This window comes from Rhea americana, unplaced genomic scaffold (assembly GCF_003343005.1).
Source record: "Rhea americana isolate MKP2758 unplaced genomic scaffold, rheAme1 scaffold_45, whole genome shotgun sequence".
Lineage (NCBI taxonomy): Eukaryota > Metazoa > Chordata > Aves > Rheiformes > Rheidae > Rhea > Rhea americana.
Genome location: NW_028186590.1, coordinates 5,635,609 through 5,707,697, shown reverse-complemented (window position 1 = coordinate 5,707,697; position 72,089 = coordinate 5,635,609). Strand labels below are relative to the sequence as shown.

At 37.8% G+C, this 72,089-nt stretch overlaps 1 protein-coding gene and 1 pseudogene across 3 annotated transcripts; both read right to left on the bottom strand.

Annotated features, from left to right (window-relative positions):
• LOC146589577 (nuclear receptor subfamily 0 group B member 2-like) overlaps positions 1 to 2,123 on the bottom strand; it is a 22,930-nt pseudogene extending 20,807 nt beyond the window's left edge.
• Positions 2,124 to 14,917: 12,794 nt separating this feature from the next.
• TTK (TTK protein kinase) lies at positions 14,918 to 56,957 on the bottom strand. 3 transcript variants are annotated; one of them, XM_085316081.1, is made up of 22 exons: positions 56,868 to 56,957; positions 49,059 to 49,203; positions 48,542 to 48,767; positions 45,542 to 45,648; positions 42,040 to 42,183; positions 38,488 to 38,584; positions 38,333 to 38,408; positions 38,153 to 38,250; positions 36,965 to 37,064; positions 36,150 to 36,273; positions 32,387 to 32,568; positions 32,133 to 32,269; positions 30,504 to 30,630; positions 28,340 to 28,432; positions 27,168 to 27,325; positions 26,925 to 27,076; positions 23,184 to 23,308; positions 22,548 to 22,628; positions 19,502 to 19,678; positions 17,173 to 17,263; positions 16,827 to 16,924; positions 14,918 to 15,632 (listed from the first exon to the last, which is right to left on the bottom strand). In XM_085316081.1, exons 1-22 carry the CDS (start codon positions 56,907 to 56,909, stop codon positions 15,543 to 15,545), a joined length of 2,670 nt encoding a protein of 889 aa, XP_085172207.1. In that variant the 5' UTR covers positions 56,910 to 56,957; the 3' UTR covers positions 14,918 to 15,542. The 3 variants fall into 3 exon arrangements, with proteins under 3 accessions (XP_085172207.1, XP_085172206.1, XP_085172205.1); XM_085316080.1 differs by lacking the exons at positions 14,918 to 15,632; positions 16,827 to 16,924; positions 17,173 to 17,263 and adding an exon at positions 52,898 to 53,077 and having other exon boundaries at positions 19,634 to 19,745; positions 56,868 to 56,906; XM_085316079.1 differs by lacking the exons at positions 14,918 to 15,632; positions 16,827 to 16,924; positions 17,173 to 17,263 and having other exon boundaries at positions 19,634 to 19,745.
• Positions 56,958 to 72,089: the final 15,132 nt, after the last annotated feature.

Here is a 72,089-nt window from a genome sequence, read left to right as displayed (position 1 = left end):
CCTCACCTTGTGCCCTGCCAGCCAGGGGTCTTTGGAGTCCCAGGATGAGCTTGGAGTCTGTCCGTATTCTTCTTTTTTCACTTTGTAGGACAGATCTCTTTTACTGAAGTTTTTTGTATTTGATAACCTGTTCCTGTGTTCATAAGCGTGAAGCAGCCCAGCCTCTGAAATACAAACGGAAATAACTTTGTCACTTGAAGAAGGCAAGGCAAGAAGTAAGTATCACCATATTTGGACAAAGCCAGGTCAACTAAAGGCTGATAGATCCCCAGATTTGTTGAACCTCAGCTGTTTTCATTAACCATGCAATAGCAATGGCCTCAATAAATGTGTCTGTGAGATATTACTGAGAGGTTCTGCTTGAAGTCAGCACATGTGATTTGCAAATCAAGCAACTGCAGTGAGGTGACTTTCTCTTTTAAGAAACTCTCTTTGCCTTGGCGAATACAGTCACTCTCAAATCTGGACTTCCCGCTAACTTCAGGTAACGTTACAGAGGATAAAAAGAGACACTTTGGACACAAACCAGCCACCAAACAAAATGCGACTCTTAGCCACATTGTGGCAGAAAATGTCAGAGAATGAGATTAGAGGAGTGTGCAAAGGGAGAAGAAAGGATGGGAAGCAGGCATGTGAGGGAGAAAGGAAAAAAGAAAATGTTTCAGTGCCTCAATAGGCAAGGCTTGGCCCACTGAATTACGATGTGCAGGAGCTGCGAGCCCTGCTCACTGCCAGTGCCGGGACACAGTGGTTAAGTTGGGTCTTCAGGTCCAGTAGCTAGCAGCTACTCCATTCTCAGATAAGTATCTCCCATGGTTTCCACAGATCTCAAAGCAAATTTATGTCTCAGACTAGCTTAGAGCCAAAACAGTCTCTGTTTTCTCTCTATTTGGGTCTATTCATCCACAAGGCTCATCATCCTATGAAGTTACTGAAARGGCATAGGATACATACTGTAGGAGAGGGTCTTGTGTCTTAGGGCAGACTGCACGTGATCTGGAGGAAGGTACAGCAAGTCAGAAATAGGTGTTCTCCCCAGATAGTGAATTTTTAAAAACAAAACAATTGCTATTTCTAAAAGATTCCTCTTAAATATAGTGAGAAGTCGATGTTGTTAGGAAGAACTCCACTATCAATACTATGGTGCCCTCAAGTGGATTCAGAATAGTCAAAAATTTGCTCTAATCCTTGTCTGTCTTTCTTGTTACTATAATACATGGTTTACAACCTGAGATTGTAAAAACAGTTCATAATGCCTGCCTTAAGAGCCCTTTGCAATGCCAGAGGAATAAGTGCAAGGGTTCCACACCAAAAGTCTCTAAATTACATATAGCAGTAGTAGAGCCATGTTTGGAAACTGTACAGAAAATAACATTTATTTCAACATTTTTTTTTTGCTGCTTGGATTTTCCTTCCCCTCCACCTGGCTGCACTCCAGTGTTAGAATTTGCTGTGGTATTAAAGCTTTTTCAAGAAACTGATTTAGCAAAAAAGGCTGCCTTGGTTACAGCATTACCTTTCCAAGAGGAAGCAGGAAAATCAAGGGGCTTTTGGGCCCACGTACAGAGCAAATACCAAACTTGATTCCCTCTCCAGATGCAGTATTGTTTTCCTTCCTCTGAAAGTTACCAGTTGATGCCAAATTGCCTGACATCTGCCCTTAAGGATGGGCCGTCCAGCCACCTCATGGCACCAGCAGCTGTGAAATACTCTATTTGGTCTGCCACCAAAAGACCTCTCAGTCGCTGCTCCAGCATACAGCGCTAGCAAATGCTTCTCCGTCCTCCCCGACGCCCTGCAGGAGTCGGTCTTCTCCTGCTCACCAAACCTGGGAAACAACCAGGGAGCTGCTGAGACAGAGTCACCACCCAAAGTCACAGAGGTGCCAGGACTGATGACAAGCTCCCGTCCCATTCTTCCAGACCTCAAGAGATGGGGAACTGCAAATCTGATGAGTCGCACTGTTGCCACTTCCAGGTTATTGATAGAGGTATTAAACAGGACAGGTCCCAACACAGACCCTTTGGTACTCTACTTGTCACCGGCCTCCAGGTAAAGTACAGCCATTTAACCACTACCGTCTGAGCCTCATCATCCAATGTTTTGCCCATCTTGTTGTCCATCCATCCAATCCGTAATATCCTAACTTGACTACAAGAGCATTGTGGGAGATAGTGTCAAAAAACCTTGTGAACACTGAGGTAAGTGACATCCACTACTCTCCTCTCATCTCCAAATCCAGTCATTTCATCATAGCAGGCAATCAGGTTGGTCAGGCATGATTTATCTTCTGAACAGCTTTGGAAAGTACTAGCAAAGTAAGACTAGAGCTATTACAGACAAAGCTGTAAATTGTATTTATTACTAACAGCATACCTAGGTATATAGGGAAATCATGGTAAATTTGAATCAGTCAAAGACATGTCTGTTTTAGCAGACAAGGAAGAAATACGATTATTCCTTAAAAATGGTAAACTAAAAATACAGAACTTGGTACCTAGTTTAGTTTTTCAAATTAGCTACTTTAGAGCATTCTGGTACTTACCTTAAAGATTTTGGGAAGCTGAAGGAGTTAAAGAGAATGTGAAGCCTTGAAGAATTGCATGGGCACTGAACTTCTAAAATATCAGAACATAGTTGAGCCCAGAGCCTAGTTGTAAAAGGACCAGGCACCTATAAACACAAGGAACCGCTGTGTGAATGGAAATAGGAAGTATGGTCTCAGTGTATAGCCATAACAAGTTTTAGACTTATTTACGGAAGACCAGTGTTGTCTGACTAGTCAAAAAACCCTTCATTATAAATGATCTTAAGAATAATGCCTTTGAGATTTTACTGGGATGCTCTGCTTGAAGTCAGCACACACAATTTGCAAATCCAGTGACAACCCTGGAGATATTTGATGGATGCAGAAGTTCTTCCAAGAGCAGTAATCAGAAGTGAGCTAAAATATAGCATAGAATCAGTTGTTGTGTAAGTAAGGTATCACACAGCTCAGACAACAACTGTAAGAGCTTTAACTTGAAACACGACCTTGCAGAAAAAAAAATAAAGCTATCAGTAGAAAGGGTCAAGAACAACCTGTTATCAGTACATAGGAGAGCTGTCAGTACAGGTAGAGCTCTGTCTAAGGGCACATGGATTATGACTACATATAAGTCTAGTATATATGAAAAACTGCAGGTATGCATATGTGCATTCATAGGTATACACACACATGTATTTTTTTAATCCATAAATGACTTTGTGTAGAATGAATATAAAGAGATCGATATCTAAAAGAAGGTTAGAAGACCTATTTTGTATAGGCTTGAAGTGAAAAAGTGGCTTGAATAAATTGTCAAGACTTGCCAATATATGACAAAAATACAGGTCAAGCCAAAGAAGAGAATGGACTGGTGACTCAGCTTATGCTAACTCCTACAGCAAAACCAGTATCAGTTTCTGCTGACTTGATGATAATTTGTTGCTCTAGAACATCAGTGATGAAAACAGTTGTCAGATACTATCTCAGGGTATGTATTAAGAGAAAAGCGGCCCATACACTGAACTACTTTGTTCTGACTGTGAAACTAGGACATTAATAACCACAGATGTAGCAAACGTATTCTGGATGCAGCTGGTTAGCCTGAAGCCCAGCCTCTACTTAACAGATCTGACATGGACATAGTCACAGTTCAGATTAAAAGTTATAAGTCCTTAATACAAAGACAACCAGGAAGCAACTAGTTGAAAAGCAACCCACCTGAAACAAAAAAACACATTAAAAATCAAAGTGAGCAGTTGAGTCTGGAGTGCAGGGCCTTCAGGACCTGTCCTGACCCCAGCTAAGAGGATCTATCTTTCTGGGGGCAGATCTGTCACCATGCCATATTGGCACCCTGAAGAGGGGGCTGATTTATGGTCTTTCCTCAGACCAAACTCCTCAGGCTCCTGGTTCCTCTCTGATCAGTAGGATGACATCCAAGTCTACCACACTGGGCACCAGTGCTATGTCTGAGAACGGCATGTCTGCACAGGTGCTGGAGAACATATATTGCTCCAGATAGAAAGAAATCAAAGTGAAATTGATGCTAATAAGGAACTGCAAATATAAATCAAAATATTTGTTCCAAAATCATTTTAGAGAAAGATGGCAAGTGTGGTCTTCGTAACCTTGTCTGGTAGCTCACTACAGACCATCAGGGCAAATCCRAACACAACTTGTGAAACACTGCTGGAGACCAAATATTACCAGGTGCTGTATCCTTATGGGAGACTAGCTTCCTAGATAAAAATAGGAGAAAAATTGTTCAAGTGACATCTTAAAAGTGGCATTTCTTTTTACCATATAGCCTCTGAACCTCCCAAGTGCAGACACCGATTTGGGCTCAGTTTTGCTAAGTAACAAGGGTATCCAGAAATGTTATTTCTAAGAGATGACTCTCAGGTGATCTGCATAGAATTGATTAGCCTTATCTCAAAAATATGTCTGGACTTTAGCAAAAAAAGTATGCATACTTTATTATCATTAGGTAAAGTGATAGAAAATATAGCTTGGCTTAACTGTAAATTGGACTAAATAGTTTATTTTCTCCTGATGGTCTGGATTGCATGATCCTTGAAGATACAGCTTTTGGCACAATATATTACTGGTTAAAGTGGGAAAAGGGAGGGCAGCTACATGAACCACTAAGAGAAATGACAACATGCAGTGCTGAAACAAGTGGCAGGCTGAAAAGACACTTACTGGACCTCCTCCTGAGATGACTGTCATAGTTAATATTTTTATTACAGAAATATTTAGTGAAATTTACTGCTACCTGTTTTACATCATCCTCAGTTCTAAAGCAATAATTTAGTGCAATCACCACTATCGTAAAAAAAAAAAAAAAAAATAAATAAATAAAAACCCTCCCCCCCCCAAAATAAAAACACAAAAAACCCACAAAGCATCCTACAGATTGTGCAGAAATGTATTTACAGGAACGACAGAACAGCATTATCTCCACCTAAAAGGCACCTGGTGAGTCCTACAAAATACAGTCCCATTCTCAACTCGTCTTTTCTGAGCGTAGCTAACCATAACACATGAAGGAGCAGATACAGGTTACCAGGCAGGTCAGAAGAATGCTCTGCAAAAGAGCCTGACTCATTTGGCCAAGGAGGCAGGCAGAGAAGATCCATTCTGCAATGGCATCAGAGGGGAGGTGCTCCAGGAGAATACTGTTATTTAAGCCAGAAGCCTGCACTGCCAAAAGAAGTTATGATCCAAAAAAAAGTAGGAAAAATGGTGCGCGTGGGGGGGGGAGGTAAACTGGAAAGTTTCTCACCCATAGGATGAGGCTCTGGCCAGCTTACAAGGTAGAACAAATGGCACACGGCATTTTACTGGATCTTTTTTTCTTTATTTATACCACTGACTGCAGTATAGTTTTGTATAAAAGCATATGGAGCTGGGAGACCCTTCAAATCTTTTGTTAATATCTTCTTTCATGTCCAGCCTTTGCTGTAGGGGAAGGAAATTCTTCATTATTAAATTATGATGTTCTAAGAGAGGTGCAAGATGGAAGTCAATTCACATGTGTTGCACCTTATCTCAACACAAGCTTAAGCTATTACCATAATCGCAAAATTAAGAGAAAGACATGATATTTTGGTTAAGCAGATAGAGCAAGATTCCACTTGTAATGACTCCTGTTTACTGTAAGCATGTAAGATGAGTAAACTGTTACAGAAAATGTGCTTGGACTCCCCACAAGTCACCCATCCATTAGCAAGGTTTAACACATTACGCAAGCAGCTTTTATGTACGTCCTTTCTGAGGAAAAACACAAGTTTCTAGATAGAGTCAAAAGAAGGATGTCCAGTTTTCAAAGCTTATTTTTTCACTAGTTTTTTTTATGATCCAGAACCTCCCTGAACTCAAAAATACCCTGATATACCAGGGTGATATCAGAGTGATTGAAGGGAGAAAGGAATATGTAATACCCCAGCATAACAACAGACCCACAAAGGAGACAGCAAACACTACAAGGCTCCGTAATTCTCAGTAGGGTGGGGAATTTAGTTGGGGGAAAAGACTTAGCTCCAGGATATGGAGGCTGTATGCTAGGAATACATAGCATATTATATGAATCCTAGCAAGCATCTAGCAAAAGTGAAACTCAAGAGAACTTCAAAGGAACACCCTGAAGTCACTGAACTGGCATTTTTCATCACTGAAACGTTTCCAGTTATAACTTCAACACGGAGAATCAATACACGCATACAGCAAAATGTGAGGCAACGTGCTGCAGGAAGGCTGAGCACACAAGGAACTATGCAAAGGAAGGCTTAGTTAAACAAGTTTTGCAGGACTGGTTAGTATACCTGCCCATGCAGAGAAAAAAAATGCAAAACCCCCAAAAAGATCAGAAATTTAGCTGTGCCAGCCTGGTTTTTGGAACACAGCCACCTATACTAAACCTAAGCTCTGGCAGAAATTGCTGTGGTAGCTTTGGGCATTATTGGCAGGGTATGTGCAAAACATTATGTCAGCTACCTCAGTAAGTGGTTACCAGCCAAGCTGAGAGAGTTTTAGTGTATCTGCAAGACCTAAGTGAACTTTTGTCCACCAGAGCAAAACTATAAGCAGCAAACCAGAACTTTGGTCTTACCACAAAGTGCTGTAGTTGATTACTTTGCTACTGAATTTCCTGGAGGCTTTCTCCCATCTCACATAAAGACAAAAGCCTTGTTGTGATCCAGCTTCCAGTGCCACTCTAAAGACAGGGACATGAACTCAAGCAGGGAAATTGCGACAAAGTTACACAACTTGCCTGACTACTTGGATGTGAGATAATATTGTACAGATAGGGCCAAGCCATTGCTGCATACAAAATACTTGCTAAAACATGATTGTTTTCCAAATGATGCTAACGTATCTAATCACATTTGAATGTTGCTTGCAAGAATTGTCATGTTGACAGATGAAGAGTGAAAACAAGTATCTAGTGCCCAAAAAATCCCAACCATAGGGATTCATTAAGGAACTTATGTTTTGCCACAGTGGGTCAGAGCAATATCCTCTTTCCAATATCTTCTTTCCAACACTGAACTCTAACAAAGTATATGAGCAAGGCAAGTGATTTTATCTTTAGCAAAACATCACAGACTCTTTGGATCAGAGGTTTAAAAAGGGAATTCCCAAGGCAGAGATTACATCCACACCATTTATATTCAGTGCCAAGGATCATCCTAACCTCCTTGAATGCATCTAATCTTTTTTGAACGCACTTATGTTTGTCTTCCACAATACCCAACACTAACCTCACCTCAAATGTAGTTATATTTTTTACATGCAAAACCCCAATATCATCACTTTGTCTGCTTAAAAATTGACATATTTTATTAAGCATCTCCCAGTAGATCCTAACTCATCACAACTGACTTTCCTCCTCCTCTGAAGTCATATCTTTTAAAAAAATAGTCACATGATTTGTTGTGTTATATGGAACTTCTTCCATCTCTTTGAACATTGTCACTGCTTTTCTGCCTATTCTCTAGTTTTAGATCCTTTTCAAGAACTCTGGAAAGTGTTCAAAACATAGATACACTATATATTCATAGAGCAGCATATTTTGTTTTGTTCTCTTTTCCCAATAATTCTTAATATTCTAGCTGGCTCCTAGAATACAAGTGTTGAGCAGACATTTTCAGAAAACCAGGCATAATGTGGAAGACCCTTCTCAAATATTATTTTAAAGCCCCATGTTGTATGTGTATTGGCCCCACGTAAATTCCTTTGCTTTTTATCAATGTGGACTTTCATCTGCTATTCCATCAATAACAGATTCTTCTACATATCCCCCTCTGCTCACCTCCCCAGAAACTTTACATATATTTTCCTGAATAATTCTGCCATCAGCCTGCTATTTAACCCTTTTGTAAGATCATTTAGGAATCCTGAATACCACAGATTCCTTATCCAGCTTACTGGAAATCCTCTTTCAGTGAGAAACACTACATATTCCCTAATTTCATCTGTTCATCCTTAAGCAGAATTTCTCGTCTCGGCAGATTAGCTTTTCTTAGAAATACYGAAGAGCCTTGTAAGTAGCAACTTTTGGTATACATACTATATATAGCAAAAATGCTATATAGAAAGTATCATACACTCATTGACCCTTTCAAACTAGCTAAACAGATTTGTATGCATTACTTCCATTGGGAAAGAACCTTGTGTAGAGTTCCTGTTCAAACATTAATCTCCTCCCTCTGCTTTTAATTTAATTCTCCCCACACACAATTGATTATAGAAATCATACTTAGTAGCCTGTAATTCACAAACTACTTTTTTAAAGCTTAGTATTATACTTACAGCCTTCCATTTCTGTGTTCCTAAGGCTAACTTAAAACCTAGTACATCAGTTGCAAACTTGAACTTCTAACTTCAGAATTCTACAGTAAATACACTGCTGAAAATAGACCTTCTGGGCCTGGAGATCTGTTAGTATTCATTTTTTTAAAAAAAAATCAATTTTCTTAAAAAGCTACTAGTACATCAACCTTATTTAAATAGCTTCTGGGACAAAATTTCTGTGAAGAAATTTTAATATCAGGGCCTTTAAGTTCTTCTTCTTGAATACCAATGCAGATAACTTATTTTGCTTTTCTGTCAGTCGTCTTTTCCTGGAAAAGATAAGAGACATAGAAGCAACGGAAGCATTCTCAAACTCTGTACAATGTGCTGAAAGCAAGGGTTTCTTTAAATCTTCATCTGCTCTTCCTAAAATTCAGTTTAGTTAGTATTTGCGTGCATCCCTGCAATTCTAAAGTGTCTTAACCTTTGCAGTGCTGGACCTCTGCTAAGATTTCCAGGGTCAGGCTAAAAGATTGAGACAGAAGTTCACCTTTGAGCTAGGTACCAAAGTTCTGCTCAAGTCCCAAACTCCAGCTCATCTCACTACTCAGGTATCTTAGCATCGTGGGTACTTTTACTTGTAAGAGCACTACAGTACTACCACTGTACATGCCCACAGGCATCACTGTCTTGGCAGAAAGGAGCAGCTGACTTTTACCCAGAACTTTTGGGAATTTGGAAGTGCTGTTTCAGCAGCTAAAGTTCCTTGAAGGGCTACTAGATATGTCCAAATCACACATACCAGAGGTGGCCCCAGAAGTTTCATTTCACATTACGGCATAATAGTTAGCATATTCAAAGCAAAACATGCAGGTTGTAGGCCTTCCTCTGCTTAAGGGGTGGATTTTGGTCACTGCTTCCTGCTGGCTGGCTCAAGAGTCCTTCCACAGCACCACCGTGACTGCAGTACCCAGCTTGCTCTATCTGCAGTAGAACAGACATCACTGCTCTCTGTTGCATGAAACTGTACAAGCCATAATTCAGAGAATTACATGAGCATCCAAAAGATACGTGGATAACTGAAATATTCTTAACAGGATGAAGTTTCAAAGCATGATGTCACTTTGCAGTGGTAGTATCAAGAGCTCTATCCTTCCCACACAATAAGCCAGATGCAACAGGTATTGTACAAATTCAGGGTAAGAAACAACCTTCTGTCAAACTGTAAGTAGGCAAAACAAAGAATATGGGGAGAAAGGACTCAAACAATTTATTCAAGACCACGCAACAAGCAATTATGAATTACATTATTGGCACTGATATTTCCTTAAACATACTCATCACTTAATTGGTTTTCTACAACTATGTAAAACAGGGGGGGRAAAAAAATCTCATAGATAGACACAGTTCACTTGCACTTACCACGTAGCATGCCCATCTTTAAATAGGTACAAAGACAAGCCAGGAGATTTTTAATACAATAAGAATAAAAAAGCAATGGGCTATTCATGTTTAAACATTGGCCTTGTGTTTAAGGGTTCAGAACACCAGCATCAATATTCTCTCTTAATTAGTCATCTCTTTCATTGCAAAAGCTGCCTGGATTTTAGTAATTCGTCTCATTAGAGCTGGCGTCTTGGAATTGCATCACTGTTTAGCTGTGCCAATTCCACCCACCAAGGTGAGGAATTGAGGTGAGGAGTCAGATTTTTATCTCAGGTTTCATATCAACAGCTCTCATGAAAGTTTATGGGGCAGGCAGAAAAAAGATGCTCTGTTTCAGTACAGGTGTACAGCTCTATTTCCTATAGGTAATCACTCTCCATTGCTTGCTCTGTTCTACATAGCCTTTATCTTGCAAGAAGATTCATTTCAATCACTCTGTGGAACAAGTGAGCAAACAAGGGGATCTCTGCAAGCTTACTGACAAGCAGTCAGGCTTTGTGATCTTGCCAAGTCGTCGTAGATAATTTATCCTGTTTCAACTAACAATGATTGGCTAATACAAGAATATTCCCTTCCTGCTTAATACATGTATTCCCTCCAAACTCAAAATTCTCTCTTAGGCGTGAAAAGGTGTCCAAGATACAAACATGAATATAAAATTAGTATTTGTTTTCATTTTTGCTGTTGAGAATTCAAGCCAACAGATGGGACAACCTGGAAGACAATACGAGGGCCTAGACAATGGGAAGGAAGTGCTAGTTAATTTTCATTTCTTATCATATCTCTGGTCACATAACTGGCATCTGTAACACTTAGCCTATGAGTAAGCAGAAGCAGAATACATTCAAATTTCAGTTTAATTTTCATTGGGATACTGAACACTGTTCCTAGGATTAGATATTTATTTAGCATGGAACTATCTAGTACTATAGGAAAGAACAGAAGCCCATACGAGGAACCACAGCCTGATGACCATTTGACTTACCTTGAGACCAAATCATATTCCTCTGTTGTCTCTTGTATTAGTGGTTTTACCATTCCCTTCCTGCCCAGCTGCATGTTTAGCAGCAGGAGTAGAGACTGCCTTCCCCAAGGCCCAGTTCAAAACAGGAGTTTGAGCCCTCAAGGGCCACAAGGATAGGACTTGGCTCTCATTTCTTCAGCAAATGTTCCGAGAACAAAAAATCGTGCAAGAAAAACCACCTCCTTTTTTCACACATTTGTCAAGGGCTCAGCTCTGTGTTAGCACATGACTATCAGATCAGTGCCTTTGAACTTTAAATATCATTACCTTTAAATTTCAACTGTATTTAAACAGAAGTTAGAGTTACTCAGGCTGAGCAATGCTATACCCAACCATAAATACGGGCAAAAAGGCAGGCATCATTCCTGTGATTAGGCTTTTGTTAGCATGAGTAAAGGTTCTTCAATCACAGTATTAGATTTAACATGGGATGCAAATATCCAAATTCATTTTTTGAACAAGAGTTACTAATAGGAACTTACCAAAATATTCACATTTACATTCCTGCCCTCCATGTTGTTGCATGTTTCGATATCTGACATAGCACTACATCCTGCAACAAGGATTACAAACAGACATACTCTGATCTGGACTAGTGAGCCACCTTTTCTCCCCACTTTATAGATGTACATTGTCCTGAACCATGGCTCGAGGGTAGAAGACAGTAGTGCAAAATGCGTATTTTGTAATGTTGAAGGCTTCATGCAAACTGTTACCCAATATTTTTAAGAATAAGATTATGTCCTTTAAAAAGTACTAGCTAGTACACACTTCACTCACATTTGTAAGATCCCAGCAGAGTGTCAAGAGAAAGGAGGTTGTAAAGCAAAACCAAATAAGAATGAATTCAAGGGACAGTAAGGGGCAGCTGACAAACAAGCTAGACATCTTGTATCATGTGACAGAGGTGGAGGAGGGTATAAAATAATTGCTCATTTGCAATGGAAAATTGCAAACAAAAGGGATGATTGATGACAACTGCTTCACATCAGCCCCAGCCCTCTTTTCATAAGCTCCTGTTCATGCCAGTTCTATTTCCTGCAAGGTCTTCAGCAATTTTTGGAATGAGAGGAAGGGTTGAAAAAGTGCTCTCTCTCAAACCCACACATTAAGTTATGCAGCACAGTTTCTCTTCTTTTTCAACACTAAGCAGCAGAAAAGCAAAATAGTAAATAGTGGTTATAATGGTAGAATAATTATGCCAAAATATTTCGAAGTCTGGACTTCCAGCTACTTTTTCTAGACATTTTGGTCGCAGCAAAAAGATGTTTCTGCAGAAGTTTTCTTTGCAGGTTTTTTCTGATGAAGTTCATATATTTTTTGGCCTCTCCAGAGAAAAACAGAGATAGTTTCTCAGTTCCTCTGCCAGTTTCCCAGCTGCCTAGAATGTGAAGGGTGTACAACATGAACATTTTGTCTTCAGTAACTTGAAGTTTTACTTCTCTAAAATATGTAAGAGACAAGTAGGATGCAATCAGCAAGTGCCCATCAAGCTCAAAATACCACTGAGATTCCAAAGGAATACTAATTTCTGGGATTAAAGAAAACAGAACCATTAAGGAGAACAAATTTTTTTCCCTAGAAATAAGGAATAGCCCCTTTTCCTTCACAAAAGACAGTTATAATCGAGACTCCATAATCTGTTTCATATAATGACAATTAAATCAACAAACTTATCATTCCATGATCAGCCTTATAAAAAAGGAGGGATCCTCCAAGATGTGTTGTTCCTACAGTATTCCACCACTGGAATGAGCTCAATTCCCTACCCCATGCTTCAACTCTCTTCCCAGACCAGGCTGAGGTGAAAAGAGACAATATCAGGAATAGTTACTACTACAAATCACTCATTTTATTTCAGGGATCCACGGTCTCCAGAGATTAAGTTGAAATACAGGAGGAGGACAGGTGACAAACACACACAAGAACACCACACCCCAGAACAATAATTAACAGTTTTACTAGTGGTTGCTCTGTCACAAGGGAATGGTCCTAACTGCCATCTGAAGCAGATGAGGCCTTAGAGTCTGGAAACACAAACATTAAGCTGAGGCCTGCTAAAATTATAAAAATCCTTCATTAAAGAACAGTATTTTTGTTTAATTCAAGAATTGTTTTTCCACTTTGAATGAGAGAATTTAGCAGAGTATTCTACCTATGGAAAAGCTCTATTTTAGGGTATTAGCAAGCTCTGAAAACATCTTGCTTAAAATCAGTCATTAAAATTTTGGGAAAAAGAAAGGCAATACTTGAGTTTTACACGTTATCCAGGAGTAAAGTGTGAGAGTCTTCTCTCATTCTTCGGTTCTTGAAGTGCTATGAAGTCATCAAAAAACAACGATAACCCATGGTAAACTTTTATCCAGTGAAGATAACAGGAACACATGTTGAAATAAGGTCTCTCCTCCAACAGTGGATGGACAATGCTGACAAACAGGTATCTGTCATGTCTTGATCTGAAATTTGTAGCTAGTGTTATGAGCAGTACCAATAAAGCTAATACTGCACAGTATGTGCATACAGCAAAAAAAGTTCTGAAAAAGTATACTGGGCTGAAGGGTCATAGTGTATAACGCTGCCAGTCCCTGCACTGGAACACTGCAGAAACAGTTGCATCTTCTAGGGATAAAAGGTAGTATATTTTATTTAACTGAGGATGTCAGTAAAGAGTGATTCCCCCATAAACACTAAAGGAAAGTAGAATATATAGTAGAACATACCTATTCACATAGGTATACATTTACCTAGACAAACAGACAGTACTAAAGATATGTTTACAGCTTGACAGTGCTAATGTGTCAAATGCAATACAAATTGCTCTTTGACAGGGTCAAGCTGAACAAAATTCTCAGGAATGATGTCCACATCCTTAGAATAATGCACACAGAGCCATTTGCAAGAATTCTCTCCATTGCAGCTGCATCTTCCCAAAGCAGCAAGGTGACATGTTGGCTTAAGCAAGCCGCCAGCAGGAATATTGACCAGTTTTCCCCCTACAGAGAGCTGCCCTAATCCATCTGCCAAAGAGCATATAAATGACAAATACCGTGAACTTGAACCTCCAAGACACAGGCTGAAAGAACTATTAGACAACCAGCTTGTTTCAGTGTGTGGATGCGTAATCAAACTTCTGCCAGGAAGTTTCTAAACTACACTGCCCCCTTCTTCAGAGGTTCTGCAGATTCCAGCAAACTTTACAGATTTGGATTAAGTAGTAGCCCCAAGCCATTCAGATTTTTGATCCCTTAAATACTGAAAGGGGATGAAAATGAAAACCACAAAAACCACCAGTGAAGCCTTATATTCAGAAACAAAAACCAAATCAATCAGATCTTGTGAAGTCAGGCAATCTAAACAAAAATAAAAGAAAAGCACTTTTTGAGGGGAAAGGGAGGGTGAACATTTAAAAATATGCTTACAATGAAAAACTAAATCCCCTCAACTTAGGGCTTTAAAGCATCCCATCAAGATACTCTTTCCCAATGAGTTACCTAAACTTAAACACATTAAATGCAAAAGTTGTAAAATTTTGATGCAGTTCTGAAGCTAAGAAAACAGGAGTTTACTAATCTAACATGCATAAATTGTCATGGAAAGCTTTCCTGCTACTGACCTTCAATTTTTGTCACCAATCAAGGGGTATGATACACTTAAGTTCACACAGACATATAATGAAAGAGCCAATTTGGGCACCTTTAAATACAGAATGACTACAAAGGAAGGGCAAAACAGACTAATCAAAAATGTTTGATCAGAAAAGATTTTAGAACTTGACAGGCATTCTAAAACATGGAGTTTAAAGACAGCATTGGAGCTGTCATGAAGTTGAAGGCAAGATTTTTAATTTAAAATTAAAAAACTGTTACATATTAATTTCTCACAATGATTTAAGCGAACTTAAAATTCATACACTTGCATCAGAAACATAGCTCAGAGGGATAACAACCTCTTTAAACCTCTAACACAATACGCTTAAAAAGTCTGCCCTGCTACATTCAATGCATCTTATTTAAATAGTGCTTAGTATAAGACTTAAAATCCTAATTAGTGATTTCTGACTCCCATGACCCTCATTCTATTATTTAGAACTTTGAAAAGCATATTGAATTTACAAAGCAGTAGAATTTAATACAACAAAAGCCATTTTATTTACATTATTCTTCGGAACAATATTGATGTTTTCACCATGCTACTTATTAACAAAGAAACAAGTCAAAAAACACATGACATTTACATTTATCTACCAACACTGTAAATAATCACTGTATATACAAAGTACTTATGCCCCTACTTATGATTAAAATCAGACATAAAAGATATTTGGGTGGAAAAGGACAAAACAGCATATTCTGTGTGTTCATGTTACAGGAGATATTTCAAGAGATATTTGCAGGTTTTTCAAGTCCACCAGTTGGTGTTTTGGGCAGGCCCCCACGCCCTCTCTCTAGTTTCAGGGGCATAAAATCTTGGAGATCCTCATACAAGTTTTTGTAATCCAAACACTGTAGTGCATTTTTAGTAACAAAGACCATAATCACCAACTAGCAATTTTCACTGTTCAATCCAAGTGACATGCAAAGAGTAAAAGAGACAGCACAGTGAAAAGCATTTAACTAAATTCTTTTTAGTATGTGGCATTATCAGCAGAGATGAATATTTACTTTAAAAATGCAAATTTTATGCTGAGTGTCCTTTAAAAAACTAGCAGCACAAACCAGATATCCCTGTTGCATCCTGAATGGCAGTATATTATTTCGTTGTCCATGATTTTTGACTTCCAAGGTTTGCAAATGCAGACACATCAAGACTTTTACCACTGTTGCATTGTTCGTATAAAGTCTGAAATTTAATAAAAACACAGGTATTCAGGCAAACATAATTGCCTCAGAAATAGATTCAAACTAAAACTTTGTAGCAATTAACACTTGAAAAAAACCTCATCACCTACCCCTAAAAACTAAAATACACACTAAAGTTCATCTCAGAAATCAGCAAATAGACAGTTTAGTAGTACCAGTTCTAACGCACTGTAGTGCCTATAAAGATAACAGACTACCACTTAAGCAGCTGGCAGAGAACAAACTAATTTGAGATTTAAATCAAGTTTACTCTGTTAATTGTGTCTGATGCAGCAACATCAGAACAGAGGGAAAAAGGAATTTGCATATATGGTATGAGCAAGATTCATACGAGGAAAGCAGGAAAAACAGTGGCCACAAACAGCCCCGTTGCAACCATATCGTAAAGTAAGAGCATAATCTCTTGTTCACGTCATTTTAAAAAAAATAAAGTTTGACCAGCAGTGAGCTCTCAAGGGATCTTTCAGGGAAAGAGGATCTTTGCGTTTTTTTTAATTGAGATAATTTTCTTTTTCTTCCCCATTCATGAAGCTGCTTTGCATTCCATCTCAACTTATCCTGTCTTTGACCACCATAATCTCTTCTGAATCTGAGTCCAGGAAGAAGTGAAAAGAAAGGAACTGGCAAAAAGTTTCCAAACTTCTAAAAGCAGTAAATGGAGAGGCTGGTAAAAATACCTCAGCGTCCAGGGACAAATTCACACATAGGAATGCACTAACAACTCAGCAACTTCCAGGGAATAAAAATAGCAGCTGTCCAAAAGCTTGCACACCTCACATACTAGTTTTGCTCATTTCTCCAAAGTGACTGCTCTCAAATTAAAAGAAATATTACCATCTCTGACTTTTAGTCAGCTTAAAAGGAAAGTAATGCTGCAAGGACCATTTCAGAGAAAAGATGAAGAGGGAAAAGTAAAGCCATACAGATAGTCTGAGAGGCAGAAAGGACAGAAAAAGCTAAATCAGGACTGCTATCACCCTTTCCAACACCTCCCGTTCAGGGAGGACATACAGAGATCCTGCATGCTTGCAAATGAAAGCACAACTGTCATGTTTTTATAGTGGTAAGAACTAATATGTGCATCTCTCCAGCTTTCAAAACCATATTTTACCTGGTTTTATCCTATGAACATGTTGTATTACCATACAGAATATACAAGAAATAATTTACTTACCCTAGCAGCTCTAGAAATAGAGTTTGGAGAATTCAAGCCAACAAGTTGGCCTAGGATATGCTTCATTTCCTCTGTCATTCCTTTTGCATTTGGAACACCTGCAGTTAATTTAAGATTACACTAAAGTTGCAAATAATTCTGTGTAAGTAACAGTGTAGTATGTAAGACATAAGTCTGCTTTAAAATGAAAAATTTCAGAATTAAAATACAGAAGTTTTCTGAAACATGCACTGGTAGCAAACAAAATAAATCACGACTCCAGCAACTGTAAAGTACATATAAAAACACATTCATTTTCTTAAACAGAATTGTAAACACTAGTGTAAATATACTTTAACAAAGGTACCTGTTTGAGAATGAGTTTGAATTTGAACATAGGGATGCATCAGCAACTCGGAAACAGATATTCTTTGTTTCGGGTTTCTTACTAAACAGCRCTGCAAAAGAAATAGGAGAAAGAAAAATGCTTTGCTTACAGATCAAGAATTTTCCTAATTAAAATTTAGAATATATAAAGACCTACTGGTAGATACATGCCAGAACTTCCTACTACCAAACCACTTACTCAAAAAGACAAACTCCTCAAAGTACAATAATATATAACTAATTGCCCTCATCAGCAATTATCTTTACTCTCAAGCTTGGTATCCTGCTTTACTGAAGTAAAATGCTATACCAGAACCTGCAATATAATTTTATTTTGAATGATGCAAAAATGACACAGACAAATTGAATCTGCCAGGAAAGACTGCTTCACAATCAGCTCTTCCTTTATCTTTTAAATAATGTGAATAAAAACTGTATAGATGCTATGATAATCTTTAGGTTTAATCACACTTCTACAGATGTAGCAAGTTTGTACAGAAATCACTCCAAAAATTAATATTGCACAAAAACAGAATTTAGCAATCTTACAGACTGAACGTCAGGAAAACCTAGATTCTACTACCTCTTCAACACAACCATAGTTTTATTTTCACTGATGATGGACCTGCACATTAACAGCTCAATCTTTGTACTCACTCCTTACATACCATATAGAACATATGAATAGTAAAGCCTGAAATGTCTTGATTAGTGAAATAGAGGTTCACATTGACTAACAGACAGAAGTCACAAGCATCTGAGTATTCTCAAACACTTAATCTATACCATACAACTGCTATATACTTGCTATATGTTAGTGGAACCTTTTACCCTTAAGTAGTAAGGCAGTGTATTCAGAGATATCCTCAAGCCCTGGAAGACACTGATATATGCCCTAACAACACCCACATGACAAGAACACTCCCATACACACTTTTAAAGAGATAAACTAAATTTATCACCAAAAGAATGCATGCTTAATCCTTTGAACTTAAGTACACTTTGTCCCACATCCTAACAGCTCTATTCCAGAAGAGCAAGCTAGTCTAATAACAATCTTTTCCAGTTAATCTCCTGACCATTCAGTACAGTTAATTCAGTGAATATACAGATGGAAGTCTAGTCTCAGCACATTTTCTTAAAGTCCACCACTCCTCATGAAGGAGCATAGTCTGGGAGTAGATGTACCTGAAGGCCTGCCTACCTTGAACTACGGTTAATTCCCTAGTTTCTCATGAATTTAGTTGTTCTTCACATTCTGGCAGAGCAGCCATAAGGGAACCTTCACTTTTTCTTAGCAAGGTTCCTCACATTTTTTTCCTGCTTAGATCTTTGAGCAAAGTAAAAGCATTCTCTCTCTTTCTCCTTCTTTGTCCGGTCAGCACAAATAGCTCCCCTTCACCTGGCAAGGAGCAAAGAGGACAGAGGACTGCTGTAACCACCTCCTTGGACCTATTTCTTCCTCCGTAATTCTCCAGTCACCACATTCATAATGATCAGTCAACTACTTCAAAATCACTAATGCAACTGCTACCATACTTGTTCCAGTTCATACTCCTATTCACACCAGTTCCACTTTTTCTCCTAGTCTGTGACCCATATAATCCTAGAGGGATTAATGAAGGGACAGGCAGGAAAGAGGAAAAATCTGTCTTGCAGCTGAGTTAAGAATTAGCACTTGTTACTTGTTTTTGTAACTGCCAGATTTGTAGCCATAATTACATATGTAGTTGCTCCACCTACCACTTTGAAAAGACTGTATGATGCATTCAGTTACATAACACACCGCACAAGCTACCGACAAAAAGCCGGGGGGCACACTGCAACCTCTAAATCCAACCGAGCTGCAGTCAGAACAGTGCTTTTGACTGAAGTCTCCAGATGTGAAACAGACATTTGAAAGTTAAGGGAGCAAGTATTCTGGATTTCAGTTTGTGTACCTTGCTCAGCAGCACAATCAGCCAGTTTAGTTTATGGTTCCTGAGAAAAGGGTGAAGAATGGGACAGAGAGTACAAAAGCTACTTTATTTACTTTAGGTTGTTCTGCCAGAGCAGTTAAGGCATATTCCTTTAAGTATTTACTTGCTTATTTGCTAATAAGTTGAAAATAGACTTTTACCAGGGATAACATAAGAGGTAGCTCTAGCTTCTGTAAATCTTGTTTTAAAACAAGCCCTATGATTACAAGTAATGGTGGACATTCATCTGGGAAACAAGTTTCTGAAATACAACTCATTTACTCTGTCCAAGAATACACGGTTTAAAGAAGTTACCGTTATTTGAATCAAAATTAATCTTGAGATAGTTACCTTCAGCACATCTTGAAGATCTTTCTCAGCAATATCTGGGAACTCTATTTCGTAACTTGGATCAATGATAGCATGCAGTTTATTGACTGGATTTGTTATATGTTGAAATGGAGTCCTTCCATATGTCATAGAATACAAAATGCATCCCAGTGACCACACATCACTTTTAGGACTTATCTATACAAAAAACAAACAGAAAATTAAGATTACTTCTCAGTGACCACACATCACTTTTAGGACTTATCTATACAAAAAACAAACAAAAAATTAAGATTACTTCTCACTTATAGAAGTGTTTCATCAGCCAACAGCTGTCATTTAATTATACAGCCATTTCACTTCGTAGTCTGCCTATTTTACACTGGGTAACAGATCTTAGTAACTATCACACATGAAGGCCAAGATAGCATGCCATTATAAACTAACAGTACTGTAATGTAGATTCTTTCAATAATATTCAATAAGGTATTTTTATTAATGAATTAAATTGATCTGAAGAGATACCTAAACAGCTAACTTAGCCCTTAACAAGTTGAACCACAAGATTTTGCTTTAGGAGGTGTATGGATAAATCCAAACACAAGTGTACTGAATTAATTTAGCCCAGAAACCAAAAAAGGGCATAAAAAATTCCAAAATTAAAAGGTTAATGAAGCACTACCACCTGGCAGCGTATAACAGCACCACAGGGAACTTATTTTGGAAAACAACTGATTCCTGCAGTGCTCAAATATTTTTGCCAGGCAGGCTGTTTACTCTGTTTCAGCCTGAGGATATGCACATCATCATGGTCAATTCTTAACTGGTTTACTCAGCAGGGCAGCAACATTATGGATGTACATGTATACCAAAACAGGTATGTCCCAGAAGTGGAAAATCACAGTTCAAGTTACTCAATCTTCAAGTGATTCAGATCCACTTTCCAACCACATCTGGGCTGTTCTCTGCAAGAAGACTTTCCACTTCTCCTATTGAAGCTGAAGAACTAAGAACGTAAGGCATTGGGGGACACAAAGGGAGCCTGATTGCAACATAGTGGTTAGACTTTCATTAGGACAGGCAGAACTCCAGGAACAAGTCCGTACTTTGTGGGCAATACATAAGAATTTGAAGGTAAAAATAACAAAGGCAAAAACTCATCTTTAACAAAATACAAATCCATTTATACAACTCAAAGAAACATCATGTTCTAGATTTTAAAGATAAGATTGTTCCTTTCAATTGTTACAAGAGTCACAATCCTACATGAGTCTGTGTATATTTACCTGTATGTACTTTTTACATCTTAGGTGGGTTTCTACAAAATTATTCACCCCTTAACTGAAATATGACTGACAATACAAGATTAATTTCCTTTAGTACTTGCTCTTCATTCACATATCCCTGGCAAAGTTTTAATGGAAGAGTACAAGATACAGATCTCCATACTATAGGAAAAATCTATAGCAACACAGAACTCAAATATGCTCTCCTAAATGCTAGATTTTGTTATATCATCTTTTAAAATATCTTGTTAGGTATCATTCATTTCCTGTAAAATCTGCCTCTCACTTACAGGATTCACTATATGACAATGACACCATCATATCTTATTCGTTAAGTAACCAACACTGGTTTGTGACAAAAAAGTAAGTTTCTTACCTCAGTTAAGAAAGCAGCTAAAAGTGCAGCTATGTAGAAGCTAGCATTAATGTCAGAGCTCCACTATCTTTCAGCAGAAAGAAGCCAAAACAAAAGGGCATGAGCAGCACAATAGGAAATAAAGAAGCAGTTGAGGAATGATTCTCTAGGAGTAGACTCCAGAAGACCTTCCCAGAAACAACCCCCTCTAGCCTGATGTTATTTCAGTGGAAAGAAGGACTTGTCAGAGATGCACAGCTTGATTGATCACTAACAGGCCCAAAAATGTTTTGTAACACTAGTCATAGTACAGACTCAGATATGTTAAAGGCTGCACCTTCACCTCACTGTAGCCCATGATTGAAAAAACAGAGAGGCAGGTCTTCCTTTTTGGAATGAGGTCTGTTCTTCATTTCTTTAGAAGCAAAGCACAGAATCTTAGCTGTTCACTTTTTCCATGACTTATGTTCACACTGATCATCAGGTTTAGATCTAAAAGCTCAGAGTGAGCTTCTGATACCTGTTTTCCAATATTACTGTTTTCAAAGCAGTTAATTACCAAAATTCAGATGAAATGTCAAAATCTTCAATTTCAGACTGCATCAGCTGTACTTTTTTGAGGAACACTAGTACTTTTGTCAGACTGCTGACAGAGCAGAACATGGGGAAGGAGCTGAAGTTCATGGTTAATATACTCATGAATGTAGGCAGGAGATGACAGCAGGCAGCAGAACTAGAGACATCTTCATATACAGAATTTAGATAGGCAAACCGTGTTGGGACAACTGGCTCTCCTTTTATGAGATTTTAGGCTGGGAAGTCAGAAAGGGAAAGAAGGCCTGGGGCACTTGTATCAAGGCTCTTTCAAGGTTAGTCACAAAGAATCTTTCCAAGATGAGTCAACAAAAGCACAGAACACCACCACCACCAGTAACCTCCATCAAATAAAGTCTGTAATAAAGCAGAAACCTGAACCTCAAAATGCAAAGTGGCATACTCTAATACAGATCCATTGTCACTATCCATTGCCATTCATACTGGTAACATCGTAAGAAGTTTTCTATTGCTCAGTGAGAATGTATTTTAAAATCATTTTATGCATAATTTAGGCCTAATCTGCTTCTCATGTTTTTGTCAGCTCCATCAATCCCCAAAGTCTGTATATCTGCCTTTATTTCAATTTCACTCTATTAATTCACCACTTCTATTTTTCTAAATACTAGCTGCAAAATGCTTTTAGGTAGCTGAGAGAGGAGCAAAGAATTCCTTGCCTGCAACCTCTGCCCACCATTATCTTGGCAAAATGGATTGTATCCCATTCTAGTTTTGGTGGAAGATTTTTTAAAAAGTCTAAGTCTTATGATTTCATCAAAATTACTTTCTTTTTAATACGAAGGGGAACAGGAGAAAAGAGATCATACATTACCTTAGATCGAGATTTCCCATTTTCTCCATAGGAAGACATATCTTTTATTGCTTCTGGAGGCATATAATTCATTGTGCCAGCCTAGTTATAAAAGTGCAAAAATATTCTCTATTTAAATGAGGCATGCACTTAATTTAAACTTAGTTGATAAGGAGTTAGATCATGGTCTCAAAGCTCTGAAAAGCATCTTGTAAATTCAGAAGTTAAGATCTTAACTCAAGAGATTACCAAGCCGTATCTAATTAGAGGGGGGCAAGTTAAGCACACCTTTGGGGAAGGAAACAAGTGCAGAGACCAGGCTCAAAGTGGTTAAAGGTTGCCAGCTAAAGGAGATTAAAGAATTATACATTTTATAGATACCTTATTTAAGTCAAACACATGTGAGTATGGTCCCTAAAAATCATAGTTTGATAATTGCTTTATATACCAAAGTAAATAGTTAAGAGAGCCTATAAAGGAACTATATCATAACTAAAATACTTGGTTGGCAGAGACCTGCAGATATTCTTATATAATTCTTACCATTCAGCATAAAATTTCAGCATTCATTTTTAAGGTGCAACAGTGCAACATCAATCAACATAATTAAGTACTATAACACATCACAAAAAGTTCAGTCTTCCAAAAAAATTTCACCTGAGAATCTTTAACAATGCTTGTCACATCCGGCTGCATTTGGTTTGCAATGCCAAAGTCTATCAGTTTTAGCATTCCATCCACTATCAGAAAGTTTGCTGGCTTCAGATCACTGTGAATGATGCCTTTAAAGTTAAATAAATAAATAAATAAATAAATAAATAAATAAAATAAATAAAAAAAATAGAGTCAATCCACCTGACTGAAATTTTGTTGTTTTTTAAAAATTTACTTCCTCTACTCCCTTGCACAAACAGAAGGTGAGCATCAACCACATCTCGCCAAAACAAAATATCCTTTACAGATTTCATTTAAAAATAGAAGTCACCTCTATTTCTTTTTAAACATCGAAGACTTAACCTGAGTTTATAGCAATAAGTATTACTTAAATCTGAAAACAGCCTGACAGCTCCAAAAGACTTGAACTGCACAATTTTTCCCAGCTACAGATCTCCTGCCTAGTTCTATGTGGTATGTACACAGCTACATAACACAATACTGAAAAAGGTCAGCATTTTAGCTTCAGATTTTTAACGTTTTTTTTTGCTGACATGGGCTGTCACTGTCCTTTAATCCTCATTTCTCCCACAAGGAAACAAGTATAGCATGCTATTCACAAAGTTGACAGCTTAAATACAATTGCAGAAATGAAGAAAATCAGGATAGTAGACTGAAGAAAAGAGCAGTGAGAAACCAGAAAGCTGAAAAGCCAATACCAGAACTGAGAGGAGATGAGAGAGAAGAAAAGACTGTGACATATCATCTAGACACCCTCATAGCAGTCCTGATCTATAGATGCCAGATTCTGAACAATACAAACAATAAGAAAAAAAACAGAACAAAATAACCACACACATCTTAGTGTAATCTTCTGGGTGTGCTGATGGGTAGGTGAGTGTTTTAAAGGGAGCAGAGAACAGTTGAGAGCAGAATTTTTTGTGGTTTTAACATTACTTATTACAAATACTGGCCCACTAAACAACTGTTCTGGAGCAGTTCTACAGCACATCTGCTCCTATAGCTTTTTGACAAATAATTAGACAAGCAGGTGCTTCAAAAAAAAAAAAAAAAAAAACTTGTATTGCTTAGTCTGACATTATCTGCTTCCTGATCTCAAAGGTACCATTCTCATCTTTCACTGAGGATTATATACAAATTTGACTTTTCCCAAGCCCTGCTTACATTACAAATTATCAGTTTTGTTATTCTTATTCACTTAATCAGTTAGTTCCCTCTTTGTGTTTCAAAGATTTTTGGTCCAAGGACACCTCACATGTCAGGCAGCAAGTCTTAGGTATGGAAGAAAATTCCTTTACTAGATTTTGCTGTCTTCCTGCACAATTCAATGTTTCAATGTTCTTGTGCAATGAAAAGGAGGAAATGCTCCCTTTTATATCCTACAAGTCTCTCCACATCAATCTTTTCATTCTTTCCATTGTACTACAAAAACAGAATACAGGTGCTTGCACATCAAGCCTGTAAATAAGGATGAAAGGAGGCCTAGAGATGTGAGGGAGGAAATGAGTTGAAATATTATATCAGAGTAAGGAGAAGGAGAATAGAGCTCTGTAGAAGCTGACAGTAAATGGTAGTTTCTCTGTTGAAGATAAGTAGTTTAAATTTGAGTCTAAGGGGAAACAAGCAGTGCCGGGAATATGGAAATTCCAGTAAACAGAAAAGACTGTTTTCTGGCTGTTGCAAGGAAACAAAGCATTATACARTTTGGAGATCCCTTTGAGTTATCAAAGCAGGACTATCTCTACATGAAACTCTGTTTTGCTTAAAACYTTTTTGTCACAGAAAAGCAAGTATCATTTTAGAAGGTAGGAATGGCTTCTTCAAATACATCAGTAATAAGAGGAGGACTTGGGAAAATGTGGGCCTGCTGCTGAATGGGGCAGGGGCCCTGGTGACCAGGGATACAGAGAAGGCAGAATTACTGAATGCCTTCTTTGCTTCAGTCTTCACTGCTAAGGGCAGCCCTCAGGAATCCTGCAGCCTGGAGACAACAGAGAAAGTCTGGAGAAAGGAAGGCTTTCCTTTGGTTGAGGAGGACTGGATTAGAGGAGGACTGGATTAGAGATCTCCTGGGCAGGCTAGACATCCACAAATCCATGGGCCCAGATGGGATGCACCCACGRGTACTGAGGGAGCTGGCAGATACTGTTGACAGGCCGCTCTCCATCATCTTTGAAAGGYCCTGGAGAACTGTAGAGGTGCCTGAGGACTGGAAGAAAGCCAGTGTCACTCCAGTCTTCAAAAAGGGTAAGGAGGAGAATCCAGGAAACTACAGGCCAGCTAGCCTCACCTCCATCCCTGGAAAGGTGATGGAACAGTTCATCCTGGATGTCATCTCTGAGCATGTGGAGGACAAGAAGGTGATCAGGAGTAGCCACCATGGAGTCACCAAGGGGAAATCCTGCTTAACCAACCTGACAGCCTTCTCCGATGGAGTGACTGGCTGGGGAGATGAGGGGAGAGCAGTGGACGTTGTGTACCTTGACTTCAGCAAGGCTTTTGACACTGTCTCCCATAACATCCTCCTAGAGAAGCTCAGGAAGTGTGGGTTAGACAAGCGGACAGTGAGGTGGATTGAGAACTGGCTGAAAGGCAGAGCTCAGAGGGTTGTCATCAGTGGCATGGAGTCTAGTTGAAGGCCTGTAGCTAGTGGCATCCCCCAGGGCTCAGTGCTGGGTCCCATCCTGTTCAGCTTCTTCATCAATGACCTGGATGAGGGGACAGAGTGCCTCCTCAGCAAGTTTGCTGATGACACCAAGCTGGGAGGAGTGGCTGACACACCTGAGGGCTGTGCTGCCATTCAGAGAGACCTGGACAGGCTGGAGAGCTGGGCGGAGAGGAACCTCATGAGGTTCAACAAGGGCAAGTGCAGAGTCCTGCACCTTGGGAAAAATAACCCTAGACACCAGTACAAGCTGGGGGCTGACCTTCTGGAGAGCAGCTCTGCAGAGGAGGACCTGGGAGTGCTGGTGGATGACAGGTTGACCATGAAGCCAGCAATGTGCCCTTGTGGCCACGAAGGCCAATGGTTTCCTGGGGTGCATTGGGAAGAGTGTTGCCAGCAGGTCGAGGGAGGTGATCCTGCCCCTCTACTCAGCCCTGCGGAGGCCCCATCTCAAGTACTGTGTCCAGTTCTGGGCTCCCCACTAAAAGAGAGATATGGAGCTACTGGGCAGAGTCCAGCATAGGGCTACAAAGATGATCAGAGGGCTGCAGCACCTGCCCTAGGAGGAACAGCTGCGAGAGCTGGGCCTGTTTAGCCTGGGGAAGAGGAGACCAAGGGGGGATCTTATCAGTGTGTACAAGCACCTGAAGGGGGGGTGTCAAGGGGACAGGGACAAACTCTTTTCAGTTTTCCCGTGTGACAGGACAAGAGGCAATGGGCAGAAACTGAAGCACAGAAAGTTCCRCCTGACTTCCTGTGAGGGGGAATTTCTTCCCTGTGAGAGTGATGGAGCCCTGGCACAGGTTGCCCAGAGAGGTTGTGGAGTCTCCTTCTCTGGAGCTGTTCAAGGCCCGCCTGGATGCAACCCTGTCTGACATGCTCTAGGTGACCCTGCTGAGCAGGGAGGTTGGACTAGACGATCTCCAGAGGTCCCTTCCAACTTTACTGATTCTATGATAAGGTCACTAGGCTTACAGTCAAACAGAGACCAGCACCACCTCCAAAACTTGAACTCACGGTCTGTCATATAACCTATACAAATTCAAAATTAAGAATACCATATTCATGGATTGTGTGAACAGCTTCCAACATATTTTTCCAATAGCTCTTTCGCTCCAACGGATCAATGTTTTTTTTCTTTTTGAGCCAGCTGTTGAGATCAATATTTCCACACTCCATTACCATGTAGATATGATGATCAGTAATTTCACTAAAAATAAACAAACATACTTACGTTTGAATTCAAAGTTATTGCTCAAGGAACACAAAAGAGTCATTTAATAAAAATAGCGTTTACTCACTAGCCATAAAGACGAATGATCTTATCACTGTGTTGCTGGAGTTTACTCAGATGAGCAATTTCATTCTTATAGCTCTCAACAGTCTGTTGATCAGCTTCTTCTAGATTCACATATTTGACAGCATAGAGCTGTTTCTTTTCATTCAATACTTGAAACACCTGCAAAATAGTATTAACAACTTTATTCATTTCCAATTCTGATTTATTTCATTCTTTCATCTCACTACAGTCAGAATTTCAAAGGGAAAGGGTACCTTTTCAAAACGAAGGAGCAACACTAAATTTACAGATTCCTTCACATTTGCTTAATATCCAGCCTTTTGAGTCCAGCCACATTTCAAACCATCATGAAGGAAAATTAAGAAGCCAGCAGTTATAATAGAAACAACTTTCTACTAGAAACCATCTCAGGATCAATTTTACCTAAGGACATAGGCCTTCACGTCTTCCCTAATATAACTTCCAAATTCCACATAAGCTGCAGAAGACTGCAGTAATCAGACACAGTCCATCTACCCTGAGAACTTTCAAGGGCCTTACACTGCTTGGAAATGGGTGGCTTGTAATCACATCGCACTAAAGAGATGAGCTCTGGCATAACCGAAGCACTGATTTTACAAAGAGTCTCTCCACCTTAGAAATTATCATCTTCAAGAGTACATACCTACTACCTTCAGACCTTTCTGCAGAAAGCCAAACAAAAAAAGTAGACTCCTTTTCAGATATACATGATCACTTTGGGTGATCACCTTTTTCTATTTACATATTTTTTGTTCAGTGTTCTGCATTTACCCTTTACTTTAATACAGACCCCTGTATATACCTGCCATTTTACTTTGTTTCTCCTCTAAAATGAGAACTACTGCTTAACATCCTGCACTCATGTTTTATTAGGGAGATGAACAAGGCAAGGACACTCAAGTAACGATTGTTGCAGGCTGAGGATTCAGACAGATAACATTATACAAGTGTAAAGTTTCTTCTGCACCCATTATGCATAAAGTCTAGGGTTAGCATTAGAACAATAAAATTCCAGTTCTCTAGGTCACCCAAATGCTTTGGGCATATTATTACTAGCTTAGGCATGAGTTACCCAATTAATCTAGAAGGATAAAAACCATAAATAAATGGAGTGGACAGAGAGGAGAGAGTATGTGTACACAAACATCTTACCTTACTCGAGCCTCCACTACCTATTTGCTTTAATATTGTATATACTTTTCCTTTGACGACAAGGCATTCAGTTGAAGGTATAGAAGCTGAAGCCTGTACAAATGCAGAAAAGTTAATATGAAAATGACTTTTGACACACATGCAGTAGAATTTGGTATGGCCTTGCTTAAGTTAATATCCTTCAAGTTGTCTTAGTCTTTCTGAACAAGGTAAAATATGAAAAAGCAAATTTAGTGTATTAAACTACTAAAATTTGAAAATCTTCAGTGACAGTTCTTCTGCAACAATTATCACAAAGTTCCTAGGCAGCATGGATGAATCTATAGGATTTCATAGGTTGTCTATCAACATTGAATATAGGCCTTGAAAAAGCCTTACAAAACTCTGTAGAGACCAAAGACTAGATGTCACACCAAAACTACTTCTGTGCTCCTGAAAACAGAGGTAGTTACCTATGCTTACAAAAGAAATTCCAACAAAAGCTTAGAATTAAGCCTGACATGCTTGTGGAGGTACTTCCTTTTTTTCTTTTTCATATTTTTATTTCACTCATTTACCTATAACTACCACATAGGCTCATGAATATCTGAGTTGAAAGACTGGCAATATCCATGCTCCATGGCAATTCTGAGGAGAATGAAGCCTACGCTCTGCCAGTCACCCACATGATCCAAATTATACAGTTTCTCCAACTATGCTCARTACTAGAATAAAACTTTCAAGTGTGATGCCTGTAGAAAAAAAGTCAGGTTGGAAATGATGGCAATATCATGTGTGCTTTTGTGACAGTATCATGGACCACTGAACAGAAAGCAACAGCAGACTTACTGGGACAGATATAGAACTAGCCTGACTGTGGTCCACAATCTGCTCTAGACTGACATCTCATCTAGATATGACTTACTCTTTTTACATTAAGTTGTCCATGGGTGAAACGTATGCAACCACACTGAAAGCAAGATCTAGAATCTAGAACTTCCTCCAAAATAGAAGACTGTCCCCAGTGTGCTGTAGTTTTCTTTCTTCTTTTGGACTTCTTGCCTTTTTATATACATAAATTCAACAGAAAGAATGCAAAGTGGTGACAACATAAATTACCCAGGACTCCAGTGGTCAGTGCATCATTCTGGAAAGCAAGTTCAGAATCTCTGCAGGTCAAGGACTCATGACCTACCTTTTATCTGGACTTTGAATACTGAACTATTTTGAATAAAAAATAGCCATCTACCCTCTGAAGATTCAATACTGTAAATGCCAGCTGAAAGGAGGCACTTAAATATCCTATTCTGACATACTCCTATGACTACAATGTTTTTCACTAGATGCTTTGCCATCTGACACAAGAGCATTGAGCTCCTCTAAAGAATACTGATGCTTTTCACATTGAATATCAAGAAAAGGAGGTTCCTCAGTATGAAGAGAAGTGCTCTTAAGTAATAGTCTTGGAAAGCCTCAGACAACGTGAAGAAAGCAGAATATCCGAGACAAGTGTTAAGTTACAGCATGGAACTAACTTAGAGCTGTACAGAAATGATGTAGTATTGGAATATAAGCTTGATAGCACCAAAGTCTGCTAATTAGAAATATGCTGTACTGTCCTTATCTGCTGTAGCTACACCAAGCCATAAAACAGCCACAAGATAATTATCAGTCCTCTGATAAGCCTAAATTCATTCCCCAGTTTTATCTACAATTGGTAAGATTCCTATCAGAATGTGCAACTCAAAAGTAATCCATTTTCACATGATTTTAGATCTCTACATACCTATTAAAATACGTGACATTAACAGAATGAAGAGAACGCAACTCCTCGTTCTCTGTCCTCCTTCATGTGCTTAAGGTTTCTAATACACAGTTTGTCTTTTTGGAGAAAAGTAGTGTTTAGATGTTGGAGATAAAGACTTGGTGGTTTTGCCAGGACTGAACTGATTTTTGAAGAGTTGATCTATTTTACTGAAATACAGACATACTTATGAAGAAATAGCTCTTTTAAGAATAGCCATTCAGACTACTTTCCATTATTCATCCATAAAGATGAACAGTAACTGTAATTAAATTTAAAAGAAAATATTTACACTAAAGAAGTGGCCAAGATTAAAGTTTTTCAGGGTCTGAAAAATGTGACAGGTGATTTTAAGTGCATAAGACAACCTAAAATTGTTACCTGCAAGCCAATCTGATTTTGAAATGGAGTTGCTGGAGTATGCGGTAAGAAATATGGTAGCTGGCTGTATGGAGTAGAAATTTGACATCCTGGTGGAAAGGCATTCTTTACAATGGGTGTTCTGAAACTAAAAATAAAGATCATGAAGAAAATCTGCATCTAGCAGCTTTTTTTTTCCCAAATAACTTTTTTAAAACACAAAGCTGAAATCTTCAGTGTTTTTTCAGACTTAACAGTTGACACAATCAGCAAAAGTCCAAGCCTCTGCTAGATTAAATACTTATTACTAAGACTACCAATATTACACATACATAAAAACCCTTAGGTACCACAAAGTCAACAAGTTGAAGAATCCTTAGAAGTAAGCTTAAAAGCTATAGAATAGAAGGGTTAAACAGGTATGTTCTTTAAAATATGAATGGTTTTTAAACTATTCCCTTGATGCCTCGGTAATATATCTAGTTATATTACCAAATATACATTTTTCTACTGCTCCTCTGCACTAGCTGAGTCATGCCTCAAACAAATACTCAAAGGAAGACTTAAAGCAAAAAAACAGTTATGTTGATAGTGTCAGGTATTGTAAGTTACTTCAGTTTTATAATCAGTGCAAAGTTATTAGTCTCAAACTATATAGGGCTCTTACAATATTAACCTAGTGCTTTAGAATCATGAATGAATTTAATGTTCAAAAGAAACTAGGCCAAAATACCATGCCAGTATTTACAGACAAGAAACTGATAGATTAAGACCAAAGGTGAAAAGAATTTAATATACATAAGACTTTTTGTAGAGAATAAAATGACAAAAACTTCATTTATAAATCCTTCAGTGTGTTCAGCACAGCTCTCACTCATCACAGCAAAAGCACTTAACAGTTCTGCATACTTACAACACATTATGTATAATGAATTTGATTTTAAATAATCTCCATAGTATCATATTGTGGAAGAGGCAAGAATAGAATATATTTTGAGGATCTTTTTTAAAATCAACTTCCATCGTGAGATCACCTAATTCATTCATTACATATATTCTAAATTTCACAGCTACAGAGGCAGAATTCACTCCTAATAGCACCTATTCATCAGTCTTGACCTACATGATTCACCCTAGACACTTGTGAAAATAGTAGGTGATCACAAATGTAATTATCAACATATGAACAGGGATTTATGCCAAATTTAGGATTGCATGGATAAACAAACACTAGCATTTCCTAACTCAAATGCTTTATTCTGCAAGCCTCTAGATTTCTTACACTCTTAAACCACAGATACTTACATCATCAGAACCAGCCTGGTTCTCAGTTACCAATGTAAAAAGCCTGACAACCATAAAAAACATGGCATCTGAAAGAAAAAGCACCCTGTAGTAGGAATCAGAGCAATAACTCAGTGCTGTACATAGACTTACTGATTAGGTGGTGTACTTCCAAATGCTGAAACATTGATGTGGAAGCAAATGCAAACTGAAACTTAGTTAGGCAATTGACAAAACACTGAAAGCACCCAGTAATCTTGTTTGCTATCCGAATAAAAAGCTTTAGAACCTTGTTAAAAATCACTGAAGTCATTGCTAAGGTCAGCTTCTGTCCACAACTATATAGCTTAAAGAGAAATAGCTTACCAGTCCATATAATCATTAAATGTGGTGCTTGGTGTTCCACAAACATACAATGGATCATTTTTCTTAGAAACAGCATCTGGTGGTGATAGTTCTTTTGAAACTGGATGATTAGATTGTTCAAAATTTGATTGTTTTCCCTACAGAGGGCAAAGCAAACTATTATTCCACAAGAAAAGTCACAATTAACACAGAAATCACCTTTTCAACACACATTGAAAGTGTTCCTGTTGAACACATGGTCTTTGTTATTTTACCTCTTTATAGCAGTTTTTCCAAGTCACCTCTTGAACTGGCCATTTTTTTCTGGAGTTAACACAGCTCTGCTTTATCCAATCTATTTGCTTTCTATAACCTTCAGCAGAACTGGATTGTTGCTGCTGGCTTTCCAGACCTCTTGGCTCTGGTATCTTCAGCTCTTGATACTGGATTTTATTTTCTGAGTTAATCATTTTAAAACAAAATGACACACAAAAAACAAAACTTAATATTCTAGTGCTTTAGTACTTTAAACCATTTTAGACAGATTTGTCCCTGTTTCTAAAATAAGTTTATTTCTACACCAAAGTAAATGAATACACTTGACTAAATGGACTCACAGACATCTTTTATGCAATTAATACTTAAAAGGCCTTAATCTTCCTTGTCCACATTCAGTTCAATGTGGTCACACAGCAACTCTTTTTGCAAAATCTTAGGATATTACTATAAGAGATGCATCTGTTTTTGTTCATCAACATGCACAGACAGATCATATCTATCACCTGTACTGTATCACCCTAGGACACTCAGGAGTTACAAAACTAAGTATTGCAACATGGCTTTTTTTAAAAAAAAAGAAGTCTTTTGCTTATGATGATAGGCAACCTGTTTAGAGAAGCAGAACACGCCTTTGCAATTGCTGACACCAAAGCCATAAAGGGACATGGCATCCTCAGTCACTTGGTTCTCCTATAGATTTAACAGGATATTGAATTGGTAGCAGAAAGCAGAGCAGGCTGCAGATAGCACCAGCTTGTGTTCCATTGAGTGCCTGGTCAGGTTTTCCTCTTCAAAGAGCTAGAAAGCAGTATCCCACACTAACAGAAGCTGAGTGCAACTCAGCTACTGAAAGACTGAGCTACTGAAATCAGCATCTCATCCAGAAGCCTGAACTAAAACATGAGCAGATGAAACTATACAGGAACAGTTTGCGTTTCAGGCTATAAGTCCATTAAAAGTTCTCATTGAAGGGGGAAGGGCAAAGAGACAGAAAAAAGACTGACTGCACTTGGAAAGCCACCGTTTATATTAATCTTTTTCTTTCCTAAAACAGGCAAATATTTATATAGTTCTAAATCCCACCCTTGCAAGATCAGACATCAGTGCACCAGCTTTTTTTTTCCAGCAAGATAAGAAATCAAGGAACCTCCTAGCAAAGTAGATTTCGGATGAAACAAGTGTCAAATACCTGTTCAAAACTGGAAGACATCTCATATTCCACACAAAACATTGCTGTAAATTCATGACTAGTATCCTTGTAAATTTTACCAGTCCTATGATATTTCTAGTAAATTTGGTTTATTTATAGCATTTCCTCATGAGGTTCAACAAGGGCAAGTGCAGAGTCCTGCACCTAGGGGAAAAATGCTGGGGGCTGACCTGCTGGAGAGCAGCTCTGCAGAGGAGGACCTGGGAGTGCTGGTGGATGACAGGTTGACCATGAAGCCAGCAATGTGCCCTTGTGGCCACGAAGGCCAATGGTTTCCTGGGGTGCATTGGGAAGAGTGTTGCCAGCAGGTCGAGGGAGGTGATCCTGCCCCTCTACTCAGCCCTGGGCCTCATCTCGAGTACTGTGTCCAGTTCTGGGCTCCCCACTAAAAGAGAGATATGGAGCTACTGGGCAGAGTCCAGCATAGGGCTACAAAGATGATCAGAGGGCTGCAGCACCTGCCCTAGGAGGAACAGCTGCGAGAGCTGGGCCTGTTTAGCCTGGGGAAGAGGAGACCAAGGGGGGATCTTATCAGTGTGTACAAATACCTGAAGGGAGGGTGTCAAGGGGATGGGGACAAACTCTTTTCAGTTGTCCCGTGTGACAGGACAAGAGGTAATGGGCAGAAACTGAAGCACAGAAAGTTCCGCCTGACTTCCTGTGAGGGGGAATTTCTTCCCTGTGAGAGTGACGGAGCACTGGCACAGGTTGCCCAGAGAGGTTGTGGAGTCTCCTTCTCTGGAGCTGTTCAAGGCCTACCTGGATGCAACCCTGTCTAACATGCTCTAGGTGACCCTGCTGAGCAGGGAGGTTGGACTAGATGATCTCCATGGGTCCCTTCCAAGCTTACTGATTCTATGATTCTGTCATTTCCTAGGAAGACCATCATTTGTTTCTCCTCCCCCACTTCCCTCTCTCCCTCCCTCCTTTAAAGAAAAAATTAAAGTGGAAGCTATTTTTTACACAGAGAGGGAGCTTCACACAAATTTGACACACTCCAAGCATTAGATAATACTTGAGCAGAGCTTAAGGATGTTCTAAAAGAGTACATTAAATATTTTCCAATAAGAATCAAAGCCGTTCAAACACTAGTGAAAGTTAATTTTGCTTTCGTATTTAGGTTTCAAATGGATTTAAAAATTAGAAAAAAAGCAGATCAGGAGCACAAGGAACAATAAAGGCTAAAAAGGCTATTGTTCAAAGCACAGGCATTTGCAGTATTCAAAAATATAACTGTACATTTGACTGATACTGAAATTTAATAAGCCTCTGAACAGTACAGCTTAAAGTTAATACACACTGTTCACATGAACAAAGGATTTCTGCAGTACAAGCTCAAAGGGGATTATAGTGAGTATATGGATAGGGTGGTGAAAGAGATTTGGGCAGGGGCTGTTTGTTTTTATTTTTCTGCAGGACAAAGGAAAAAAGGGCAATTAACATCGCAGTTTGCCTTTTGCCAAAGGATTTTTATACTTTTGGGAAACCTTATTAGATAACTGTGACATTAGAAAAAGTTGCAAGAATACTGTCAAAAGACTAACATGCATGCATATCCTCAGGTACAATTCAGATAAGAAAAATAATTTATTAGAACAAGTAAGAGGTGACAAATTTAATATTTAGAGGTAATATATATGTCAGTGTTATATGGGACAGTGAAGCTGACAAAGATGATCAATACTTAATGGATGAAACCAAGAGAACACTAGGGAAGCCTAGCCAAAGAATTTGGCTATTAATCCAACTGTGTGAACACAGAACAGTTCAGAATACTGTAACAGGCTAAAAGACCAAGTTCAACCCCACTATAAAAAACTGCATGTGATATATAAACAGCAACAGAAAACTCCACATATCTTGAAAGCAGTTTTACATAAATAGGACAGAAAGCAGGGTGTAAGCTGAAAGCAACTGCTGACATGAATGCTCTGTATTCACGAGGAATTGAGGGAGATATTCACTTTTTTTTTTTTAAAATTAAAGACAATGTCATGCTGTCACCTTTTAAAGCTTAGTTCAGCTAAAATAATCTCAGATTAAACTTCAAAGGTTAAATCATAGCATCTATAAGGAAGAAAAAATTACTAATTGGAGTCTGTCTAATCAAACATTTAGAGATCACTCAAGAACATTATAATCTTTAGTTTGAATGTCTCATAGCCAAAATCTGTAGCGTGAATTTTTGTTGTTTTTTCATATAAATTTTTGATGTGCTGGCAGCACCTTTCTTCACATAGGCTGGCAGTCTTAATTTGAAACCTTGTAGATAGTAGAGTAGATAGTGAATTAGTCCTATACATCTTCAAGCCCAGCACTTCATAAATGGGTTGTCTACCTTTGAATTTTGAATATTGCAGTCTTTTTTTGATACCACTTCCACAGGCACCACTCAATAACCAGACTTTGATTGAATGCTTCCCAAATGACCTCCAAAAATTTTTAACTTTGAAAAACATTTTCTTTAGTAAAGCATTAGTTTATGCAGAACAGCAACTTTTCATGCTTATTCTATTTCAAACTACTAAAACATCACATATCAACATTACCTTCTCTTTTTGTTGCAAGACTTGCATCCATTTTGGTTTTGAAAGTTACTGTTGAACAGGTAGCAGTTTCTAAGCTGTCCTCATCCAACCTTTGCAACTGTACAGCGTTTTTGTCTTCTAAGGACTAACAAAAACAAGCAGTGTCTTAAAAAGAATCAAGAAAGAGAATCCCAGCATAATATCCGAAAGGTATTTCCTTATGATAATCATGACTAACATATACCACAAAGCAAATATGCTTCACAACATAGTGCAGGATACAGGCAATTATACATTGATCCCACTTTAAAATCCCTCAGTATTCTGAATTCCATAATACAGTTTCTATAACAAAGATCTAAATGCTTTCTAGTCTTGGACTAGAAAGTCCAAGTTTTCTGGTTGGCGAAGAGAAAGAGGACTGGACACAGAAGTGCAAGACAGTTCAAAAATCAAGTCTCTAGCAAAAATCATAATTTACAGATCCACAGAACACCTAACTGAACTTCACTGAAATGGAATACTTATGATAAAACTCACAACTACAGCTGAAAAATCTGTAGTAAATACACAATCTTATTCCCTCTTTATAAATCAATGAGATTTTTATATCCCTCCCTCCTCTATGAGGTACTGTTTAAAGAAAGTTCTCAATGATTGATTATACATAAAGATTTTTCAAAAGCAAATACCACAGTGAATATTTCTATTCACAACTAATTAACATGCAGAAGTTCTACTTTATTTCCTCCCAAGGTTGAAAAAAAGTGTCATTCTTTTTTCCCTTTCTAATAGCGTTCTTTATATTTTACAAAAAAAAGGAAGATTTAAGTTACCTTTACATCTCCCAGGTCATATGAATCATCCCCACTAGATTTTGGGTCAGATAGTGGAAAAGGTACAGTCAAGGCTGTAGATTTTGAGTTGGATATTTTCCTATTAAAGACAATATTGTTTATTATATACTGGCATGTGATACAATTAATAGTTGCCTTTCATGAGCTGGATGAAAAATATCATGTGTGAATACTTCTAGCTACAAGTTACAAATACAGAGAAAAACAGGTGCATTGTAATAGCACAGTGAGAAACACCACAAATCTAGAACATCACCATCATTCCTGAAGTGACAGACAATTAGCTGGCTTTCTTTAACAGAAAACTTGTGAGCTAGGGAAAAGATCCTAGGTCTGAATGGTGTTTTTCAAAGTAAGTATTTAAACACTTTTATAAAAATGCTATTACATGATATATGGTCTCCCACTAGTTTCACAGATGCAGAATATTGGGTTTAAATTTGCTATTAAGAGACTAAGTACAAAGTAATCTTTTACTCTTAAGCTACATACTTCTCTTAGAGTAACAAAGCCTCCCACTTCTGTGTGAATTTTTCCACACATTATCAAGAGGAAGAAACTTGTATAACAAAGGCTGAATTAGGCAAAAATGTTGTCTTTTCTGTTTACTTTCAAGGTACACTAAGCTCAGGAGTAACATGCAGCAAAGTGCTACTTAAGTTTGTAGAGAGCAGATTCTTCCATTGCTGAACAGCTACTCACATTGAAATGAGCAATAATACTTTCCTAATATTACAATTAGCATACAGATTAATAAGCCTCAGTTATTTTGTTCCCAAATTTATGAAAGATTGTTTACAGTGTTGCAGTTAAAAGTGCAGATTTAAAAATCTTTTTGAAATTACAAGTCCGCCTTATGGCTAATTTTAGGGACTAGAGTACACAAGTATAAAGTTTTTGAATGTATTTTTTTGTTTCAGTCTATCTCATTTACTTTTACAGCTCTTTATTGATTAGATAGAAGAAATTGATCTTTGCATGCTCTCATACAATTAATCTGAGTGGTGACATAGAAAGTGGGATAAAGCAATACCTACTGTAATTATAATGATCATTTTTCATCAAAAATTTTAAGATTGTTAACATTTAATATTTTCACTATCTAATAAAAGCATTCAATTGAAAAGGAGAACTTAAATGTATTAGGTTGCAGTAAAATAATTGTACCTCTTCATAACACTAGCTGTAAGCGGGATATCCACCTTCTTCACAACATCACCAGTATCAGTTACAAGTTTAACAGGAACTCTCCCAAAAGGGCAGGCCTAAAGGCAAATTGGAAGTTATCAGATGTGTAAAGTAAAAAGAAAGATTTAAGATTTTGAACCAAAGTATTACATATTCTACCTGATTAGATTTGTTTAGTGGTCTTAATGGATTATGGCAATTCAAAATAGCATCAAATTCTTGCGATTTCTCTCCCCTGAAAACAAGGAAAAAGAGTGTGTCTTTTYTATGATGATTTAAGAGCTTAAATAAAATATAAGAAATCAAGCCATTACCCAAGAGTAGCAGTGGAAGAATTTTCAGAATCATTCCTTTTTCTACTTTTGTGATTTCCAACTATGTTCTGAAGTCCAGACGCTTGTGTACTTGACACTGCAGCCAAATTAATTAGAATTATTCAGCTAGTACTATAGATTATATTTCTAAAGACAAAGGTTTTTTTTTGTAACAATTGCAATTTGAAAGAGAGACACTCACAGTTATTAGAACCAATATGACTTATCACTATTTTCTACTGATCTAAGTACACATCTTCTATGATTTTACATAAGGTATGATAATCCATCTAGGAAAAATCCTTACAATCACAGGCAGCTTTTCAGAATGAGTGCAAAATAGATAAGAAATAGAATATATTAAATATCCATTTTATGAACTGCCATAGTTTATTATACATCTAAAACACAAAAGAAAGTTAAGATATCTATAAACTAGTCAAACAAATTAACTTTTGGACCTCCAAAGTCTGACCTCTGTTAATCTTACTTTGTATGTAGAAAAATATAACAACCAAAAACACTGGTTTGAGAAGKATGGCAGGGATGAGAGAGACATCGTAACTTTCAGGGTAAGCCGAAACTACTTGTTACCAAAGCTCTTTCCCAAGTCCCTCTACCACACTAAGCCACTGACCGGGCACTTCATGAGAGTAATCTCAAATTCATATCAGATAAATTCAACTGATTAGTCTAAAAAAATTGTTTGGGTTAAATTAAACCAGTCAGTTTCACTCACAGCTAATTTTAGAGTGCTCTTCTGAGCTGTGCTCTACTGTCAGGACAGGAAGGATCAAAAAAGGCAATAGCAAATGGCTTGTCCACTAGCTCACTAGCTCAGTCTCATTCCAGAATAGAGTGTCTGTCAGTTTGAGAACTTGCAAAAGTTCTATGAAGTTGTATATCAGTCTCAGGATGAAATATCAAGTCAACTCCTAGTCATGCTATTACTGAGTCTTGTGAAAATAAAGCATATATTTTATACACACTTTATGGTAGGTGAACCAGAAAACAAGTTACTCGAAGAGCTATTCTAGGAACTCAAAAGCAGCAAATAGCACAGAACACCACAATCATCCAAGTTATTTTTGCCTATAGCTAGACATGAGAAAGCCATTTCCCAGAGATGAATAAATTATCACAAGTTAGGACACACAATCTAATCCTCAAATCTTTAGTAACTGCCCCAAAGTATGTTATGTTCATGCATTGAACTTTACAAAAGGTAGGTTAATTCTCTGTTTAAGGAACATTGTGAGGCATAAGTTAAGAGTTTTCAGAATAGTAAATTCATCATTTCTGTTATCTACCAGATCAACCCTTTTAAAATTAAAATTAGCTTCTAATTATTCACCTATCAGTAGACTACAATAAAAGAATTAAATTAACAGCATGGACAACTAGACATCACAGAACATGTATTTAAAATCAGAGATAACTAAGATATTGTAGTATCTTCTACATCATATAAGCCCTGGTTTTCTATCAGTACAGGAAACTGTCTGCTTGAGTAATAAATGGAAGAAATCATGCCTATCCACAGTTTCGCAAGAAAATATGTCACAACTTAAAACTTTAAAAAAGGGGGCCTTTTACTGTTTCCTTTAACATTCTTAAATTATAGATTAGTTTATCAAAACTTATATGATGCTTATTTTGATGCCCTCCATGTCCCCCTTCTACCTTCAGCTATACCTGAACATTTCAATTTTAGCTATTTCTAGTCTGAAAATTTTTATGAACTATTTCTATATAAACTATTCAGACTAAAAAGATAAATATCATACATAATGTATTCTCTCAATATTTTTTTAATATGTTAAACACAGCATTGGCATTAGATCTAGGAAGTTTCCGATTAGTAGCTTAACAGTCCAGCGCACACACACACACACACACAAAATCCTGCTCTTCAGGACAGCCTCTCATATTAATCATGACCTACATCTTATCAAATTATATTTTTCCTAGTTATACATATTTGATTTCACCCAGCAAATCAAATACTTGTTTGCTATGCACAAAAGAAAAAGGGGATTAAAAAGGCTCCTGTATTTGTTAGTTTTCATACGTGTATCACTATATTACAACTGCATGCAACTTTCAGAACAGTCAGCATTTCTGTTGTCAAACAAAAAGCTTTTAAAAGTACCTTTTAAATAGAAAAAAATGCAACGCAGACTGCTTTAACATATAAGCATTTAAATCTGTAGATAGAACAGTCTCTCCACTGCTCCAGAAGCAACATACAAATTCACTGAAAGTTAGATTCAGTTGTTTATACCATGTGTGTCCCTGAGTTTGAGATATTTCAAGTCTAGCATTGTCATTTAAACTTTTATTTTGAAACGGCTGGACAAAAAACACCTTACCTCTTTTCAAATAATCCCTTTTATCTGTTCATTTAAATGAAAAATGAAATAAACCTACCCTTTCCTCAAAACTCATTGTTTCCTAAATTGCATACAGGTATTTTATATGTATACCCTTAGATGTGTAACAACTAAAGCCAGTAACATTATATCGGCTGTGGCACTTACAAAGTTGCTACATGGTTAATAGAGAAAAAAGCCAAAAAAATAAATTAACTCTAAAAAATTAATACTAGAATGGAGTATTATTGCAAATCTTGCTAGATGTCTTTTTCCACAATTAGTGTTTACATAAAAGTTGATTTAGAAGGAGACAGTCAAATCTCAATCGCTTTCCTGTAGATATAGCTCTATGGAAAAAAAAAATCTATTTTTACCAATTCTATCCTTACACAAGGGTTTTGATTTTTTCTTTCTTTAAAAAAAGCTAGATGTCACTCTTGCAAGAATTAGTCACATGTGCCTCTACATTTTACTTGAACTACATTTTTTGTTGAATTTTACTCCAAACAAGTCTCATGAAAACTTGGTAAGTTAAAATTATATATTAGAGCACTAGTACTAGTTATATTGTACATAAAAATCAAGCACTTCAATTTTGTGCTGATAAGTGCATATTTTTAATCCATTTGTAAAATAAATCTAAAGTTAAAACAGATTCTTTTCCCTGGATTTGACTTCACTGAAATTGCTGCAAAATCTGCTTCAGCACAATCTTTGCAAGACACACCTCAAGAAAACCTATCTGTATAGTTTACTCTACATATTTCATGTCTAATAGCTTCTCTGCTATCACCAGCTCTGCATTTCACACTTCCAGGTGCAGGTCTTTGTTAGAGTACAAATACCTAAGGACAAATAGACAAGCACCCTTTGCAGAATTAGTGTACTACCCTACTGCAGGTAAGGACTGTATCTTAGGGCTTCTGCGACCTGAAGTCACTGCAGCGGAGATACAACTGAGAACTGAAGGAATACAATGAAGAATATAAGCTGCCTAAGGTCTCATTAGTATCACTGTTTATTAGATACTAACATAGATCAAGTTCTTTTATACATACATACATACATATATATATATATATATATATAAATAAAAGACATCACAGAGAAAATAACTTTTCAATTTAACATTAGAAACTGCATAAACCCAATTCATATTTTAAGAAACTGCAGTTACCTGCAAAGTTCTCTTTCTCCTCATCTGAAAGCAACTGCTTTTTTTGTGAATGAAAGTTTTTCAGAGCAGTTTCCAACATTTCTAATGGAACAGCACAGCAGTCCACAGCTTTCTGAAGAAGCTGCTTACACTTCTTCATATTTCCTAAGTAGTAAGGAACAGTGAGTTAGAAGCTGAAAGAATATAAACAATTATAGTATGGCAGTACGGCAACACGTTATTTCTAATTTAAAAATGCTTATATTCATGCTTTATATTCATTTTGCATCATTCTCTGCAATCATTGTTTATTATGTTGCTGTTCCCATTTAGACATACATCTGTTTCAAGGATACTATCTGGAACCAGTAACACATGAGTACATAAGCCAGTTTCTCATATGAAATTGAGCAGCAAGTCATGAAATATGCTTTAGAAATTCACATAACTTCATTCTCAGCATTTGTTTAGTTTGTTACAGGAACTACATGGAAACATACCACAAACTCTAAAATTAGTTCTTCCTGAAGTATCAAAGAAATTTTTTTAGATCTGACCAGATAAAAAACTTTATATACACCTTATAAAACAGCTTTAATTCATTTAACTAGGTACCAAAGTTAAAAACAAATGAAGTTAAAAATCAAACATCCCCAGTTCAGAAAGCACTACAACTGGGAGCAACGAAAAGGGAAAGGTTTTGTTTCACTGTAGCTCTACACATTACTAAATATCATAAAGACAGAGATACAAGAGAAAGTACTTTAACTGAATTTAATATGCATTTTGTGTTTATATATGAACAAGTACACATACTCTGCTATGACATATCAAAGAGTCAAGTCTCAATTCTTTGCTATTTCATGGCAGAAAGTGGTTAAAAGTGTATCAAGACCAAATTTTTTTTCTAATTCCCCTCCCCTATCATCAGGGCAAAATAAGAGTATTTTGTTACAGCTATTATATTAAAAACTGTACCTTGAAGCCTCAAATTCCCCTTTTTCCTTATTTCCAAAGCAGCAAAATGTAAAAATATTTTCTTACAGGTGTAATGCATATATAATTCATTATTTACTACACTATACAATAATATAGTCGAGCTCCGTATCTCCAGCAATTCAAACTCCAACTAAAGTTAAATTCATTCTGCCTCTAGTTAAAAATTAGAGATGATTAAAATTTAGGAATGTATGCTTAAATAAAGTATATTAAGAACATCAAAATAAAGTTGGACACTGAAGCAAGAAAATGCCAAAATAAAGGTCATAGCTTCATTTATATATCTCTTGTGCACATTTATTATGATTTGGCTTTTAACCACAAGTACTTCTCTCCCCCTTCTTCCCCCACCAAAATCCTGAGCAAGTGGATATCTTTTTAGGATTTATCTTCAAGAATCCTTAACTAGGGTTTTTTATGGTCATGAGCTCTGAACACTTCATAGCAAATCCAGTTTCAAGCAAAATATACAAGGCACACCAGAAGTGAGAAGTCAGTATTGTATTTAAATGAAGTTTTATTCATTTAAACAAACCAGAACACCACCTGTATTCTATCACTTTTTTTGGGTTATGAATACTCAGTTTATATGCCAATCTTGATTGATTCATCCTAATTTGCCAACCATAATTTCAGAATTTTGATTTGAGATTTAACTAAGTTTTGCTCAAAACATGGAAGTAAAAGTATAATTTAACCTTTTAACCTTTTCTTTCCAATGTAAAGGGAAAATGATTAATCTAGACGAGATCAGTAGACTTGCTGAAGTACTGCTGAAGTGACCTAGATAAGAAGGTAAAGCATTGCTCCTTCACTTTCCTTTGGCCTAAGCTGCATGAATTGAGTGGAGAAGAAAGAATATACAATTAGTATGTTACACTAATCCCCTTTGAAGCACAAAGGAGGAACACTATAGCTCTGTACACATTACCAAATGTCAAACAGATCAACTTGGGGATAACAGATACAAATCAAGAGTACACATGGGAGATAAACCAGTTATGGTTGGCTTTGGTTTATTCATCTGGAATTAAAATTTCCATTTCAAGCTGCCTATTTGCTGTCAAAGTAAAAAGCTATTGCATGAACACATCCCACAGCTAGGGGGTAATTAAATCCGCTGGTGACTGTGATAGAAGGATGGATTAACAGAGTAACAGGGCAGCAAAGAATCATGTTGCTCAAATCACCTGCAGAACAGAGAACATCCCTCCCCCCTCCCCCCCAAAAAAGCACAAAAAAACATACCACACAAACACCAGCTCACAGGTAGGTAGTACATCCCTGCTACCAAGTACTAGAGCCATGTTCCCAACACATAACAGAAAATAAGTTGTATAAAGAGGCCGAAAGGAATTCCTTGGATTACTGGTCTAAAGTGTTGAGGACCTATTATTTTAAATTACTTAGAGCATAATTTCAATAGCCATCTGGAAGCTGAGATGGCGTAAATCCTGAAATAACCTGAGACAAGATTTCTGAGCTATATAGGATAACTTGATCTGGAAGAAATTTGCCTTCTCTGTAGCTTCCCCTAGCAAGAACAGTACAGGCACCCCTTAAAGAAGAGGCCATACAGTATCACTGTCATATCAGAACGGTTTGCCTAAAACACTGCAGCATGACATTATACAAAGAATACCATGCTATTTTGAATACTGACAAAACTATGGTTTGGGTTTTGTTTTGTTTTTTCTTCCTAGTTGACTGAGAAATGGCATCTATAAAATTGTCAAGTAATTCTACTCCAAACTATGAAGAAACAGAAGATACCATTTCACCTCCACTTTCCCAACGTTATTATTCAACAATAGACCAGAGAACAGAAGAATCAGTTAAAATTCAATTGTCAGCTACTTAAGATCCTGAATGGCAGAAGGGAGGGAATTTACTTAGTCCAAATTCCACATTTACAGTTTAGTGTATTTTGGTTAAATAAAAAGCAAATCAAGAATCTATATTTGCTTTTTTGGAAGGAGTCAGAATTAGGAGAAATTTTTTCAAGACCTTGCTTTTAAATTAAACTTCATCATCCTTAAGAAACCTTGAAAACACAAATATGAACTATGAAATGTCTCACTACCAGTTATGCTCTTGATTATATTCCATAGCAGTTTACCAAGAGCCAAAGAATTTCTTCCTCCACAAGCAAGATGCATGTGGCTGAAGGGAGAGTACCACCCAAACGTGAATGTTTTTCACTCCACCAAGAGTCTCACCTACACCTGCTATTATAGTGTAGTCTACTACACTTAAAAACCAGAAATCACTGCCAGATTTCACCTTGGTTTAATATTATTTCTAAAGGAAAAAGACTACTAAAAAACATACGCAGATTTTCATTAAAAACGAAAGCACATGTTGTCTTTAAACTTTAATCATAAAAACAAATTATTTCATTTTCTCATTTAATAGCTATCACAGCCCCTTGAAAATCATGGTAGAGTAGCATTCACAAAAACCCACCCTCCCCCACACTAAAACAATACAGAACACCATCCATGGAACAAGTTTTTCTACACACCTTGTGATAGTTCAAACTGTGCAAAAGCTACATGCACAAAAGCAAACTTCTTGCAATTTAGTCTGGCCAGATGAAACTGGTCACGTGCCTCCTCTGGATCTTGAAGACTGTAAAGAGAGTATACCAATAGTTACAGAATGAAAAGCCTGACTAACAAGGATCAAGTTCCATGTACTTAGTGATGGCATCAGATAATTCTGGAAAAGTAATTCATCTACAGCCAAAGTTCCTCCTCCTCCTTAGAACCATTTACTGAAGGGCAAATAACCAGAGTCTCAAAAAAGCTGGTAACTGAAAGATAACAAATTGACCCTTTCCAAAGAATTCTGCAGTGGAACGTTTAATTATTTTAAGAACGAGAAAAGTCTCATTAATGGCTTAAGTGTATTAATAGAGTCCAGTTAAGTTCAATACACTCAGCTTTGATAACTAGTTCTTCTGCCCCTGTTCTGTTGTTCTAGATTAAGCTCTAGTATATGAATTAAATTCACTTTCTCACTTGTAAAAAAAAATCATTTCTGAAGGGAGGGGGAAGAGGGAAAACAGAAAGAAAAAGAGGGACTTAGATAGGAACAAGCAGAGCAAAATCTAATGTGAGCAACAGACATTACACTACACACTTGGTGGCACTGTGTAGCAGCCAGAAGAGTTAGGTGAAGGTAGGGAAGGGTAGCATGGTTAATCTGCATGGATGACTCATTCACGGACGTAGTTGGCTGTTTACCTTAGCTTTTTTCAGGGCTTTTTCAAGGGCTCCTCAAGCACCATCAGAATCACAATGGGCAGAAAGGTTATGGCACAGATTGACTGTCCAGAAAACATACTAAGGCAAGACCCCACTACTGCCAATAAGAGATGAAAAGAATCTAGTGTTGATGTTAGACACTAAAATCTCAAATTGTCACTGCTGGCTTCAGAAGTTTGTGATGCCACAGCTTGCTCTTTCTGTTATGTGGAAAATTTGAAAGAACAGCAAAAGTAGCACTGCTGTAGAGCATCTTTCTTCCCCCACTGAAGGCACTACAATCAGTGGTGTACAATCAGTACACCTATGGATTACAGTTACTCATATGCAGTACTTGAAAAGGCAAAAGGACCCTAGTAAGCCATGAGACAGGCAAGAATATTTTCTTTGACAGAAACTAAAATTGAGCAGAGAAGTAGTAATAGACAAGTTGATAACCAGGAACAGAAAAAATTTAAAATGCTGTGGAAGTCTCAGAAGCTAGTAAAATTGCTAGCAATGATTGAATATTATAACAATGGCCTAAAAAATACTCAAATATCTTAACATCAATCTCCAAAAATAATAGACAAGCAGCAAATTGAGAAAGTATTGGTTTATAATAAGTCACAGTAAGAGTTGGCTAATCTCGGAAAGTAGTTTACAAAAGTGGAACCACCATGTAAGGTTCCACTGGGATTAACATTGCACCAGATTTTGGCGGGTACTTTTTTTTTTTTTTTACGGCATTTGAGAAGGTTGTCTCTCTTTTTAAATAGTTTTCATTAGCAGTCAGAAAACATACCTGTTAATCAACAAATGCCATCAGTTATAAAGCAGAAAAATGAAGCAGAAAAATTAAAAGAAAAGATCTGTGTTACCAATGAGCTAGGTGCACTCTACAGTAATACTGGCTACCAAAACAGAGGATGTTTTAGTATAGCTAAAGGTAGCACATTTTAATAATGAAACAAAGAAAGGCAGACTACTCCCACAAAGGTCTCTAAAACTTGCGGTGGTCAGGTAACTAAATATATCTCAATGATTCATTGCAACTAAAAGGGTGAACAATATTCATGTATTCCTAGTATCAACAGGCTAATGACAGAACCTTCAGTGCATTTTTTTGCTACACAAAAACATCTTCCTTCAAGATGCTAAGGATTTGCAACAGGATATTTACTCACTGCTGCTCATTTCCCAATAGCACATTCAGAAGAATACCACAGGCATATAGTGAAAGTAAACAGGGATGCAGAAAGATCCATTCAGCTGACAGAACAGGCAAAGAAGCAGATCATATTAATAGTGCAAGATCAAGCCACCTGCCAAAAGGCTACACTGGAGAATAATGAAAGGAAAAATTTAGTCATGAGGAGAGCACCTGCTCATTTCTTTGACTGTTAAGAACTACTATGATGTTTAAAGTTCTATCTCAACATATAAGCAGTTCTTTATCTCAACACATGTGCTCTGACAGTATTTTGAGTGCCAAGAGAACTACTCACAAAAACAAACAAAAAAAATCAAATTAGAACCCTGCCCTAATAAATACCCGAAAGGAAACACTGGTGTTTAAGTTTGGATAAAGCAATAAAAGGTTACAATCAGGAGTAATCTCTTAAGTCATGAAAGTCTAAAATGATGTTCCAAGATGTTCTTCCCATCTTAAGGCAGCTATTTAATACAGTTCAGATAAGTTTTTTTATACCGAGAAAACAGACTAGACAAGGAAGTTTAGATTCCTGAAGTTGAGCTAAATGGACTGGATAAYAGCAGGTTGTGTACCTCACAGTTATGGTAAGTCAGTTACAGAAGCCCACAGGGAAATAATCATAACTTGCAATGTACACAAGTTGATACAGTTTATCATTTCCCCCAAATTAAAGGGATGAGTCAGATTTCACTCATGCTGCTCTCCACACCTTCTTTTGAGCTAATGCATAGAGCTGAAGGGACAAGGGGAAGGAGGAAGCATCTCATACTGCTTCCCATATGCCCAACACATACAATACAGGTAAAAATGTAAGTTAACACATCCAACTCAAATGGTTCTGAACAATCATGTTCAGAAGAAGAACGTAAGTACTGCAGATGCAATAGGTTTGACTAGCCATCAAACCCGCTCAGAATTTCAACGATGCTACATGAAAACAACAGGACCTATCAAAATACTCATTTATGTTGTGGAAAACACTAATGCAAAATAACTATCTTTGCTCTCATTAATATTCAGGGATCAGAGTAGTTATACTGAAAAAAAAATGTATACTTACGCTTTCAACTCAGCAAATCTCACAAGGATGCGAGCATAGCTCTCATCTTGACTATGCTTTTCTGCAGGTAATGCAGTTACCGCTTGACTGTAACGACCAATGAGTCTATTCAGTAGAGTAACATCCATCTGAGGAATTCCCTTTTTCTCTAACCTAAGCAAGAAACTCAGCCAAGCTTCTGGATTATTTGTCATCATCATTATTTGATTAACAGTTCCAGAGTTATCTAATGGAAAAAAATAACAAAATGATTTAATTAAAATTGCAATGAACATGAAAAGCAGCATAAAACAATTTTTGTGAACCTTCATCTACAAAGACTAGCGTTTTTTCACATTAGAGTAACAAAAAGTTACTAAAAATAAGGAGAGAGGACATGTATTTTAAAGTGATTAATCATATTAAAAGTGCTAAAAGGATGATACTGAAATACCTCAAACCCTTTCAGTTAACAGTTCCTCCATTCAGTCTAAGATCAATTACAGAGGTGACAATAAAGATCAACAAAAATGCATACCTGTTGTATCAGCTGATATTTTAGTATAACTAAGCTCATCTGTGACATTGTCTTCACTTTTGTACTTGTTTTTCAAATCTCTAACTCTACTCATGATTGAAGCAATTTGTGGTAATCCTCTTTCACTTAGATCCTCCTCCTCCATCTGCAAAGTTAAAAACTAGTGAAGTTACTGAAGAATTCCATTGTAGCAGATCCTTAACTGCAATTACCTCTAAGTAATAGTGCATGGAAAATACTTTCCCATGTACATTTTGCATATTAGTTGAGATTAAATCAAATTATATAACAAATATTTTAGTAAAACTTTGTCAGCTTACTTATACAAGTAAACCTCATAGCAGAAGCTAACTTAAGAGTAGCAAAAGGAGTTGATCTGCCCAAACGGTAATCCATGTTGTTTAACAGCCCTTTCCAATAACATATATCCAATGTGTCGATAAATATTTGGAGGGGGCGGATACATTCTAAAACTATCATTTGGATTGCTAACAAGAAAAGGTAGTCCTACTCTTGGCCTTACACTCTTGCTATTTCTCTTGAATCAACCAGCAATGGAATGGGTATTTACTAGACCTCATGGTGACCTGGCTCAGGGACAAACATCAACAGAAAACTAACCCTCTATAGAAAATAAAAAGGGGAAGGTGATCTATTGTTGCTGCTTTTTTTTTTCCCCTCCTGCTTCCTCAACTGCATCATATGGAGAAAAGAAAGGAGGGAAGGAGAGACCTTTTCACTTGGTGATACCTGTTAAGGGTGGGTTAAACTACCTGAGAAGTCTCACCTCTCCTCCTCCCACTCCATCTTAAACATTTTAGAAAGAAAATATTTCAAGTTTTAGCAATAGTTAAAATTCTCCATTCTCACCGCAGATGTAAGTTATAACAGAACTAGTAAATTTCAAAACAGCAAAAGTTGCCTAAAACTCACCTTTTAGCATTACCTTTCCCCAGTAGGGAAATGGGCCCAATATTAATTGCATAGTTGAATAGTGAACTGTACCCTGAAAATTTTCAGTTTATCCATGTAGGATTTGCCTCAATTTTATTATTATCCTTCCTTAAAGTAGCACTTAATTAAAACATATGGTACATTTATTTATACCATTGAGTTTAAAAATTAAACATCTGGAAAGACTTACTTCTTACAGTTTCCATTAAGTTCTGGTGTTGCAAAATTTTATAGCCTAGATCTTTATCTAAAAGAATTCATTCTTTATTATACAAATAAAGACAAACCACTGAATACAGATAAACCAGAAAGAAAGATGTAACAAATAACTATATTATGTTGCCATAATAATTATGCAACTTTTGTATTAATTCCTGGCCAGAATACCTGTTTCATTAGGGGATATAATCCAATATCAAAACTAAGAGTTGTTGGTGGTGGAGATAGTTAACCAGGAGATACTAATCAGAAGAGAAAGAAAGAATAGTCTGCACAAGGTCTCACAATCTGTGCAGGAGCTAGAAGAACCCTAAAGCAGATTTGTGTAGTCAACTACTAAGAATTATCCCCACATAACTGGGGTAATTCAAGGCTTACAAAAGTGTAAATGTTTAACATTTGCAGTAAAATATTGAGAACCTTAAACGGACAAAGTTAAGTATTTCACCTTTCTGCACCCTCTTCCTTCAAGGACAAGATCTTGCGTATATTTCCAAAGAATAAACCATATTACTTTTTCCAGGATGTGACCATATCACATCATTTGTGTGGGGGGCAGTTTACTAACAAAACAAATGGTTTACTTTACTAACAGGTTGGCTACATGTACAGAAATTATATGAAAAGATGCTGTTTAAGTTGTTTGCCATAGCTATAACTGAAGCTCCAGATTAAATCAATTCACCTACAAAATGTCTTATCCAAACAGAAAATATCTATATCCAAAGGCTTTTAAGAACATCAGCATATAACAAAACACTAACATATACAGGAAGAACTTTAGAACGTAACCGTTTCACATGAAGAAGAGAACAGTGTTTTTATGTATAAATATCATACTAATACCTGTCTCATTTTCTAACATAGAAAGACCTAACCAGTTCTTAAAAGCAGCCTGGTAAGTTTGTGAATGGGATTTACAGAAGTACTAGAAGGAATCTAAATTTAATGACCCCAGGGGGTCTCTTTTTTCATTGTTTTAGTTTTTAATGTTTTCTTTGCACATTTGCTTTGTGCTGTTAAAAATGTTCAAAAACAAAGGGTATTGTCAAAGCCAAGCAATATCTATTTCTTTAGACTGTAAAATGATACGAATGATTTAAAGATATTCTAAGAAATATTATACCACATCCTCAAATGCTGTATCAGTTTATTAACAGAAATATGGATACGGCTGAGAGATAAGAATCTAGACAAGCTGAGTGGAGCAAATATGCTAATATAAATTGAAGACAAACAGAATTTTTATGATTTCATGCGCCTGCAACAGAACTCTTCCATTTTCATGAACCACACTGGTCACAACTTTATCCACATCTAATTCTACTGTCTAAAAATAGCCTACTGTACTTTCATCAACTCCCACTATTAATTCACAGAGTACTATCAAAGCAATTTTGTACTTCCTTGAAAGCAGAAGACTCAGCTATTACCAAGCAAAACCTGGACATACAGCAGAGACCATAACCTAGCAGATTATCACATTAACATGAGCAGAGACAGGCATATTTCACATCCTTCCTGTATTAGGAATGGTCCATTAAGAATATAAAATCTACTCTAGTCTATATGGAAAGACTTTTTTCCCCCCCAGTAGGTTCAAAACATTGCTTCTGTGTAACTCAAAACACAGTGGCAAAAATACCACCCATGTTATTACTATCAACAGCTCTTACTACTTTAAGATTTCACCGGAGAATTGTTAGATGTATGAACTTGTAATATCTTTGCAGAAAAGCAAAAAGAAGATCAAGTTCTGAAAACAGTTCCTTCCTTCTCTACAAAAAAAAATCTTTTCAGATGTCTATGAAAGCAGAAACAAGCATCCCCTAAATATGGCCGTAAGACCTATATGGAAAGAATTGTAAACGCTAGAGATTGCATGTTAAATCAGTGCTACCTGAAAAATAGTCTTATTTTCTACAGAGATGAGACTAAAACAAGAACCAGCCCTTCATTTTTCTTCAAGAATAGAATCCAATTTCAGTGTTTGCTTAGAATTTTTTATACCTATTCCTCCCCTAACTGCATAAAGAACAATTACCATAGGCTATCAGGCTATCCTGAGACAAACTGTATAAACTATACCATTTTTCAGGAGATCATTTTGTTAAAAATTACACAGGTGACTGCCATAGCAAAGACTCTTTCTGATATATACCTTCTTTGGAAAGTCATGCAAATTATTTACCTCATGGGGAAAAAAATATTTGTCTCTTCCTAAGGAAGATTTTAGTATCTATTTCAGCTTTGCCTTTGATAAATACAACAAAGAGGGGCATAAAGTCAGATACTCTAGGCCTTTGTTTTGTTTTGGGTTTTTTTTGTTGTTTTTTTTTTTTTAATGAGTGGGAGTATTCTTAAAGGTCTGACCTTGAACAGTATCCATTCCCTCTAGTTATGGATCCCTCTATTCATGAAGTTAGCTTCTTTGCACCAAAGTGCAAAGAATATTACAAGAAATTCACCTCATGTTTAGTAACACCATGATCTCTCACCACAACAGTATTTGTTGACAAATCCCAGATGAATTTTCTTCACAGTTCTTATGTTTTCCTCATTCATGTAAAGAGGTCATTCTTTTTCCAGTGATATATTGCCAAATATAGCAAATAAATAAGAACAAATTTATTCAGGAAATTTAACTCTTAATGCGTCAAACTTACATTTCCGGTGAGGAGCTTCTAAAATGTTCAAGGTTCAATGTGTATTATACACTGAAAACCTCTCCTGAGGAATGAATATGCCTTGTCAAACAAGCTAACAAGGATGAGGGTCAGATTGTTTCAGATGTTCCCAAGAAACCAGCAAAGGCAAGAAACCTAGTTCTCCATCCTGCAAAGTTCCTGTATATTAAAAATACAATGGTTAGAGAAGTAAATGTATATAAACGTACTTCCTCAACGTGGCTCATCCTCATATCAACTCAGAAATAAAGTTTTCATTAAACCACACCAATAAAACTATTCCAAATTAGTAACTAAACAGCATCCAAAAAAGCTCAAAAACTACTTTTGGAATAAGGGCAAGCACGTTCAAATGTGCTGCTGGTTATAATCAAGAACAGAAATCTCCATATCCAACATCTATCCTTTATGACTTAAGTCTCATATCACTGGAAAAAAAAAAGAGAAAAGAAACATGAGTACTCCAGCAAATACTGCTCAAGATCACCTCAAAACCACAGAGGCTGGGGTATCCCAAAAACTGAAAACACACAGGAAAATATACAGTTATATCATATTTGTTTACAGATTTACTGATGAAAAATACACTAAAGGCATAATCATCTAAGTATTTTTATGACTTGTAACTAGTTTTTCTACTCGTGCTAGAGTTCAACCTTAAGCAAGTATTCCATCTTTGACATAGCCTGCTGCATGATTATTTTTCAAAAAACCATTTGCCATTAATTTTTCTACTCTGTGAAGACTGTTCAAATTTGACAATACAGAGAAGATCTAAACCAGCAAAACAATATTATAAATGTATTCTCAACAAGAACTAAGCCAACTGCATCAGGGTTGAGAGCTAGAAAAAACTGTACAGAGAAGAGGGTTAGAGCCAGGTAAGCAAGGCGCATGGAGACAATGTACGCAGAAATCGGGAAGATGGAACTAATTCAAAATAAATGCCATAGCTCAAGCAGCTTCAAATTCTGATACAGACCCAGTAAGTTAGAAGCTCAGAGACAGCTAATGAAAGGGCAATGTACGTTGCAAACAGATGAGGTGACAATGTGGGATGACCACAAGACTCTATGTAATGTTGAAAGCAGTATTTGTTGATAATAAAGAGAAACAGCACCCAGTCCTGAAATACTGAATTTCATACATTATTCTGCTTCTATCCATTTAATCTCACTATACTTGTAACAATACCATATGACAGAGCTGGATATAGTTTTTTTTTTGTCAAATACAAGTCTGAAAACATATTTTAATTACTAAACATAAGATATACCCAGTAATCTACCGAAATACTGTCCTATACCTGTTTATCCAAAGAAACCAAGAGTTGTAGAAAGCAGCTTCAGTAAGTGCTTGAAAGATTGCATGTTTTTTTTTTTTTTTTTTTTAATTAAGGTGAGGAGAAAAACACATTTGTGTTATTAACTATATTTTCCTTATATCTCCAGACTACTGTTGGTTCAATTATCTTAAACATATTTCTAGCTTTATCTATGGTCTAATTAAAGTGTCTGCTAACGTCAAGAGACTCTCTTATGGATTTTGAATCAGGTCCTCTACTCTGCAGAAGGGATAAAATGCCACTTACTCCTCTCCATCAGGAGTTCTACCCACATATATATTTTCTGGCATTTTCCCTTTCTTCCTCCACATTTAAGGTGCCCCTCCCCCCCCCCATGCATGAAGATCTCACATAAACAAGTCAGGAAAACTGACTGTAGCCTTGAACTTGTACCGTATTTGCATTATTCTGTTCATATATTCATTTCAGTATTTCAAGAGTACTCAGCATTTAAGGAAAACATGAACATAGTAGCTGGTAATACAGAAAGTGCTGAGAATTAAAGGAAGCACAGCTATCCTAACCCCTTCTAAGTGCAGATATTTTTAAACACATCATCATTGCTTAAACATGTAAGCATGGTTAAACATACTATAGTACTGCTATAGACCCTTCCTGAATGTTAGGAGCTATTGCACAGACATTCGTCTGCATACAAAAGTTCCTGCCCAGTCCAGAGACGCATGGCATTATCTGTGATTTATCTACTTATCAGTTTGTGTTCTGCAGATGTCACAGCAAAATCTAGTTTTTAACAATTTGAAAGAATAGATACTGCTTGAAACTTTTAAGGTTTTTTCTATATTTAAGGAAAGTCATGAAAGCAGAAGACCTGCTTGTTAAGGAGAAGCAAATTCTTAGGTTAAAGTCTGAAGAGCAGATTGCCGTGGTAGAAATATAAAACAAATTGAGATTTCTGTTATCTTGGATAGATATTTTTAAAAATGTTGTGCCTAGAAAGCATCAGTCCAAGTTGTTCCATGAAGAGAGTTAGCAAAATCTGAATTCAGATCAGTGACAAAAGCACTCGTCACCAAGTTCAGTTCCCTTTTATGCCCTGTGTGACTCCCTGACTACAAGACTAACAGGTTACCTGATAATTAACTACCTAGCTCTTACACTTAAGTGACTAGGTAACTCACTTAAATTGTTCACAGTACAGCCAGTAGTAAAAGTCACTATCCTTTATGCAGCTAAACATACAAAATCTCTCTCAAATCTCTTTTGAAAGCAGGCTTATAATTTATTTATTGCAAGTCCTAAATTCTAAATCAGGGTACGCTTATACGGAAACAAAATCAACTAACCTTCAGAAAGTTATGACAGCATCGTTAGCTATCAATAAAAATGAGAAAAATTGGAATTTTAGTTTTAGCTTAAACTCAGCTTAAAAATAGACCTAAAGCAGGATTGTTTTAATATTCATATGAACATATACATATGGTGTTTTGTATCTACAAAAGGAAATGAATCAAGGAAACAATCAAGAGCAGAAAAACACATGAGATACTGTAGCATAAACACAGTGAAAGCAGCATGCAACAGTGCTGAGTCAGAATTTTAAGTACAGAAAACTTAAGGACATAGCCAAGCGGTGATACTAGAGACATAACTAAGAGCAGTTTCAGTTTAGGATATCATTTTAGGAAGAGGTCTAGCAGTATCAATAGGTACACATTTCAAAGAGCCCTCTGTCCTTTTTCCCTCTCTTCACCCACATGGACCTTTTTATTGCTGAAACTGTTACTGAAAACTGGAAAATAAAACTCCTTAACATCATATGTATATCTTCATACGAATATTAAAACAATCCTGCTTTAGGTCTATTTTTGGAAAATGTTCTTCATCCTAGTTGAACATAACTTAAACACTGGACTGAAATCCTCACCTAATTATAACTTGTCAAGTCTACAGCTAACTGTGTTATCCCAACTTGTTTTTCATTTGATCTCAGAAGATTTCAAACATAAGAACAAATAAATAAACCCACAAAATCATTCATCAGTTGTAGATAAAAAGAGCATAACCTCTGGAGAAAGGTGGTGGAGGGAAAGACGATGAAAAAGTAAAAAAGTGGTGAATAATGCAGGGAAAGGACTATGCCAGATGTTTTATTGCTTTGTTTTACGTATTTTCTATTTAAGTGCAGAACAATTAAACATCATCCAGTGAATGACTACAACCCAAAACAAAGTCTCTGAACCGCTCCTAGGTTTCTCTGGGACCAGTTTCTAAAGCATCACAGCACCTAGCTACAGGTATTGCCACATTCACCTCTTTTTTTTTTTTTTTTTTTTTTTTTTTTTAACATCCAGTCAGACCTACCCCCGCGTGGTTACGCTAACAGCGGAGCAAAGGCCACAGCCCCGACCGCCCGTCCCCAGCGCAAGCCTCGCCGCTCCCCGGCGCGCACCGACCCCACAGGGCCCAGCACCCGCCGCGCCTCCGAGCTGCGACGCCGCGAGCCAACCGTCTCACGCGGCCCGCGGGCCCCGCCGCAACGCCAAGGCCGCCCTCGGGCCGCCGGCGCTGCTCCGCACGCGGGAAACCGCCCTGGGACCTCCACACCCGGCCCGGCCCCRCGCCGCGCCAGGCTGCACTCACCGCCGCCCGCTTCAGGGCCGGAGAGAGGCTCTGGCCGGCCATGGGCGCGCGCGCGCCGCTCTCCGTTTGAATATCACCGCCGCCCAAAGAGCCCGCTTCCCATTGGTCGAGACGGCTCGCGGGGCGGATGAGAAAGCGAGCGTCGATTGGCCGAGCAGAGAGGAAACAAGGAAAAAAAAAAAAGCGGACCCCGCCTTCCTATGGGCGGTGAGCCGCGAGGGGCGGGGGAGGAGGGGGCGCGGGCGCGGGGCCTTCCCTCCCTCCGGCCGCTGGCGCTCGGGATGGCGGCGCTGTCCCTTCTGCTCCGGCCTCGCAGCGGCAGGGGGCTTCTGCGCAGGCGCGCTGGGAGGCCCCGCGCGCGCGCCTCTGGGGGGGGGGGGGGGGGGGGGGGGGGGGGGGGGGGGGGGGAGGGTCGTATGCCGCGGGGGCCGTCACTGCCCTAACGGCTGTCAGCCCGCGCCGCTGCTGCGAGGCGGAGAGGGCGCCTCGGTGTCGGGCTGCAGCGACACGGGGGGGACGAGGGGTGCCCGGCGCTGAGGCGGCGGGTCTCGCCCCGCGCAGGCACCGCGCGCCGCTGGTCTCGCTCGCCCGCGGCGGGCGGCCTCTGCCCCAGCGCTGGTCGGCGGCGGCCGCGGCAGTGGCTCGTGCCTGCCCGTCAGCCGTTGGCCTGGCTCCAATCCTTATTAATTCCTAATTCCCACAAGGGGAGGAAGGGAAGCGTGACCTCTCCGGTGTGAGTTATCGGTTACAGAGTTCAGAGCATAGAAACAAGGTATTACAAACTTGAAATATATCTGAAAATATTTTTTTTCAAGCAGTTGCTTGGGTTGCTTTTTTTGCAGCTTCATTTAGCTCTATCAATATGGCCAGACTATGTATCCTGACCAGATTCTTAAGATTACGTCTTTCCTTCTTTAAAACAAATTCCTTGTAAACTGCTCCAGTATGTCTAAGCCTGCCAAAAGCAGCTGGCTGTTTGAGCTATCCCTTCATTATTCGAGCTGTATTATAGTGATGCACACATACTAAGTGGAGGACTTCAGCTCCTCTGTGTTTACCTTCTGATTGTACTTCTTAATCAGTATATTCTTTCTAGCTGGTATGGTTCTTCTGATGTTTATAATATTTTCAAGATTGTTGACACACTTTCTAAACCAAATTAGGTGAGATGTATTCTCTGTATATGCTTTATTAATTTARTAACTTATTGCTTATCATTAGCTTTCCATAGACATGACGCATGATGTATTAATATTTACTTAAATTTATCTGATCCATCTTTATTAATCTAAAACATAAGTATCTCATCTAAGCTCAATTTAGAGTCAAGGCAAAGAGATAGGCACCTCAAAAGGGAAATTCAGTCCAAACATCCATTTTAGAACATGTATCATTGCATGTAGGTGCCTCTCTTTCTCCACTGGCTATAGAGGAATTTATTCCGTCTTTTAGCAAGCTAAGATTAAGGGAGACAATGTCTTTTCTACGTTGCCTTACTCCTCCTTGCATCTTCATGTTTTTGTCTGGATAGTTTTGTTATTGTGTTAGAGGTCTCATGTTCCACCAGAATCCGAATCTAGTGACAATTTAAAGATGCAGCACAAGTCATATGCATCCACTCTGGATCTGTCTTTTCTTAAGTGCATCGTCATAGATTATTTGATTAGTAGAAGTTTTGATTAGGTGAAGGAAGTGAAAACTGCTATATTATTCTTCTGAGCAGTGCTGTAAGGGGTAGTTATTTAATTTCTGTAGCTGTGGCAAAAAATCAGGATACCATGTAAAATCCAGCAAAACAAAAATGCAGAAAGAAAACGGGGTAGAAATCTGGAGGGGAAGGGAAAAAAAAGGAAACAGCAAAGAGGGAAAAAAAGGTCAGAGAAAGAAAAACTGTAATGCCTGGGGCAAAAACAAAGCAACTTCCATTTACTATTCCTCATTGCAACGTAAATTGTGTATGGTGTTTGGATTGCTGCTAGAACCATCTTTTTCTTACTTATATATGCATGTTACGTCATAGACATCTAGGAATTTTTTTAAAATATACCAATTGAAATTTCCATCTAGAAGTGATTCCAATTTGAATGAGAAAAGTGATGTATGAATAACACCAACAAGGAGGACAGAAGACACTGGGTCCCATCCTGTTCATCGATGACTTGGATGAGGGGACAGAGTGCCTCCTCAGCAAGTTTGCTGATGACACCAAGCTGGGAGGAGTGGCTGACACACCTGAGGGCTGTGCTGCCATTCAGAGGGACCTGGACAGGCTGCAGAGCTGGGCAGAGAGGAACCTCATGAGGTTCAACAAGGGCAAGTGCAGGGTCCTGCACCTAGGGAAAAATAACCCTATGCACCAGTACAAGCTKGGGGCTGACCTTCTGGAGAGCAGCTCTGCAGAGAAGGACCTGGGAAGTTGACTATGAGCCAGCAATGTGCCCCTGTGGCCAAGAAGGCCAATGGTGTCCTGGGGTGCATTAGGAAGAGTGTTGCCAGGAGGTGGAGGGAGGTGATCCTGCCCCTCTMCTCAGCCCTGGGGAGGCCTCATCTCAAGTCCTGTGTCCAGTTMTGGGCTCCCCACTACAAGAGAGACATGGAGCTCCTGGAGAGAGACCAGCGTAGGGCGATGAAGATGATCAGAGGGCTGCAGCATCTGCCCTAGGAGGAACGGCTGCGAGAGCTGGGCCTGTTTAGCCTGAGGAAGAGAAGACTGAGGGGGGGGATCTTATCAATGTGTACAAGTACCTGAAGGGAGGGTGTCAAGGGGACAGTGAGAAACTCTTTTGAGTTGTCCCATGTGACAGGACAAGAGGCAATGGGCAGAAATTGAAGCACAGGAAGTTCCGCCTGACCGTGAGGAAGAACCTCTTCCCTGTGAGAGTGATAGAGCCCTGGCACAGGTTGCCCAGAGAGGTTGTGGAGTCTCCTTCTCTGGAGCTGTTCAAGGCCCGCCTGGATGCAACCCAGTCTAACCTGCCGTAGGTGACCCTGCTTGAGCAGGGGGGTTGGACTAGATGATCTCCATGGGTCCCTTCCAACCTTACTGATTCTATGATTCTATGAAAGAGATGCATGACAAACAAAGGGGAAATAAAATTCAGTCCTCTGTGATGAGTTCCATCAAGGAAATCTTGTTTCATTACTTTTGATACGTAACTGTATGGTAAGACTTTGTATAATTTTGGATGATGATATTGCAAACTSAAGTGTGGCACAGGCACAAGTGGGTCATGAAAGATTTTTCAAATGTTGATAAAATCTTTATAACACACTAGCATGTGTTCTGAAATGGATATAAGGGCAAGTTCTTCTTCTACTTGGTAATTTGACAGCAACTAACCTATCCTCTTGAGCTGATATTCAAGTCTAATGCCTCTGATATGAAGCACTGATCTAAAAGAACAGAGACGGTAGCTTGTTGACTACAACTAATGACAGACATTCAGTGCAGCCAATTTGGTTGAAGGTGAATTTGGAGAAAGCTCTGAAGAGGATTTTATGCACTCCTTTTATTGAAAATGTCCCGACTGCTGATGCACTGTTACAACATGAGACAGGCAAACAAATATTCTAGATTGTAGAGTCACCTCAGCAACTGAGAAGTTCTGAGAAGAGTAAGTGGCAAATGTTACACTAGGATTTTCAGCAGCAGGAGTAATGACTAGATGTTTAATATCCCTGCTCCTTCTAGTTGTTATGTTTGCATTATATATTACTTGTCTCTGTTGACTAATTTGAGCTTTGTGTGTAATTTGTTATAAGAGGAAAAGAGAATAATAGTTAYTTATGTCAGTGCATGTTGTCCCGTGGTGTTTGTTAATTCACAGATCTGATGCATGCGTTATGACTGGAGTTAGAAAATAATCTTCAATTTCTTGCTTGAATGCTTGTACTACAGAGTTTTGTACACTCTTGAAAGTTTTAATAGAATTCTGCGCTAAATCCAATCACTTATTATGACCAACCAATAACCCCTGTAATGAAAGAAGGCTCAGAGGAGATGAACACATGCAAGATGCTCTTGAAGCTCAGGAAGATGCAACCTAGTAATCACAACTGTTCCATGGCATCTCAACACAAAGGGGACCGGAGGGTGATCTTTGTTTTAGATAAGCAGCCGAAATTTTGTTGAAGAAAAAAAGGGTGTTTCCTTCTGAGTTGAACAAAAGGTGTGAATGTCTCTCTGAGATTAGCCAGACCAGGGGAAGTGAATATGTGGCTCAGCCCAACATACAGTATAAAACTTGAACAACTAACAAAGGAATTTTTGAAAAGAGCAACGGGTAGGGGCTGACTTTAACCTGTGTATTCCTTCCCGACAATTGGGGATGCCCAGCATTGTGACAGTAAGTATATTACAGAGATAATATACTAATAACAATTGCACTTGTATTGTGTTTTCAGTGTATTACTATATCATTCTGCTAAATCAAAAATCCCATGGAACACCAAATATCTTCAAATGAAACACATTAAATATTGCACTCTCCATATGTGTGGAATATCTAAAAGAACCTGGTCAGAGAGAATTGGACTCTGACACTAATTTATCTACATCTAAGTTTCCTTACAAATAATTGGAAAGGGGCATACAATCTTACAAGGCCAACAGCGCCTAGGCACCCGTATCAGGAATACCGTATAAGGCTGCTATTGCCTAGGTAGTGGTACTAGAAATACTGCATTTGAGAACAAATTTAGCAAAACTGGGACCAGTGGGGAAAAGAGAGTTATGGGCAAGTTGTTTATTTGGGAGGAGACTGAGATGGAGAAGGGGAGGCACAAGGATGTGAAAGAGAGAGCCAAGAAATGTGAAAAGGGATGATAAGGTGTGCAAATGATGTCACCAATGCTGTTCAGGAGTTCCTGTCAGGCAGCCCTTTGTTCATCTTTGCAGCTGGAACAGAAGAATAAATCAGACTGGTGACTGACAGTTCCCCAAGCCTTGGGGTTGCTTCTGCCATCAGGATGGCCTGACGTGGTGGTGGGGCAGGGACCAGCAAGGGTGCTCCTGGACAGATGGATCAAGACTTCTGGTACCACAATAACAGTGTCTGTTCCAGGCCTGGTGGCATCAGCAGCTAAACACTGCTTCATGACAGATTGATCTATTGATAGATCCTGAGCATAGGACCAACAAGCAATGGATCTGAATCTATTGATGAACTGGATGCATTAGGTTTTAATGCAACCAAATACAAAGTCATACAACCAGGCAAATTGGAGATAGGCTATACCTACTGATTGGCAAAAAATACTGATCTAGAAATAATACATAAGCAGTGGAGTGGATGAATAACCCTCCATATTGTGCCAGTGCAATGTTTAGTATGATTGTTTAGTACATTATGGTGGAGTAGAAAATAGGAGTACCAATAGGAGTAGAAAAGTGATTTCCTCTCTATTCATATCCTTAGTGAATTGTTTCTGGAATGTGTATCAAATATGTCAAATTTTGATCATCACGGTTTAAAACAGGTATTACAGAAAACTATCTGGAGAAGTCACAGTAGTTATATAAGTAGTAGAAAGCATGCCTTATTCATTAATAAACTAGTGAATTTTATCAAAATGAACATTAAGAGATATCATGACTTAAGTTTGGAGTATTTTCACAGGGAGTAAATACCAAGTATTAAAAGTCTTATTAATCTAGATGGTGAAGCAACAAGAGTGAACAGCTGAGAGAGCTCAAGCCAAGGTCAGATGAGGCATAGATTTTTAAATCAAGGTCGTTAACCACTGAAGTCAACTAGGAAAGACATGCAAAGACATTCCAGCTTTTGACATCTTCAAATGAAGATTTATAGTAAAATATACTCTMTTTAAGCACATCTTACAGTGCACAGCTAAGTAGCAGAGCTAGTACATGAAATTTTCTAAGCTGTGCTAAGAAGAGATCAGGCTAGATAATCCAGTGGTCCTTTCCACCTTGAACTCTGAATCCACAAGATTCTGGAGAGACATCCTCAGTGTTCAAGAAATGATCAACATTCTTTATCTCTTGGAATATGAGAGTCTTATCTTACAAACTTTATTTCTTTCAGATATGTTCCCTCCTGTCTAGGGAACTGGAGGAATCACTTCTGATAAATCCTCTTACCCTTTATGTAAATCTATATATTTCGTGTTCTCCCACTTGGCCCTTTTCCTTTCTTTCTTCTTCTCTTTCTCCTTTGATAACTAAACTGATCCTAAAAAATATTCAAAACCTATTGAACAAGAGTTGCTTAATTTGTGTATAAAACACCTCTGTTTGCCAAAAAAAAAMCAACTGATAGTTGCACCAGAGAGAGCTGTGTGGAAGATTGGGTCAATTGTCTTGCTATAATAAAGAAATTTGGGACACGGCTTTACTCATATGGTGATGCAATGTCTGATTGTTYATTATTACAGTTAAGCAAGTTTCTTTAATATTTGAAATAGCTGCCAGCATTAAACTTCTGAATACTATTAAAAAATCAGATAAAAAACAGAAGGGTAGGGTTAATTTCACCTAATCTGAGCTATCTAAAAGGTAGATACCTAGTCTAAGCTAGTTATCCAAGTTCCCTTTGCAGCCAGCACAGGGAAGTATCTCATCCCACATCCCTCCAATCTGGAGATGGGGTAAATGACCCTCTGGAGGTATCTTTCTTCCACTCCTCTGACTGCTGAGAGAACATCAGCAGCTGTCGTAGTCTACATACCTAACTTGCAGTCAGCTAAAATCAGGTAAGGTAAGGTAAATTGTTCATCAGCTATCTGCTTCCACAAGCAATGCAATTTCTCATTATCCTGTCCTCTGCAGTATCCCTGAATATAATTTGTTGCTAGCTTTCTACATTCATGGATGTGCTTCTTCCTGAATCATCTGTTTTTTATTTTAAGTTAATTCAGCTCTCTGCTTGCTTTCTAGATTTTATCTTGGTCCCCTAGAAAGTAAAGCTACCTGTATATCTCCGTGATGAATTGCTGCACAGTCCAAACACCAAATTTCATCCTGTCAATGCCTTTTCATTTTTTTTTGGATGCTTTTCTGTGTGCTTCCATTTCATCAGAACACCTTGAAAATATTTGAAAATTTTGCTTTCAACACCTATGTAAGACTAACAAGTATTATTCAGATTTTATACTGGAAAATTAAGGCATGGGGCAGTGAGTAACATACCTTAAGTCATATAGGATACCTGTAATGGAACTAGGAATCAGCCCCAGAGATCCTGATGAAAAGTCAGTGCTTTGTCACTTGAGGATTTCTTTGGAACTCACTAGTTGCAGCAATCTTTGAGGAAAAGTATGTACTTCAAACAACGATCATAGTAGGTCTCTTACGATGTCAGCCTCTACAGGTTGGCACTGAGTCCAACAGAGATCAGGTGATTACTCATCTACATGCTGGATAATTACTAATCTGCTGTGGATGACTTTTCAAATGGAGTTCTCCCGTCTTTTGTTCTGTTCTCTGCACAAAGGAATGTACATATGAGGCCACACAGGAAATGAGAGATGAGATGTGAGTTGTGGTACCTTCAGTAGGAGGTTAATATCCAGCTGCACATACCAATTTCATCAGATCCAGCTGGTGCTGTTCAGCAGCTTACTTCATATATGGCCATACTGAGTTACAAGTGCTTGTGGGCTGGAAATAAATAAAAAAGAATAGAGTTGAGAAATCATGTGAACAATCTGTTGTGCAGGTTCATAACTGTGGGCCATGCTGGATCCCTAGGTTTTATTGGGTGTTCATGTAACAAGAACAGAGGAGAACATTTTGTACATCTATAGACATATATATATACACACATATATATCTGTTGGGATATATATACCTATTCACACACAGACACACACACAMACATCTTTAGAGAAACATGYGTCTTTCTCTTTTGAATGCCCACCTTTAGCAGCTATCTATACAGTTGCTACATTTACTGCAGTACATTTTATATAAATCCATTCTTGGATATCTTTAAAAATTTCAGCGAGTGTAGCATATATTAAGTAAAATATATTAGACTTGGTACACTGGCTGCTAATCAGTTTCCTGATTTTTCATTGTTTACCTAGTGAATTTGAAATGCAGGTTTTGACCCATAGACTGTATATAATACTGACTACTTAGTAATACTTCTGTCTGTGATTAAAGCCTTGGCATAAGTGGTCAGTTAAGGACATGTTTAATCAGATAGCTATAAGCCATCTCATTCTTTTCTGCCCATATTCTCATCCAACTGGACATAGATCAGATCCAGATGAGAAATAATATAATTGTAATAGAATTGTCTTCTGACACCTGCCTGAGACACACCACTTACTTGTTGGTGCATACCATAACTCTGTACAGCCATTGCAGTGCATTTGGTTTCTATTTCACTAACTTAAATTCAGCTAGAGGAACTCAGGTATATTTGTACCTCTCCCTTAGACATTCCCAAGAGACTGTAATACACTGTTTTTATGAAAATAAGGGCAAAGGGGAAAGGAAGATCATCTGTGAATGCCTTCCGGTTTAGGAATGTAGTCCATGAGGCTTTGGTTTRTTGAACATCTGTTCTTCACTTCTTTCTTCAGAACTGACTGACTTGAAACTTTGCTATTGTTAGGTTTTGGGGAAAGTATTTTAGAAAAATATAATCAAATATGACTGATTTGAATTGGGCAGCTAACAGTAGTAAAGTTAAAAATGTGCATGAATGAAAGATGTACTTCTTCATGATGCCGGATCAAGGCCTAAAGTTATTACATGTTACCATTGTTCACTGTTACTAGAATATCTCAAAGAGTAAGTGGCCTTAGGACAGTAAAGTTTATCAGTCCTTTTAACACACACCTTTCAAAAGAGGTGTAACAGACATCTAAACAGCAATCACCGTTATAGCTGTAATATGACATATGGCCATGGTATCAGACACTTCTTGTTTTTATGTTTAAAATAAAAGAGAAATACAGTACCACTTGTGTTTGTTCCCTCATTGCCAGATTATAGAGCCCTGCAGAGAAAGTAAGATACAGACTTGTTTCTACTGTTTCATCAGTCTAGGTGACTCCTATTAACTCCAACTCACAATTCTAAAAAGTGATTGAACTGCTCTCTTGAGCTTTCCCACATCCTGTGAAGTGGCACTTCCATAAATAATGTGAGCTAAGTCTGTTTTCCTCCTTTTCTCAATCACATGGAGCAGTGGATTGATTCCTGTGTGGGGTCTTTAGAGGGTTGGGAGATCTATAAAACGTTGAGATTAAAGACTCCTTTGATGACTCCTTTACCACTACCAGTGAGAGGAAAAAAAAAAACAAAACAACAAAAAAAAACCTACCACTCATATAATTCTGACTTCTGCCTTATAAAAGCAATAGGAAAGTCTAGGTATGGATAATCTAAATGATACTTACAACCAAAAGACATGAAGTGACTTTCAAATGTTTAACAAAGAAGTCAATTCTTAGTATACTGGTTTTATATATAGCTTTTGCTATGCCCAAGAAAAGCGTGATATCTAGCACCAGAAAAATAATAATGGGCTGATTTTTCCAGAAAAGGCCAAAATCAATCATCTGCTAGGAAAAAGAGTAGAACAGGAAAGTTAGAGGGTTTTTGAGGATGACTACATAGCAAGTCTCTCTGAGCAGCATCCAAGAAGGCACAGTCAACAGTCAAATAGGATCAGGCCTTTGACACCATAAATCCAACAGATCAGAACACTTCTGTCCCCCTCAGGAGGCAGGAATAACTACTTCCCCATATCTAAACCTATTCTGACCTGCCAGTTCCTTTTTTTTCCCAGCATCCCTCTTAAAAAATATAATAAAATCCAAATTGACAAAAAGCTGACAGGCACAAGACCTATGTTTTCTTTATGAGTCTTCCACTGTCTTACTGACATTTGGCTTATTCTCTGAGCTTTGCTTTCCTTATCTATGAATTATAATGATAATAGTAATGGATGTATAATCTTTGCAGTTATAATTATTATTGGACAAATAATAATGTATTTGTACTGAAATGAAATGTCTGCTCATTAATAGAAGAAATATGATTCAAAATTTACTTAAGTAGCCAATTGTCAATACTCCACCTTCTGAATTATCAATACATCCACACAAGTATCCACAGAGATTGCACTTCTGACCAATCTTTGTTAACTTAGGAAGGAAGTAAATTAGTGAAACTGATAAGTGAATGGGAGGAGTTGGAATAGAAGTAGGTAACATGCAACAACCTTAGGAAAACCAGAACAGAAAACAAAATTATATTCTACACAATAACTCTAAAACATTCCAAAAGAAGGACAACTGGGTAATCAGTATTACTGCAAGAATAGTAGGCATGATACTACAGAAAGGCATAAGTATGTCATAACTGCTACCCAAAAGGAAATGCCACTCTGCCATTTTAAACAGTTAAGGACTCTGATAGATGAGCTCTCACAGATCTTACTTTTCACCCCTTATCTTTCTTCTCCATCTTTTGTTGGAGGTCACTACTGCTTGTGGCTCCTGAAGAAAGGAGTGTACCTCTTAGATTTCAGTAAAAGTGAATTTGTGCTAAGATGATTGACTGAAATAGAGCAGCTCAAATGCTTTTTTTTTTTCCCCAGACCCTTCTAAAAGCAAATTAGCCTAGCAAATTAGTGAATAACTGTTTCACTTCTTTTCTCAGTAATATAATCAAAACATTAAGGCCAATTATTAGACTCTCAAACTTGTCTCTTTTAGCTGGAAATTGATAACTTCATTTTCTGCCTTGAAAGTTCTCTGTTTCTGCCCTTAATTGTATGAAAACAACTCAAATGTTAACAACATGCAGCAACTGGCACTTGTCGCACACTTTGTGTGAGTGGAAGTCTCCAACAAAGCATTCACTAAGCACACTTATTTAAATGGGAGATTTTGATCCGGTAGATGAACTGTCAGCATACACAAACCATAACTGTACAACAAATTAATGATCTACTATCTAAGAAACCTGTCATTTGAGTAGTCAGCTAGGATTACAGACACAGAATTCAAATTCGTTTTCTGACAGAGTTAGTGGAGAGATCAGATTCTGACTTCCCTATATTTTTTTTCTGAATTGTCTTGGACAGCATCAAAAGAGTCACTGCTGCTCCTGAGTACCACTTTATCACAAAGATACTGACAAATTGGAAAGAGTTTAAAGAAACATAACAAAATGCAGGCAGTTTGAAAAAAAATGACATGGGGACAAAATTCAATTTCATTTATGAAAAAGAACAAGAAATAATAGATTGTATTGTACTATAATATTCAGATATAGTGATTATTAAAATTGCATGCAGAAACAACAGATTCTAGATATGTCAGGTTTGTTTTGCATCATCCTGATGTTAATGTCTTATACACACTTTGGAGATGCATTGGTATTGTGCAGAAGATGGAGCCTGTTATTTCTAATCATATAGCGAGTGGAGATTAAACAACCCATGGCAGAGAGGAGAGGATCTGAGATACAAGCTTCTTGCCATCTCGGAAGAATACTGGCTTGTGGATGCTGCTTGAACTGAAGTTATGAAGACTGTTTTTTGATTTACTAATGCAGACAAATAATCTCATCAACATTCCTCCCACCACAACAGAATGTAGAAACCCTTTTGTTTCTTTTTCTCTGTTGTACAGCTATTTTTCTCAATTATTTTCATCAAAATACTTACTCRGTTACCTTGAGTTGACTTTTGTATTTTAGTAGAAGAGAAACAAACAGAAATTTTAGAATAGACACAAAATTGCTCAAATGCTGTTTTTTGTAGAGCACAAATGAAATGAAAATTGAAGATCATGTAAAAAGTATGGTCCCCAATAAGTTATTAAAAAGAGCTAAAATAATGATAGTGACTGATGTCAAAAAGATGTGTCAAAAAGAGATGCGCAAAAAGAACTGACTTCTCCAGCTGAAAGTGAGATTCAAAATGGCATAGTGAAATAAAGATAGTGAAACCTTTTACCAGGCAGATTGCCCAGAATTGAGCCTCAGGAGATATTAAGAAAGAAAAAATTATCTAAGTCTGCCAAAACTGAGGTGTATTTTAAGATCTTATTACTAGGAATAAATGTGTAACTGATTTTTATCGCAGCTATAAAGAGCAGCATGGGAGCCAAAAGATCCACCTCAGAACATCCTTGCTAGAACTGTTAATTTCAGCTCACTTTAAATGAGCTAACATGGTCATTGAAAGCAGTCTAGAGGCAGCACAGCGAGCAGTGCGGGCTCACACACTCTGCTGAGAACTGTCAAGCTGAGAAGCAGGGCATGTTCTGTATGGTTCTCCATTCCGTCGCTGTTACGTTTGGTACCCAGATAGCACGTTTTGTGGAATACCTACAATATGTTGCACTGTACAGCAGAATCAGACTATATGATAGAAAATATTACTGCTTCACAAGAATCTGAAGTAATTTAAGACATGATCCTGATTTTGTACAGAGCCAGTTTTTCTATTCTGTCCTGTCAGGTTTGCAGGAAGGTTGATATTGGAGAATCAGGTTACTTGCTCAGGAATCAGATCTTGCATGCAAACCTAATTGATAGGGTATGAAAGTAGCAGAAAATTAGGAAAGGAACCATTGCTTGGGCAGCAAAATGCACTCTGTTAACTCACTGAAACAATACCTCCTCTTAAGGTTTCTCAAGGGAGGAGGTTACTCAAAAAATAACATACGGATCAATGGCATGAAGGAACTAACGACCAAGAGTGATTTAATGAAAGCTGAAATAGCTGAAATTAACAATTTGGAAATGTCCAGACACATGTTACTGATAGAAAGAGATGAGAAAGTTTTGTCCACACTACTTTCAACAGGTATGTGAGCAGCATGAATAGATATGCACAGGTTAGCTGTAGTTTAGTAAGCTAGAGTAACATTAGCAATAAAGGCACCTTAGCACAGTGTGGACCGGTAATCAAAGTATGTATTCAGTATTCATTGGAGAGCTCCTCCTGCTCTCTATGTAACTATCAGAGTTATGTTTAATTGTAGCTAGATTGCCGCTCATGCCGCAGTACCTACCCATGCTGCTGCCCTGCATCCCATTTGTAGGCAAACACGTGGAAAGGTCCATTGAGACAGTAGGATGTACTGCCTGGTGGGCTAAATCTGCCAAGACAGCTGCAGTTCAGTGAAAGGCAGATCTACTTGCTGTAGTCTTGCAGTAATACTTGTTTTCACCTTTCACGAATTAGATATCCAGAGGTAAGACAAAACTAAACTACTTTTTTAAAAGCAAAGATGTCAGAATAAACAGTCATTCAGTGCTTACAGGGTTGCATTACAAGAGGCCTTGTCCCCAGGGAGAAAAATATAAAGAGTAAAGGATTCATCCTAGCAGTGCACATATTTTATGCTGTCCAGGGGAGAAACCCTTCCAGTTGTCTATTTATTTCTTTACCTTACACCCTGGAAAAGTTAAAATTAAAAGATTATGAGACATTAGAGAACCTTAAGACCATTGTTTGAAGTRAGTGAGTGATCTTAAAACAGCTAATATCAAATCCTTCAAAACTAAAGTACAGTCAATTTACAGTGAAGTACATAAACTACAGTACATAAAGTACATATAGTACAGTACAATTTACCACAAGTAAATTTGTTGATGTCTTGACTGTATCTGTGCCAGTCAATTCATATGTACTAGGAAAACTTGATTTTTAGCTACAATAATCACTTAGTAGGACATTAACACTTAGCCTTATGTGAATGGTTCCTTATGCTGATGTAGCCAAAGGATGCTCTAGTGTATTCTTGTGTAGATACTGCATGAAAATCAGTTTGGAAAGCTTGTGCCTGTTTGCAGTAGGGAGAAGGGAATTTAATTATGACCATTTGAAATATCTTGATTGTCATCACAAAGGAAGATCTTSTAGAACTAAGCATAGAAATTTAACAACAGTCAAGTCAGCTTCTACTGCTCAGACATAAATATTTGGGCATAAAGAAATGAATCAAAACACTTGAAGGACTGCCTTCCAAATGCAGAAATCTGCCAGGAACCCTTCAAGTTATAATACCGTTTTATGAACTATGTTGGAAACTTTCAGCCAGTAAAATCTGAAATTCCAGTGAAATTTTAGCAAATACTGAACCTTTTGAAGATGGCCTAAGTATTGAAAGAGATAACAGCAAAGATCAAGAACTGAGGCAGTAGAAAGCACCCCCCTGTACTGAGGGAGTGATTGAAGTATATTTAATAATCCATTTAATAAAAAATAAAATAGATCTTTTAGATAGATAGATAGATACATAAATATCAATATCAATGAGTGATGTGAAGAAAAACTATCCCACCGATGTTGAAAGTGGTTTCAGCAGATGATCTATCATTTCTATTTGAAGAAGAAAACAGTGATAAAGCACACATCTTAGTCTTTACCTGTATTCCTACTTGTACAACCATTAACCAATATAGGCATGTCATACCTCAGTGCCAGCTCTTTCATACAAATTGCAAAGTAATACTTTCAAGATCCACTAGAAAGACAGATTCTATTTAAAGTTGTCTTATTCTCCACCACTGTTATTCATTCAAAAAAAAAAAAAAAAGGAGGGGGATAAGATAATAGAGGTTAAATTTTAAAAATTTAGCAGATCAGCAATGGTGGATTACTCATTGTAACCTTCAAAGCCAACATATTTGAAATAGATATGGAGGCAAATCTGTCTTCCCTATATCAAACTGAAAGAATCAGGCATTCATAGGTGAACATATCCAGTGTCTTATAGCCTATATTATTCTGTGAGATCCCCATGTAAGATTCTGAGTCCTATTTCATCCAAAAAAGTGGTTGTTGTCTTTCTATAGTGTGTAACAGTTGAGTGCCTCACTTTTTGTATTTCTTCAAAAAACCCACCAACTACCTTAGAAAAAAAATCTACTCTGTGTCCTCACCCAACATTACACGGACATAGCAAAATCTTCTCGCATATCAAACCATTACACATCCTGCTGATTATGTATTCACAGGACAACCAATAATACATCTCGGGTATTGCCTTACTCTTTATCTTAGGTATTTCCTGAGAAGATACCTTGTGTGGTCTCATATTAATACCAGGAAGGTAAATTGAAGATATGAGCATACGAGTCACTAACTGTGCAGTAAGTTAGAGTATGAATTTACAGTGCATCAACTGTCCTGTGATAATTGCCCGTGTTACCATGCATTACTGTCTGGTTTTATCTCCAGTGAATGTGGCAGATATAGCTCACTCTTCAGTGAACCCACT